This window comes from Sarcophilus harrisii, chromosome 6 (assembly GCF_902635505.1).
Source record: "Sarcophilus harrisii chromosome 6, mSarHar1.11, whole genome shotgun sequence".
NCBI classification, from domain to species: Eukaryota; Metazoa; Chordata; class Mammalia; order Dasyuromorphia; family Dasyuridae; genus Sarcophilus; species Sarcophilus harrisii.
Genome location: NC_045431.1, coordinates 163,537,536 through 163,609,624, shown reverse-complemented (window position 1 = coordinate 163,609,624; position 72,089 = coordinate 163,537,536). Strand labels below are relative to the sequence as shown.

At 34.3% G+C, this 72,089-nt stretch overlaps 2 protein-coding genes and 1 long non-coding RNA gene across 3 annotated transcripts; all 3 read left to right on the top strand.

The window, feature by feature from the left end:
• The first annotated feature begins 6,157 nt into the window (after positions 1-6,157).
• LOC105751030 lies at positions 6,158-10,748 on the top strand. Its single transcript, XR_001121351.2, has 6 exons — positions 6,158-6,257; positions 7,252-7,314; positions 7,759-7,782; positions 7,866-7,892; positions 9,998-10,126; positions 10,562-10,748. It is a non-coding gene; the product is annotated as an uncharacterized LOC105751030 (long non-coding RNA).
• Positions 10,749-34,093: 23,345 nt separating this feature from the next.
• ODAM (odontogenic, ameloblast associated) lies at positions 34,094-56,916 on the top strand. The gene is made up of 9 exons (XM_031943534.1): positions 34,094-34,144; positions 34,238-34,279; positions 36,016-36,198; positions 36,893-36,940; positions 38,691-38,786; positions 43,677-43,748; positions 46,362-46,529; positions 55,336-55,421; positions 56,802-56,916. The coding sequence occupies exons 1-9, from the start codon at positions 34,094-34,096 to the stop codon at positions 56,914-56,916; spliced, it is 861 nt and encodes a 286-aa protein (XP_031799394.1).
• A 5,542-nt stretch (positions 56,917-62,458) lies between these two features.
• FDCSP (follicular dendritic cell secreted protein) lies at positions 62,459-65,938 on the top strand. Its single transcript, XM_031942895.1, has 3 exons — positions 62,459-62,525; positions 63,475-63,507; positions 65,761-65,938. The coding sequence occupies exons 1-3, from the start codon at positions 62,475-62,477 to the stop codon at positions 65,920-65,922; spliced, it is 246 nt and encodes an 81-aa protein (XP_031798755.1). The 5' UTR covers positions 62,459-62,474; the 3' UTR covers positions 65,923-65,938.
• The last annotated feature ends 6,151 nt before the right edge of the window (positions 65,939-72,089 follow it).

Genomic DNA, 72,089 nt, shown 5'->3' with positions numbered 1-72,089 from the left:
TCTGAGGTTGCGTTTCAACTCAGGTCCTCTAGACCCCCAGCCCTACATGCTATCCATCATATCACCTACTTGTCCCACTCATTATCAGCAGTTTATTACCAGATCTAAATCATAATTACAAAGGTAATGAACAAAATTCAATACTCCATATGAGACCCAGTAAGAGCAGGGTAGAGTACAGTCCTAAACTGTTCCCACCCTTCCCCTAACACCAATGAGGGGGGAAATGAATGGTCAAGACAGGGGTGATGTCTTACCTGCTATTCTCTCTTTCTCAGGGTGCCCCATTGCTTTAGCTAGGTTAGATTACCTGCCATGTGTGTGGTTAGTTTGGCAGTTGGTGGGAATAATGGACCCTTTCTCCACAGAAATCATTTCCTGGACAGTGACAATAATAATGGACTGAAAGCAAGACTGGTGGCTCTGGGATGGAGAATTGCTATTCTCAACAATTGGATTCAGAGTTCTGGAATGTCTCTGTGACAAGTCTTAGGGGAGATAGCAGTCAATGTGGTGGTATTGGTTTCAATTGCCTGACATATACTGTCTCTTATCTCTCTATGGGGTATCCTAATGCTTGATCTTTGATGGCTTCATTTGACAGAACAAGGATGATATGAGAGTAATTCAAAAAGTAAATTGTATTTAAGACTCTCCACAAAAATGTCTTATCATAGAAATTTGAACAAATGATTTGGCAACTTCAAGTTGTAAAGGGTATAACTACTATCTGAATAAATGGAATGAATGAAAATAAATGATTGAATGAAATGGATGAAAATCATTTAGTAAATGCTTAAATCTGTTGAATAATAGTGATATAAATGAAAAGCAAAGATAATCCTTGATATAAAAGACTTTATATTCTAATTGGGGGAAATAAGATAATAGTTGAAGTGATGAACAAGGTAGACTACTTTACAGGGATGTTGCATGATGGACCATTCATTTAATCTTTAAAAACATCTGGGATCTGAAGGGACATTGATTTCTTCTCTCTCCATCAGAATGTAAGGCCTTAAATATTGTTTGGGAGATATAAATTCCTGAAGTTTAAGTCAGTATAGGAAACCAGGTGATCTGGAAGTCTGACTCGTCACCTCACCCAAAATGTTAGCCAGAAAGGTGGCCCTGGTATAAGTCCTTCATTCAGAAAGTGTCTCCTGAGAAATGAATACACAAACACAGCAACCAAACAAAGAAAAGACACCAAATGGTATTTTTAAAAGCATTGTTGTAAATCTAAACATTTCAGCAAATTCATCCATAGAAATTATAAGGAATAGCTAAGAGGGAAAAAGAGATTTTGGAAATATATAAATTCCTGAAGGAAATTTAAAAAGAGATAAAAATAAGGTTAAAACTTTGGGGAAAGAGGAAGGATTAGGAAAAAACAATAAATAGCATAGAACAAAAAATTGTAAACCAAATAACAAACTTTTTGAAAACTGTAATTGAAGACACATAAACTAATGACTTTAGGGGACTCCAAGAAATATAGAAGAAAATCAGAAGACTGAAAACATTGAAGAAAATTTGATATAAAAAGCAAGTGGTTTCCAAACTCTTTTTTTTTCCTATTCTTATTTTAACAATTAAAAAATTAAGTTACAAGTTATCTCTCTCTTCTTAACCCCATCCCATCCATTGTGAAAGAAAAATAGATTAACAACAGAAATATAACACCTTTTGGGGAGGCAGCTAGATATGACAGAGGGAGGTCAGGATTTGGAGTCACAGGGCTCCTCTGAAGGTTTTTGACACTCTCTGTGTATGACTATAGGCAAGCCACTCCAAATCTAAAGACCTGGTCTAGAGGTCTAGAGACCCCAGTTACCTCACCTGGAAAATGAAAGGATCAGACTCTGTAATCAGTAAGAGTGCTTTCATCTCTGCCTATAGTCAGCAGCAGTAGACCAGTATTCTAGTATGGGCTGTCACCCAGAGGTCCTAAGAAACTTCTTCCTAATTCAGCCTTTTCTGAATCTCAGGGCTCAGACCTCAAAGGCTTCAGTGAGAGGAACTATCTTTCTATCATCTATTTCCATTTTTTTTCTGGGGATTGTTCATAACCTTCCCAATGTTGATGAGTTGGATGCCCATCTAAGTTCATGGTAACTATGATCTCTCCAACAATCCCTCAGCAACATATTCAGTTGAGCAAGCCTTCTCTTGCTGCCCTATTCATTTATACAAACAATATGGACTTGGATTTCCCCTTTCCCCAAGTCTCTAAACACCTGTTTCAAAGAGAAACTTCAGGACCATGAGGTCAAAGCAAAAACTCTTCAAGGTTCTTAGAGCAGCAATGATTGTCTTGTCCCCAGTCTAACAAGAGCTGCCTCAGTCTGCTCAGAGAGGAATCCAATCCTGATCTATATTCATATTCCCCGTATAAATATGGGTATGGAAAAATGACTTGTCTTTTTATACAACAGAGACCACATTTCATTTTCTGTAGCAAATCTCAGGTCAATATTTAGCTAATGATATTCAGAAGCTTCCAGCTACCTCTCTCGGTAACTGGAGAGGCTTCAGGATATGATATAGCTCATACAGGTAGCCGAGGTCATTCCATTCCTTTTTCAATGTCTTCTCCTAGTACAGTTTTCCAGCTCTTAACCTGAGCTCTGATTGGTGGGAGATTGCCATAACTAGCCTGAACCAGATCCACCATGCTGCTGCTCTTTGGTTGTCATCATACAATATCCCTGCAAATGTCCCTCACCTATTTTTTCTCAATTTCATCTCACTTTTGGAATAATAGTCCAATTAACACTACCATTCTCAGAATGAACATATCAACATCCTTAAAGTTCTAGTCTTTGTTCCTGGGACTTCCCAGAGACCTTATTTAACTTATATCTCACAATTAGAATATAAGCTCTTTGAGCTCAATGACAGCCCTGTTTTTATATTTGTAGCTCCAATCCAAAAGTATCTGGCACATAATAAACAATATATACATATATTTTTTCTTTCATTTATGTCCCCTCCCCCCACCTTCACCAACAATCCACAGCAGTTCAAAAAACGTTTTTGATGGTAACTGTCATAGTTTCAGAGCCCAAAAATCAGTAATTTTTGGTGAAGACTCATAACATTGCTGGGTATCAGTCCTCTAATACGTGACTGCCAGAAATGCCAACCTTTTTCAACAGTCCAAGCTACCTCTTGTGTTAGGGTATAGCTTGAAGGAGGTGCTCCCCTGCCCACTTGGTGTGCCTGCCTGTTGATTTCTAGTTTCAGGCTACATTAGAGAATCATCTCCTGCAGGGTGGGTGTGTGTGTAAAATATCACTGTCCGCCTCCCAAAGCAATAGGGTTCTGTTCTAGGTTGCCATCTTCGGATAAGAAATCTTCTGTATCCTTCTATACCTGTCCTCAAAATTTATGATTTTTTCCTGTCTCACTATTGTCAATTCCTCTGTCATACACTTATCTTCATTTTCTTGTTTATTTGTTTCTATCTTGTCTCTTTGTCTCCTGTATAGGAGAAAGTCCCTCCCTTAATACCACTGAAACCCCTAAACAAACTGAGCTCCCCTTAGATCTCCCTGTGATTGTATTAAAGAGCAAGCATCACTATCCAAATTCTCTGTGATCCAGAACCTCAGGAAATTGAGCCAGAACTTTTAGGAAAATAATAGTAACCATAAGTTCTAATCTAATTAGGTTAAAATAGTTCTATGAATTCTCTTTTTCCTGGCATCAACAATTTCTCATAGATATAGATTATCTATCAAAAATTAATTACTGTCAGAAAAGAAATACCATCTTCATTTTCACTGGGGATGAAACCAACGGAAAAAAGAATTGGAAGTGTCCAGATTCTAGTCAGGCTTTCGTTCTATAGGCCTCCAATGGGTCACCTACTGAGGACTGATTATTCTTTGTGGAGCCTTTCACAAGCAAATAAAAGAACATCCTTAAGACAGTACAATGTTGGCATTTTAAAAGAGCATGGCATTTTTCCACAGGGAAACAGGCCTCATTTTTAATTCATGATAAATATTATGGCATTTTTAGGTCCAGGAGTTTTTCAAGTCACCTTCACCTATTCATATAGTGCTTGATCTGAGATAAAAAGATATTATTTACAATATTCTTTTTCTTCTAATTGTTATTCTTGGTTCCCGTTGTCATCCATTTTCCACATAGTTCCTATCATGGTGAACTTAAGACAGACTCAGAATAAAAGAAGCATTTTGATGAGATATAAAAATATAAAAATTCACAAGTGTAAAATGACTGATTAGAAGTCTGTAAATTCTTTTTGAACTGAGAGTTTCCACACATATGTCACAATGCAGTGGACTTTTGTAAGTTAGTAGTAACTTTGATAAAATGTGAGTACATGGCATTTATAATTCATGGTAAAATTTTTTTGAGGTTTTTGAGGAAAAGTGTCATCCTAATGAATTTCACAAGGAAAATATTTTGCATTTTCTTTATCAATGATTATTGATAAATTTGTCAATCCCTCATGTATATTCTCATTTCCTCCAACAGAAGAGAGTAACATAGCTTTTAAAAATAGATTAGTCCCCCAAAAATAGATTAGTCCAGATAATCACCCAAGATTACAATTCCTTTATTGTTTGGGTGGAAAATTACCAAATGGAATTTGAAAAGGTTGATTTGTTGGGGGAATTATTTATTTATTTTATTTTTGCTGAGGCAATTGGGGTTAAAGTCACTTGCCCAGGATCACACAGCTAGGAAGTGTTAAGTGTCTGAGATCATATTTGAACTCAGGTCCTCCTATCTACTTCACCACCTATAACAAGCATACAAAAATTTTATATAAATGAAAAATTATTTTTAAAATATTTTTATTTCAATTATAAGAGAATTTCATTGGAAATTACTACTCAAAAAAAGAGGAGTGAAAAGGAAATTACTTCTCTCACAAAATATTTGATTATGTGTAGAGGATTAGATATGTGGAGGGAGCTGTAATTATATCCCTCAATTGCTTACTTTTCCAAGGTCTTTTCCCTACCTACCTATCAGAAAATGATTCATGAGCAATATTATTTCCAAGCTGAATCTTCAAGAAAGATAATGATCCTTTAAATGGAGGGAAAGGTGATCTTGTATCGAAAGCATTATATTGTATTAAAGCAAACAGGACAGGGTGTGCAAATATATGGAGGTAGGAGACAGAATGGCAACTTTGGGAAATGCTGGTAATCTGGCTGAGTTTTAAAATGGTGTGTTTGAAAGAGAAAAGGCAGGGAATATGACATTCAAGTAAGATTGTGAACAACAATGGAATTTGTATTTTAGGCTAAAAACATGAAAGTTAGTTAAGTTTTTTGAGTAGGAGGTGACATTGTTCATTTCAGATAAAAACTTATGAAAGTCATTTTTGGAAGTTATATGGTGGACTGACTGGAATAAAGACAAAATGGAAAACAAAGAGTGAGCTTTGAAAGTGGTCGCAACCATTTTGGTGAAGTTGATGGAAGTTTGAGCTAAAATGTTGGCTATGTGAATGGGAAAAAGAGATTGATACTACAGATGCCATATAAGTTGAGCCAATAAGTTTTCATGATTGGTTAGATATGGGGGTGAGGAAAAGGGCAGAGGAAAGAATTCACTGAGGGTATAAACATAGGTGACCATGAGGATGGTTTTGCCAGCAACAAAAATAAGTAAGTTGGGACAAAGTCCAGACTTAAGGTAGAAAGTGATGCCAAGGGATTATTGAAACCATGGGAGAGAAAGAGACTCTAGTTGAGGGAATATGTAAAGAGAAGAGAAAGGTATGTAAGTCTCAGATGTGGTAGATCATATGTGAAGATAATGTTACAATGAAATATATCAATAGATAGCATACCATAGTAGGTAAAATTCTATAATCAGAGTTGACAAAATTTGGGTTCAAATCCTGCCTCAGACACTTGCAAACTATCTTGTTTAAGGATTTGATATCCAAATGATGAGTCATCACATCCTCTACCTCCTTGATTTGCCTAGACTGACATTAGGATTAAGCAAGAGGCTTCAGTTACACACTCTATTGTGAAACTTGCTTTTTTAAAAAAACTTCTTGGCATGGATGGGTACTTAAAATGGGCACAAAATCAATATTTGTTCACAGTCAGTAATAACAATTCAAGCTCTCCATTGATATTATTTGCACCCACAAAATTAGCATATCATTAACGGCAGAATTTAAATAGCTCTGAGATACCATGAATCCCATCCTCCTTTGAAAGAAGATTTCTTCTTCCAGTCATCTGTCTTAGGTAATATTTCTTACATAACAAATCATTTTTTTGTGCTAACTTATCACTGCATGGACATCTTATCTATGAAAAATGTATGTGAGGAATAAAATATAAAACGTTTAAGATAATAATGTTTTATAGAGAAGTAGTGATCTTATTTTAATATTGAAAAATAAGAATGTTTATTGTGTGGCAAGTGAGATATGATCAAGTTTCACATCTAGAACTGGTCATCTTGAGTTTTACATCAAGAACTGGTTGTCTTAATGCAACAAACTAGTCAATCTGGATATTTTAGCATTTCCTGAATTCTCTTTCTTCGATATTACATGATTAGGGATAATAGATGTGGACAACTGTGGGTATAAAAAATGAGGGTCACTAAACAGAATTAAAAATGGTTCTATCTCTTCCTTCTTCTTCCCTATCTCCTTAATCTTTCCTTCCTTCCCTCTTTCCCTTCCTTCCTTTATTTCTTTGATATTAGGGAATTGTTTTTATATAATTCTACATATTTGTTATGGTCTTCATTTTCTTGCCTTTTCAAGTAAGAAGAGAAAGCAAAGGGAGAGAATTCTGAATTGAAAACAAAATGAAACAGAATTTTTAAAAATTTTTCCACCATCAGAAAACATATGTATGTATAAAAATGTGTCTATGTTGTGAGAGTGAATAATGAGAATGAGAGAGCAAGTGACAGAATCAGAGAGAGACAGAGAGAGATTACATATTGTATGCAGTAAGTTTCTTGATTTGGTGTCCTGCATCTAATGTCTAGATCTGACAATAATTATATATATCCACATTATCTGAGATTAAATTCCCTCAATCTGTAAAACAAAAATATTTGCTTATCAGCTCTTTGAAGGAAAACACTAAACCTTAACAGCATCGTAGAAATGGAAGTTAAAATTGATTTACCTTAGTTTCTTCTTCATTGAAAAGATCAATATGACTCAAAGCAAAACACAGACTAAAGGCAGCAGGAATTTCTCTCCTCTCCATTCCACAGGAGCCTACAGCCATGAAGCTCTATCTTATAGCTTTTCTGGTGGCTTTTCTGCTTGCCCTGGCAGTAAGTACTTGGGGAAGTGGAAGGGGGGCTGGTGTTGGGAGTGTTTGATCCCTCTTTCTAATAAGGGTCCTTTAGTATCTGTAGAATTGGATTTATATTTGTGTTCTCATGTTACTGGATTAGTACATTTTAATTTTTTTACTATCTCTTTTAATCTCTGAATAATCTAGAAAATTTCTTCATGCCTATAGACTTAGCAAGTAATTTTTAATTTTATTCTCAAAATTGTCTCCTGTTCTTAAAGAGATAATCTTTACATTTCCCCAAATAAAAATGAAGATAATAAATATTTGTCTAAATATTGTGAACAAAATTCTGCTCTTCCCTCAGTGTATAGGGTAATTCATTGAATAATTCAGAAAGTTAACTCAAGTTACAATTTGGGTTTTTTTTCCCAAACTTGTATCATATAACTGAATCTGTTAATGTTTTTCTTTTCCAAAGAGAGCTGACAGTTCATCTGAAGAGGTAAGATATTTTCAAATAAATGCAAAGTTGTTTAATATTCTGCAATATGTATCCATATAAATTTTTTTTCTTTATTTGAACAGGACAGTTTTCGGCACCGAAGACCTCGGGTAAAATTATAATTTATTGTATGTAATGTGTAATTTATTGGATTGAACCTATTAAAATTTATTTGTATATTCCCTTCTTTTTATCTTTAATCTTCCCCCCCAAAAAATCTCATTAATCCTCTTTTCTGAACAAATAATGATTTAAATGAAACCGAAATAAATATTCTTTCCAATCATTAAGTGTGAGAGTACTAGAGGTTTACAGGCATTGAGTACATAATTTCTGTATATGTTAATCTTCTAGAGTCATTGATTAGAAGAGAATTCAATATTGAGATGACAATGTTAAATAAGATGAAATGTTTACTGAAAGAAATTGTGTCCATATTTAGTCTCTTTGCTGCTTCCCTAAATTTTACGTGACTTTGCCAATGATTCTATAGGATTTCACTAATATATTCCAAGAATAAGAGACATCAGAGGATTTCTCTGGATTTATGGATATTTTCAGGTTCTCCATTCATTTATGGACTCCAAAGTGTCTCACATTTAATATGCCCAGGGCTTTCCCCAAAAGCTCTTAACAAACATTGACTGAAGTGACTTGGTTTGGCTCAGGTCTGGAGAGTGAACAGTTCACCTAACTGCAAAATCTCAACTCCCTGATCTAGTTACTCTACTGTTTGCTAGATTCTGGCACCCAAACTGATTTCTGATTACACTGTTGTGCTAAACAAAATTGTGCTTACACACAGATTTGATGATGTCACTAAGTTATAGTGAATTTTTGTCATCTTGTCCATGAAATGGTTAATTTCTTGTTTTCTTTGAGTCCTAGCTATATCTGAGGACTTTGAGTAAAATCCATTTTTTTCAAAGCACTCATAGCTTTTGGATTGCTACTGAATATCAGGGATAATTGGCTAAAGCATGACCAGTTCTGTTCACAAAATTGGATAACATTATACTGAAAAATCACTTAGAAGGTGAGAATAAATGTTTTAGATGCTTTGACAATAATCTTAAAGAAGGATTTCAGTCTATATCAGTGAGCAATTTCCTCCCAAATCACTGTCATTTTCTTCCCCAGTCATTTAGATTTGAATCTGCTGCTTATTACCTCTGTAACTCTGAACAGAGTACTTCATTATTGCTACTCTATGTTTCAGTGATGTTAGACAGGATTTATAAGATCTCATCTCAGTCTAGGAATCTCTTGCTGTGGATTCCTATATAAACTTTGTTTCTGAACTCTATCCTTCAGAGGTCACATTGTCTTTTTCACAGAATCAGAGATTTTGAGGTGGAAATGCCCTTGTAAACTTTTTCACCTAATCTCTTCATTTTACAGCTGAAGAAAGTGAGAGTCATTGAAGTTAAATTACTCACTCAAGTTAACACAAAAAGTGGATATTAGAGGCAGGATCTGAAGCTAGGTCCTTTAATTCTAGAGATATTTAATTTTTCCCATCATACTATATGTAATAACAGAAAAGCCATTAGTTACCATAATAACTGTCATCTTTGATTATCTTCTCTCTATAGAATCAGGGCAATATGTATTTTTCTTTGTCATCCTTTTTCTAATAAGTAAGAGAGAGTATATGGTTGATTTTTTCATCTTGAAGAAAATATGGAGTAGAAAATTAATTTTTTTAAATCAATAATCATGAAAGAACCCTACTTTTTAGAAATGAGGCTTCTCCAGTTTATTAAATAAGTTTTACTTGATAAATTGCTGAATACTCACAGTTTAGTTGATTGTGAGAAATGCCTGAAATTGTATTGAGTACATATATATGTAAATGTGATCATGTATATATATATATATATGTATATAAAATATTTATATATATAAAGAATATAAATATATATGTATACAAATATATGTAAATACGTGTATATATATATATATACACACACATATATATGTATGTATGTATATGTATCAGGTTTATTTAAAGCTCAGACAGGTTTGTCTGATGATCCAAATAATTCTGCCATAGGTGAGTGGTTTTGCTAATCCTGTTACATTTGTATATACTTATTTTTTTCAGTGTTATCATAGATACTAAGAAATTAAAAACACTACCAATAAACCACAATGCTTTAACCTTATCTTGGCTATTTTCTCTTTCTTTTAAATGCCATTTCATTCAAATCAGTGGTATCCAGAATATCCTCAGTTTCCTAGATATCTTCCAGGTTATCCATATCCTGATCCTCCCTATAATCCATATCTTGGATATCCTGAAAATGCTCCAATTGCACCATAAGGACCTCAATAAACAGTGGTAAGAATAAGTTATACTTATTGACAGCCTGGTAGATAATATGGTAGAAAAAATATGTTGAAACAATTTTTTAGCATTTTTTGGGTTTTGGGGGTTTTTTTAGATTTTGATTTCCAAATTCTATTCTTTCATATTGTGATAAAAGAAATGACAAGCAGAATAATTTTAGAAAAACTTTGAAAGACTACAGAACTTCCCAATTTTCTAACATTTTACACCCCTCCTTGTATGCTATGATTCAGTTGTAGTGGCCTTCCAACTGTTTGTGTGCCCATTGCTCACAACCTCCTGGTTTGATGCCTTTTTTATAATTGATGGAGGTTGCTTCTGACTGGTTTGAGCTACTCACAGCAATGATAATAGAAAGAAATTACTTCCAAAATAATAGGTTGGAGCAAAACCTAACGAAGGCAACTCTTTTCTGTTTACTTGTAGGCCTACCTGGATGACAGACTCAATCTATCTATGAACCTACAAATCTACAAATTTGTGAATCTCTCCAATTATCTACTTGTGCATTAGATAGTAGCACTAAGATTGTTAGATCAACATGAATCATTACCACACAGAACTAATACTCTTCTTAACATTCTCCAAATAATAAACACAACTTATAGCATAGTGAGTTTTTGTTGTTTTTATTTCCATCCTTCAGTTCTGATTCATAATGCAGATGAGAATAACATAAAGAGAAGATATGAGGCTTCTTGGTCTAAGGAGTAGAGAAATAGAGAACAGATTTCAGATTGAAATGACATATCACACATAGGATTATATATACGTACATATATATATATATATATATATATATATATTCTGTTGCCCATTTACAACATGACACAAATGGGAAAAGAGTGCTGTTTTGGAGTCAGACACACCTGGGTTCCAGTCCCAGTTTTGTGACCATGGGCAAGGCAGTTAACCTGTCAGTACTCCAAATAACTATTCAAAATATAAGTGAAGAAAATGGTGATCTCCATAGGCAGATGCAAAGATAAAATCACAGGGCTGCAAAATATAAAACATTTATCTGGTCTTTCTACTGAGAGAATGTAAGTTCTTTGAAGGCAGACACTATTTAACATTTCTTGGTTATTTTCTGCCTGCAGAGGCTGGCAAGGTGCCTGGTACATAATAGGTGGCAGCTTATTGACTCTGACTTCATTCCTAGTTCATAGAAAGCCTGACCCATTACAATTGTTTAATAGATGAAGGCTAATTGAGATGAAATTTCATTACATTGGAACACTATCCATTTAGTATGCTCTTTGAGAGGAACAAAGAAGCACATAAATTTTTTTTAATTCCAGTATAACAAATCTGGAAATTATTTTGAATAGTAATAGTTGGAATGGGCATTTCTGTCCTGGAAATTATGAAAAAACATAAAAGAACATAAAACCTGAATTGAATTATAAATCTGAACAATATGTAATGACTAGCCAGATGTACATAGTCTCAAGGATCATCAGGGGAAATAAACAGCCCTCTCTATCAAGTGGTTCTGTATGCTGATTAATCATAGTGGCCATGAAAAGAGTTTATATTTCCATGCAATGTAAAATTTTACCAGAGAGCAAAAGACCTTTGTTCAAAATATCTTGAAATTTTATGTCTATCATTTTCCTCAAATCAAGTTCTTAGTGCTCATAATGTAGAGTGTAAAATAATGAAATAACAAGAAAACTGTTCTTGGAGGAATACTGATAATTCTTAATGCTTAGTCTTCCCAAATAACTGAACCATTGGACATGTTCTTGAAAAAATCCCAAGGAGAAACAAATGATATGGGAAGCAGATCATAAATAGAAGACTTGACTCCATTTCTTAAAAATATAGAAAGCTGAGTCAAATATATAATAATACAAGTCATTCTCCAGTTGATAGATGGTCAAAAGATATGAAGAAGTAATTTTCAAATGAAGAAATTAAGCCTATCTGTAGTCATGTGAAAAAGTTTTCTAAATCACTATTGATTAGAGAATTTAAAAAGCCCTGAGGTCCCACCTCACACCTGTCAGATAGTCTAATATGACAGAAAAGGAAAATGCTAATTGTTGGAGATGATGTGGGAAAATTAGAACACTAATGCATTGTTGGTTGAATTGTGAAGTGAACCAAGCCTTCTTGAGAGCAGTTTGGAATTATGCCCAAAGAACAACTCAACTAGTGATAAAACTAATACTTTGATGTAGCAATACCACTGCCATATCTGTAACCCAGAGATCATAAAAAGGGGGAAAGGACTTGCATGTTCAAAAATATTTATAGCAATCCTTTTTGTGATAATAAAATATTGGAAACTGAGGGGATGCTCATCAACTGGGGAATGGTTGAATAATCTGGGGTATTTGAATATGATAGAATTCTATGGTGCAATAAGAAATGATGACCTTATAGATCTCAGGAAAATGTGGAAAGACTTGTATGATCTGATGGAAAGTGAAATGTGCAAAACCAGTATCAGCAACATTGTGTGATGATCAACTATGATTGACTCAGCTCTTCTCAGCAATACAATGATCCAAAACAAGTACAAAGGCCTGATGAAGGAAAACTGTTATCCATAATCAAATAAAGAACTGATGAAATCAGAATGCAGAATTTTTATATGCTTCATTCTTTCTCGTTTTTTCCCTCTTTTGATAAGTTTCTTCTTTCACAACTGTGACTATATATACCTTCTTCAGAAGAGGGGTGGGAAGGATGAGAGAGAAAATTTTGTAATTCAAAAACTTGTAAAGCAATACTAATGCTTTGTTTCTTGTCATGTTTCTGTGGAAAAGAATAAAATACTATTATGTCAAAATAAGTTTTTTAAAAGAAGTAATAAATGACATGGGAAGCAGATCATAAATAGAAATTTTGTCCTCGTTTCTCAATTATATAGAGAATTGAGCCAAATATATTGCCATTTCCCAATACATAAATTATCAATGAATATGAACAGGCAGTCTTTAAGTGAAGAAATCAAAGTCATCGCTAGTGATATGAAGAAGAGCTCTAAATCACTATTCATTAGGAAAATACAAATTAAAACAACTATGAAGTATGAAATATAGTACCTCACACCTATAAGATTGGCTAATATGACAGAAAATTAAAATAATAATTATTGGAAGTGTGGGAAAATTTGAACAATAAAGCATTGTTAATGGAACTGTGAACTGATCCAATCATTCTGGAGCGAATTTGTAATTTTGCCCAAAGGGCAATTAGACCATGCATACCCTTTGGTTTAGCAATATCACTATCAAGTCTGTGTCCCAAAGAGATCAAAAGAAGGGGGGAAAGAACAGATATTTAGAAAAATATTTATAGCAGCTCTTTTGGGGGTGACAGAAAACTGGAAACTGAGGGAACGACCATCAACTGAAGAATGGCTTAACAAATTGTGGTATATGAATATAATGGAATATTATTATTATCTAAGAAATTAGGGGAGGGAAGATTTCAGAAACATCTGGAAAGACTTACATGAACTGATGCTGAGTGAGGTGAGTAGAATCAGAAAAGAAGAGCATTATAAAAGCAAGAGCAATATTGTATGTTATCAAGCTTTTCTTGGCAATTCAATGATCCAAGATAATTCCAAAAGACTCATGGTTGAAAATGCTATTACATCCAACAAAAGAACTATGGAGTCTGAATACAAATAAAAGTATGCTATTTTCACTTTTTTCATGGTTTTTCCCTTTTGTCCAGTTTCTCCTTTCATAACATGACCCATGTGGAAGGATGTTTAACATGACTGCCCATTTATAACCTCTTTCAGATTGCTTGCTGTTTTGGGAAAGGGAGGGAAGGAGGGGAAAAAAATTGGAACACAAAGTCTTATGAAAATAAATGTTGAAAATAATTTTACATATACTTGAAAAAAATAAAATATTATTCACAAATAAGAAGAAAAAGAAAGAAGTAATAAAAGACAACGAAGAATAAGAACAAGAAGAAGAACAAGAACAGAAGTATAGCAAGAAAATGTTTCCTTAACAAAAAACTGTACATGTAAACATTGTTTAAAATGAGCCACTATATATAATTGGAGTTTGAATATGTTTCTCATTTAATATAGCATTTATCATTAGCTACTAGAAAAGCAAAATTTTCCATTATTCATTTTATCAATTGGTTAGGTATATACAAATAGAAAAGGAATTTCCATTTCTCAGAGTTTGTAAAATTCTCCTATCACAAATTTGGGTGTGTGAGCATTTCTGTTTTATTCCTTTGTTAACTCAAAATGCAGAAATAAATAATGTGGAACCAGATTTAATAATATTTCTGTCTGGTGCTATGCCAAATATTGTGAACCTTTTAAATTTTTTAAAAGGCAATATGATCATATTATGTTAAATATGTCCTAAATTATAACATTTCATTCACTTTATATTTTTTAAAATTATAAAATATTTAATGTTAAGTCTCATAGACAATAGCAAGCAAATAAAGTATTACTAGATTGCTTTGAGATTTAGTTTTTTTTTTTGAGGGGGGGAGCAATTGGGATTCTGTAAATTGCTCAGGGTCACACAAAAATTTGATCATAGGTCCTCCTGACTTCAAGTCCAGTGTTCTTTCCACTATGCCACCACTGTCCCAATGGGCATTAAAAGGGCAGAAAAATGAAGAAAATGAAATAGTATCTAAGGAAAATCCAATCAATTTGGGAATGTCTGAACAAATTGTAGCATGCAGCATAAAATTTTATTCATTACAATAAATGCTAAAAAGATAATCCTTGGTAACATGCACTGATCCAAAGTGAAATGAGCAGAACTAGTACATATTCTGCCAGGACAAGAATACACAAAGAAAACCAACTTTGAAAACAAGAATTTTGATCAAGACAATGTTCTATCTTGTCTTGAAAGGACTTATGATGATGTATGTCATCTACCTTTTGACAGAAATGTGGTGGAGTCAAGACACAGAAATAAATTTACATTGAATATGTTTATATATAATATGAAGGCTTTGGGGTTTTTTTAATTTAAAAATAAAATTAAAAAATTTTTTAAATAAAATTTTTAAATGGGCATTTTAAGGAAGGATGTTATTGAGAGCAAGAGTGATATAAAAACAAGGATCACCAAAACATTTTTAAAATCAACAGAAGAAAACAGAATGAAGTTCTAAGGAGAAGTCAATTTTGAATGTAACTTGTTAGATTTATTATAAACTTTTTTCAAGTAAGAGATTTGCAAAAGAAGTCCATGACTCCATACTCAATATTGATTTACTGTTTTTCTATGTATATGGAAATGCCCACCTTTTGTTAATTAGGTTCAGAAAAAAATTAAAAATAATGTTTCTGGAGTATAACTCTTGTTGACTGAACTTCAATCTGTTTTAGCTTTGGCGTGTTCACAACATTGGGTAAAGGATATCTTGTGAAATCATTATAGCTTTATGTGGAAGAAATTATGTTCCCTGATCTTTCTTTACCAGACTATCATTACTGATTTCCTTGGCTTTTCTTCTTGACAATCAAGGTTTCATCATTTTGGCTCATTTTTGTGTTTATTCATCTCTGCCATTTCTTGGGCCTTTTGAACTCACCTTTAATCCTTTAAATACCCGGAACACATCCTTTATTCAGACCTATTTTAGTGTTATTGAGAGTGGAGTTGGGATGCACCATTTCTGTTGCTATGGAATTATAAGCCTAAAGTTGTACCCAACTGACTCCTTCCTCCATTTGTTTTGGCATGGATCAATGCTGACTCAATCCATTCTAAGGGGTGTTCTTTCCATTTCAAGGGCTGACAGTATTTTTCCCTGCCTTTCTGGTGGTCTTCTACCGCTGTAACCAAAGGCTCTCAAATATGAATCGGCAATTGTCCAGATTTCAGCTCTGGGAAAATGGTAGATCAGGCTTTCTTCTGTTACTTACTTCCTCTAGCAGGCAGGGTCATAAAACAGTAAAAGCACCAGGTTGATAAATAGCAGAAATATAATACCTTTTGGGGAGGCAGCTGGGTGTGACAGGGGGAGGCCAGGATTAGGGGTCACACAGTACCTCTGAAGATTTTTGCCACTTTCTCCCTGTGTGACTACGAGCAAGCCACTCCAAGTCTCTAGACCTCAGTTACTTATCTGGAAAATGAAAGGGTCAGACTCAGTGACCAGTAAGAGTGCTTCCATCTCTAGTATGGGACTATCACCCAGAGGTCCTAAGACACTTCTCCCTATTCAGCCTTACCTAAATCTCAGGGCTCAGATCTCAAGAGTTTCAGTGAGAGAAACTATCATTCTATCATCCATCTCCATCTTCTTCTGGAGCTTGTTCATCCGCTTCCCAATGCTGGTGAGTCGGATACCCAGCTAAGTTCCTGTAACTATCACTCCCAGGTGATCTTTCCAACACTCCCTCAACAACAGTTGAGCAATCCTTCTCTTGCTTCCCTATTCATTTATACAAATAATAGGAACTTGGATTTCACATTTTCCCAAGTCTCTAAATACCTATTTCAAAGAGAAACTTCAGGACCATGAGATTAAAGGGAAAACTCTTCAAGGTTCTTAGAGTAGCAGTAATTATCTTGTCCCCAGTCTAGAAAGAGCTGTCTCAGGCCACAGAGAGAGGAAACCAATCCTGTTCTGTATTCATATTCCCCATATTAATTGTGGGGAAAAAGGGATATGCCCCTTTATGCATCAGAGATCACCATACTCACTAACTTTCATTATCTGTAGCAAATCCCGGGCCAAAATTGAGTTAATATTCAGAAGTTTCCTTTTCCAGCTACCTCTCCTGACAACTGGGTAGATTTAAGACATGAGGCAGTTCATACAAGGAGCCAATGTCATACCATTTCTTTTTTAATGTCTTCCTAAATATTACACAATCCAGCTTTCCAGCTCTTGACCTGTGCTCTGACTGATAGGAATTTTTCATAACTAGCCTGAATCAGATCTACCATACTGCTGCTCTTTGGTTTTCATCATACAATATCCCTGCAAATGTACCTTACCCACTTTTTCTTAATTACACCTCACTTTTGGAATAATAATCCAATCAGCACTACCATTCCCAGAATGAACACATCAATTGCCTAAAGTTCTATCCTTTGTCCCTGGTATTTCCCAGATCCCCTATTTATACTGTAAATTTAGGTTCAATGATTGCCCTTTTTAATTTGAACTCTAATCCCAAAGAATCTGGCACATAATAAACAATATATACATATATATTTTATTCATTTAGGTCCCACTCGCCTCCACCAACAATCCATAGGAGTTCAAAAAATCCTTGTGTGGGTGACCTTGAAAGAGTTCATGGGCTCAGAAATCATTAATCTTTGATGAGGACCCATAACATTGGGTATCAATCCTCCAATCACTGGCTGCCATAAATGCCATTCTGTCCATACACTCCAGGGCACCACTTGTTCTGCGCAATGGTTTGAAGGAGGTGCTCCACTATTCATTTGATTTGTCTGCCTATTGATTTCTAGTTTCAGGTTGCATTAAGGGATCATTTTCTGCAGTGTGTGTGTGTGTGTGTGTGTGTGTGTGTAAAACATTACTTTTCACCTCCTACATTAATAGAGCTCAATCTTAGCTTCCATCTTTGTATGAGACATATTTTACACTCTAGGGATTGAGAGGGACAAGCAAGGCTTCTTTGTCACCTGAGTAAGTTAATTTGGTTCTCTCTGTTGTGAAGTAGGATTCTTGGGGTTTCTTAGGACATAGTGTTTTAGTGTACATGGAGGCTAAATCTTTTTTTTTTTTTTTAAATTTTTTTTTATTTTTTATTTAATAGCCTTTTTATTTAATAATTATTGGGGTAATTTAAACAATTTAAACCCTTTGTTCAATTTTTTCCCCCCCTTTTAGATGGGGATGAAGTGATGTTAAAAATTTTTAAAGAACAAAAAGTTTAAAAAAAAGTTATTTGAAAAAAAGAAAAATATTGTAAAGTTGTAAGGAAAAAAATGGGGGAAAAATTAGGGGATTGGAAATTAATGAAATGGTTTTTAGTATTTTGAGTTTTTTTGGGATAGTGGTTGTTTTAAATGTATTAGAAAGGAGGTTATTTTTTTGAGGGATGGTGGGTTCAGAATGGTTTTTGTTTTTTGTTTTTAAGTATTTGTTTGGTTTTTTCCTAGATGTTTTAAGTTTCCGGTTTTTGAAATATTTTGGTCATTTTTCAAAAATTTTTTTTAAAATTTTTTTCTAATTGTGGAATCCTTGGTTTAGTTTGCATTAAAAGGGCCAAAAATTTGTGACATAAGGTTTTCCCTTTTTGTAATTTTTTGGGATATAATCCCGTAGTAACATGTTGGGGGGTTGAAAGGATAATTTTTTGGTAAAAAATTAAATGGTTGGATTGTTACAATCCCCAAAATGATAATGTCCCATTTTCCCATCCCTAAAATATTTTTTTTTCCTGTTTTGCCTGGCAGGTGTGTGTGGTATTTTGGATTGTTTAATTTGCTTTTTTGATTAATAAGATTGGAGATTTTTATATGATAGAAATAATTTCATTTTCATTGGGAATGTTTTTTATCCTTTACCCATTTTTTCAATTGGGGAATGGTTGTTTTTTATAAAAGAGTTAATTTTTTATTTTGGAAATGAGGCCCTTCAGAACCGAAAAAAATTTTTTCCCGTTTAGTTCCCTTTAATTTTCTGCATGTTTGTTTTGAAAAAATTTTTTGTTTGGTATAAAATTTTTTTTTGTGATGAAGATTTGTTTCTGTTTTGGTAAAAGTCCCTCCCTTCCAAGGTTGAGGAAAATCCTGTGTTTTAATTTATTAATTTTTTTTTTATGCCTAGGTTGAAACCCTTTTGATTTTTTTTGGTGTATGGTTTGTGGGATAATGCTTTTTGTAGTTTCTTTTCCCGCAATTTTATAAAAGTATTCCTGTGGGGTCTTTGGGTTTTGCTGTTAATTTTGTTAATGTTTTATTTTGAATTAATTTACTGATATTAATTTTTTTCCCCAAACAAATGGATTTGGTAATTGTTTAATATAGTTTTTAGATTGGTAAGTAAACTTTTTGATTTTTTTTTTTTTAATTTTGAAATTTTGGATTTTTTTTTCCTATAAATTTTTTTTTTTTTTTGGTCTTTAAAATGGGGATTATGGTATAGGCTTAAATAATTTAGTTTAATTTATTTAAATTTTTTATATTTTTGTTTCCAAGAGATTTAAATTTTTCAATTGGTTGGACAGATTTAATTTTGTGAAAAGTGGCTGTAATTTTTTATAAAGTTTTGATTTTCCTTTGGCAGAAGTTTTATTTTTTTAAAATATTTTTAAAGGCTGTTTTGGGTAGTTTAAAATGGTGTTAATTTTTGTTTTTGGAACAAAAAAGGGGGGTTTTTTGTTAATAGAAAAAGGTAATTTGCTTTATTGAATTTAATTTTTTGTTTATTCTAAATGGTTTTAAAAATTTAAAATAAATTAGGGAATTGTTTTTGATCTTTGGGTGGTTAAAGTTTTTCCCATTTTGTTTATTTTTTAAATAATGGTGTTTTTTAAGGAAAGTATTTATTTTTTAAGGGTTTTTTGGTGGTTTGTTTTTTCTTTTCTAAATTTTGGATGACTATGGGGTTTTTTTTAAATTTGGGTTATTAAATGGCCAATTTATATTGATAGTTTTTTAATATTGAAAGGATTTGGTATAAATCCTATTGTTGTGTTTTTTTGGGATGATTTTTGTGTTTTTTGGTTTTTTTAAAAGTTTTTGTAATTTTTTTAGGGAGTTGGTTTTTTTCTTTTTTTGCTACCTGGTTTTAGGGGTTCAGTCCATGTTGTTTGGGGGAATGGGATTTTATTTTTTTATAAATAATTTATATAGCAGTTTTTTTAAATGTTTGGAAAATTAATTAAAACCATTGGCCTGGGATTTTTTTTTTAGGGGAGTTGTTTAATTGTGTTTTTTTTTTTAAATGGGATTTTAAAATTTACTTTTTTTAGTTTTGGGAAGTTGGTTTTGAGGTAGCATTTTACTTTAGTTTCAAATTTATTGGATAAAGGGAAAATAATTTAATTTTTTTTCCTTTTCTTGGGGAAAGTTTCCCTTTTCTTTTAAATCTTCTTTCTTTTTCCTTTTTTTTAATAGATTTCCAAAGGTTTTTTTTTTGGTTTTTTTCATAGAACCAATTTAGTTTTTTAATTGTTAATAGTTTTTTCTTTAATATTTTAATTTTTCCTTTTAATTTTTAAATTTAATTTAGTATTTAAAGGGTTTTTAATTTGGTTTTTTTGTTTTTTTAAGGTTTAAATGTGTTTTTTAAAAAATATTGTAGGGTTCTGATTTTGTCAGTTGTTATTGCCCTTTTTTGGGGAGTTTCCCTTTTAATTTAGGTTGAATTTAAATTTTTTTGCCATCCCTATAACCCCGATTTCTTGTTTTTCCCCCCTTTTTTTAAATTTTTTTTGTTACGTGCCCTTTTTATAATTCCCTCCCCCTTTGGGTTTTTTCCCTTTTTACTTTTCCCTTCCCCCTTTTTTAAGGGAAATTTTTTAAAAAAATGTCATTTTTTTTTAGCCACTTGGAGAAGATTTCCCAAATGTTCCTCCCCCTAAACCCCCTTTTTTTGCCCTTTTGGAGTGGTTTTTTTATTCCTTCCCCATTTTTCCCATCATCCCTTTTTTAATTTTCCCCTTTTTTTATTTATATCAGTACAATAAATTTATATTATTTTTTTATTTCCAAAAGAAATAAATTTCAAGGTTTTTTTACCCTTTTTGCATTTTGGTTTCTTGGTTGGAATCAAATTTTTTGTTTAGTTTGTTTTTTTCGAAAAAATGGAATTTTTTGTTTATTAAATTCCATTTTTTCCCTTGGGAAGAAAATGTATTTGTTGGTAGTTTTTTTGGCTGATCCCGTTTTTGTTTGGTATTTTGGTTTCTTTTTTAATGTAGAGGTGAGATCTTTGGATCCTTTTGTTACCTCAGTATTTAAATGGTTTTTTTTTGGTGCTTGTAAAATTTTTTCCTTAATCATAGTTCGGGTTTCCAATATTCCCTGGGGTTTTTATTTTGGGTTTCTTTCAGGGGTTTATGAATTTTTTCAATGGTATTTTATTCTAATTTATTACATCGGGCAGTTTTTTGATGATTTCTTGAAAAATAGTATCTAGGCTCTTTTTTTTTCAAGTTTTAGAAAGTCCAATAATCCCCAGATTTCTCTCCTAGATCTATTTTCCAAGTCTGTCGTTTTGCAAGTAGATAATTCGGTTTTTCCATTTGTCATTTTTTTGTTTTTGCTTGACTGATTCTTGCTGTCTCAATGAATCATTAGTTTTATTTGTTCAGTTCTAATTTTTAAAAATTATTTTCTTCATTACTTTTTACTTCTGTCTGTAATTCCAATTGAGTTTTAAATGTTTGTTTTGGTCTTGGTTTTTCATTTTACTAATTTTTTTTGAATTTTTTTTTTTCCAATTCAGATCCTACTTTTGGTTTTTGTTTTTCAATTAACCTACTTTTAGTGAATTTTTTTTTTTCAATTCCAATTTTACTTTCCTGAGATTTTTTTTTTTTTCCAATTACATTTTGTTTCCCTGCTTTTGGGAATTTTTAATTTTTCACTTCGGAAGTTGTTGTTTCCTTTGTAAATTTTTTCTTTCCCCATTTATTTCTAATTCTTTGGATTTTAAGTCCTTCTAAGAGGAAATCATGTAAAGGAGGACAGTCTGATGATTTTTGTTTTGGGGGTCTTTCAAGTTTGTGACCTGTTTTTTCTGATAGAAGTTATTGTTCTTTTTTTTTTTATTCATGTTTTAAATTTTAGGGTAGGTCTTCAGGAAGGGGTTACCTTCTGCGAGAGGGGAGATGTAAACCGATTTGCCGGGGTATGGGAGTGTTTGAGGAGAGTTTTCCCTTCCCCAACAGGAAGGGGATTCAGCACGGCCGAGTATCGAATGCCAGTAGGGGCTGTGTGGGTTAGCGATTGCCCCGGCTAGAGACAAGGGATGAAAGTGTCACGCCCCCAGGCCGGGTCTTGTGGGACTTGGGTATTAGGCTGACGGCCGCAGGGGCAAAACCGCCCAGCATTCTGCCGATGCAAATGGCCCCGGAAAAAGTCTATGGCCCCAACCGGCCCCCTGCCAGATTGGAGGTAACCCGGGCTCGCCTCCTGCGTGCAGGATAACAATTTCCCAAAGAAAAGCCCCCCGGGTTGGGGCTGCCCCGGGGCTAGACGTGCCTTCACCCTCGGTTTGAGACTCTCCGGAACCTAATTTCTCTCCCATCCGCTGTCTCCCCCCGGCCCCCGGAACCAACCTTTTTTGGCGAGACGCAGATTTTTTCGGACGGTGAGTTGTTCTACTTCTATTTTGTTAGCATCAAGACTTTTTGAGGCTCCAATAATATTGATAAAGAGGGTAAGAAGAGCTTGAAAGTCGGTGTCTTCTCCGCCATCTTGGTGCCCCCAGGCTAAATCTCAAGGAACAACCTGGAATCCTTTAATCTATTTCCTTCTGTAAATAATCTTTTTCCAGCCATGGATTCTTTGCCTAAACTTATTATTAATGGTCAGCATATTTCCATTCCCTTGTACCAAACCCATGTAGTGACTCTGAAGCATTTGCCCCTGATGTTTAAACCATTCTCAATCCTTCACTTGCCTTTTCTTTTCCCCTATTCTCTTCATTCCTTGCTTCCTTTTGTCCCATATCAGGACAATATCTATCTTTTCCTACTCAGTTCTTTGGAATGCTGCTTCATGATTAACAAATTCCTTTTATCCCATTCTGAAAAAAAAAATTTTAATCCCTCCATCTTCTGGTCCTCATTGAAACACAATTGCCTCCTGGCACTATAGTTTCCTTACTTTCCATTGTCACCCTTTCTAGCACTAGTAATATTTATATTCTGACTTTTTATGGATATTCTTGAAGAGAGTTGGAATTCTCTTCTCTCACCATTGTTACTTACAAAATCTCTTTATACCATTTTCACTAAGAAATTAGTGAAACTAATCTGACTATCACACAAACTAAACTGACCATTGAAGGTGTTTCCCCCTCCCCCAATTTTTACCATGTTCTCCTTCCTTTCTCAATGACTTTAGCACTTATTCTAAAATATTTTTTCTCTACCCACCAGCTATTCCTATAATAGGAGAATTTAACAAATATATATGCTTTCAATTTCTCTGACTTCCCAGATACAGAAATGGTGACATCCTTGATTCTGTCATTATTCAGTCTTCCAGTTCCTTGTTCAAGAACTCTGCATACATTTATCCAATCATAACTCTGTAGTATTTTGTCATTCCCTGTTCTTTAAAATCACTAAATCTGTTTGTTGTCTTCACTGTAGTGTCTATTTCTTTCATTTGTTTCCCATGTCTTCAACCCAGTACTGACTATTCTTTCCTCTTCTCTCAACACCTTAGTAAACTAAGCTGTACAATATGTGTGTGTGTGTATATAAATACACACACATATAAGCTTTATCTTCTATGCTCAAATCACTTGTCCCCTTGTACTATCACTAATCACACGTTACCTGACCCTAACCCTAGATTACCCCTGCCATTTAATTCTCTGTTTGCATGGAGCTAAAGGGAGTAGAAGGAAATGATAAGATTTCTTCTAATTGGGCTCATTATAAAATTATTTTTACTTTATTTCACCTGAATCCTCCCTGCATCAAAAAAAAAAAACATTTTATTCTTATCTAATAAATTTACTATCTTAATCTCAAAAGTAGCTATCCCAAAGCTTCTCATTTCTCTTCAAGCCTCCCAAGGCATCCATTCACTTTACTTTCTCACTTGAAGGTTTTTACCAAAAAAATTGAGAACATTTACCAGGAGTTTCCAAATCTCTCTTCCCAGTTGTGATACCAAAGACATTCATCACCTCTGCTCCTGGAAGCTCCTGGGCATGCACCTGTTATGTCAGTGATTTTCCCTTTATCCCTCATCCCTGCAGTGCAATTTTAATTTAGATAAAAGCAATTTTGGCTGCTTCAGAAATTCAACTCTGAGGTAGAACATCATGATCACAACAAATTCTCCTTGTCCTCTATATTTGCTAGAGAGATAATTGGTCCTTTGTCATATTTTTTTTTTTGTAAATAGCTCCCATAGAAGTTTCTACTAAAAAGCATAATTTTATATATAAGTATATGTGTTATATATTGTAGATATCATATATGGATATATAGATAGATTATAGAACATTGATATCTACTTTGTTTCTACTTTGCTTTAACAGAAAGGATTGCTATGGAAATATTGATGTACAAGGGATTTTTCTTTGTTTCTTTGACTTCCTTGGGGTTTTGAATAAATCTAGTAGTCCCATTCTCTCCCAAGTCATCTTCCCACTATGCTATTTTAAACAAATCATTACATTGTCTTCAAGTCTGGGCAAACATAGTTGATTCATCCATATTCACTAATTTTAGACTCAGATACTTTACAAATCTGCTCAGTATATGGATGCATACTTCTTTGGTCTCTTTTTATAAGGATTAAAGGGCCAAATTGATTATTCCGGAATAGACATTATTTTCCTTTTCACAGCTTCCCTTTAAGTGGCTGTTTGGATGGCTTCACATTAAAGGAAGAAGGAAAAAAAATAAAATCCAAATCCTATAGATGGGCACATAATACCTGCAATGAGCATGAGGGGATAAAGAAGCCATTCCTTGATCTCAGGGGAATAAATCAGGAAGGCTGTAAGCTTTCTAATCACTAGAGTGCACTGTGGACTTGCTGGTCAGAGGTGCTTGATGTTCTGTCCTGTTCATATAGAAATTTCAAGGTGCAATGGAAAGTTGCTGGATTTGGAACCAGAGGATGTGGGTCTGAAACCAGGTCCTACCTAAGTGTCTACCTAAGGTACCTTGCAAATTACTCTTAGACTCACATTTTCCTCATCTTTACAAGTAGAGCAATGAAGTAGACAACTTCCAAGGAGATTTTCTTTTCTAGGATCATTGTATTGCCTTCCATTTTTGATCCTTTTGCATGATGGTCTTTGTGAGAAAGGGTTTCCAAGGTAAAATGAACCACATGCTAACAACATAATAAGAGAGAGCAGTTAAAGAACGTCTAATATGCTATACAAATGAGAGGTATCTTGTCCAGATTCATTGAGCAACAGGAGACACAGAAAGTAAAGATATTAACATGACCAATACAAATTTGTCTAGAGAACCCTAATACTCATCCATGTGAAGGTAATATGATCTTGTGGAAAGAGTAGTTGGATTTGGAATGATGGAAAGGGGTTTGTTCTCTGTTCTGGCTTTGAGCAAATTCTTTAATTGCTCTAGGTCTCAGCTCTTCAAGGCCCATTGCCCCTTCTGAACAAGGAATTACACTAGGAAGCGATGGTTTGTAAGTTACATCTAGATTCATAGGAAAAATGTAACTTCCTGGAGTGGAAACAGATAGGTGTTTTCTAAGTAAATATACAACAACTTTTTTTAATGTAATAACTGGAATTCACTTATAACTCTTAGGGGGAAACCATCATTTGTGTGTGAGATCAGAAAAGAAGAATTGAAATCTGAGATCCCAATATCTTCTATAATGTACAAATTAACGTATATAAGGCAACTTATTAAACAAAAATGCCATGCATACAAATTATCATCAATGTCCCTCAGGATTGAGCCAGGAGTCTGATCCTTTATGGCATTCTCTTTAGCAAAAGGTAGATTTATTTGTGAGAAGTTACAGACAAATAGAGACAATAAATACCAAGAATGGTTAATATGAAATAGAATTGGGAAGAACACATAAAAAGAAAAGGATGTTAGTAATTAATGATGGAAAAGACAAGTTCCCTAGTAGAACTCACAATTAGCCAGGAGAAAGGGAACGCCCCATGAGATTGGAGTATCCTTAGCTTGTAGCACCCTAAAAGAGTTAGGTAGCTATAAGAAGAAAGACCCCATAAGACATTGTGAGGGGTTGAGAGGAGAGACACTATGAAGCATGGTGGGGGGATAAGAGATACCATATGGCACAGTGGGGGTGTAGAGGAGGGCTGAAAGGAAAGACAATATGAGGCAGAGTACCTGGTGGACTATAACCCCAAGAGGGATTCAGCAAAAATAGCATGAGCCATGGACAGATTTATAGGGGAAATTGGGAAATTTAATTTCAGGGGTTTGTCAAAATTTAGATTTATTGGCTGGACACAGCAAGGTGGGCCCTCTCAACTTGACCTCTAAAAGGGTGGGACCATGAGGCTAAACTGATCCCTAACAGGGCCCAGAGAGACTAATTCCATCAATGCTCCAGTTCCTCTCTGCCAACTAACCCAGTTACTAAGGACCTCATCACTGACAGAGCATAATTATGCTACAAGGATGCAGAAACATTTAGTTTCAGTAGATGCAGCTCCTCTCCTATCCATTTGGGATAGAACATTAGAAATGTGCAGTGACAGCTCAAAAGATTTGAAGACATCTCCCAATCTGAAAGATGTTGACCTCAGTTGGTTATGTACTGATGTGTCCAGGAAACCAAAGCTTATAGGGAGCACTACAAGAAAGAAACAACTTGACTTTTGTGATGCTCTTGAACAAATTAAATCATAGCATTGTTGCCTTTTAGGGAAAATCTAGCCTGACCCATGTTGTAGGCTAGATAGAAGAAGAAACTCTGTTAGATGTTATCTTATATGCCAGCCAATCAGACTGTAAGAAGCTGGTATTTACTAAGACTACATATTAAGACAGATTGGTGCAAAATATTCTTCCTATTGTCCCTGTTGGGCTCTCCTTCTTTGATATACCTACATCCAAAAATGTGTATGATTCTTTCAACTAATCTCCATACATTCTATCATCTGAATTAATCCAATGGATGGAAGTACTTAACTCTTTCCCCTTTGTCATCTCATATACTCCATATTTTTCCATCTTCATAAGAATAGCATGTGACATTTTGTCAATAAGTTAGCTAAAAGTCTAGGTAAGTTATATTCACAGTGTTCTCATCAACTAGTTTAGCAGTCTTCTCCAAAAAAGAAAGAAGGATAATGTGGCAGGACATGATTATGAATTTATGTTGGTTCTCTCTGAATGTTTTTCAACTAATCTGTCTACAATTTCCCTAGAAAGGAAAGTAGATTGTAGACCATTCTCCTTCCCTTTTTGATAATTAGGACATTTGTCCTGGTCTAAGGATTTCTAAAGATAAACAGAGGAGTTGGTACTTAGTGGCACAAGGGAGCCACTGGAGTTTACTGAGCAAGAAAGCTACATGATCATTTAATCCTCATTTAATGCACTTTAGCAGGGAGAGTTGTATCTTATAGCAGACCGGGAACAGCTTAGAGGCATTTTCCTGGATGTTGCATAAAAATTCTCAGAAACAATCCAGGGACCTTGGACTCAAAAAAGGAAGTCAAGTTTCACCGATTCTCTTTTTGATGTCAGAGAGAAACTTCTAAAATACTTGTGCCCTATCTTCCACACTGTTGGGTTAAGAGAACAATTTGGGATGATGAGCAGGACCAGGAGATCATTATACACTTCAACAACAATACTATATGATGATCAATTCTGATAGACCTGGCCCTCTTCAACAATGAGATGAACCAAATCAATTTCAATAGAGCAGAAATGAACTGAACCAGCTACACCCAGTGAAAGAACTCTAGGAGATGAGTATGAACCATTACACAGAATTCCCAATTCCTCTATTTTTGTCCTGCATTTTTTATTTATTTCCTTTACAGGTTAATTGTACATTATCTCAAAGTCTGATTCTTCTTGTGCAGCAAAATAATTGTATGTGTATATATATATATATATATATATATATATACATATATTGTATTAACATATACTTTAACATATTTAACATGTATTGGTCAACCTGCCATCTGGGGGAGTGGGGGAGGGAAGGAGGGGAAAAATTGGAACAAAAGGTTTTGCAATTGTCAATGCTGAAAAATTACCTTTGCATATATCTTGTAAATAAAAAGCTATAATAAAAAAAAAATTTTTTTTTTAAATTGGGGATGGCAAACAATACAAAGATAGTGTCTTGATTTTTGATGCCCCCTGCTGGTAACTGCATAAAACAGAATGACTGTTGTGCAGTCATTGCACAACATTGCACATGTGCACTTTTGAAGTGCACATAAATCTTTGGGAAATGGTTTCTTTATTTTCTTAGAGATTCATCATAATTTTCCTTTTTTAATTTTCTGAGTTGCATGCTTATGACGGAATGATTTCCACATATTTTCTCAAAAAGGAAGTCAGACTTGTTTCTAACAAGTCAGAGTACTGACTTTATGACATGAGAGCCTCTGATAAAAAAAAATTACAACTAAATGGAATGACTTTAAATAATGTAATTATTTATCAGAATCCAGGATTTCTACATGAAGTAAATGGAGTACTTCCTTATTTATGAGTGTCTAGGTTTCTGAGTTAACAAAACATCCTATAAAAGTGCTTTCTTCATTTCAACACATTTGAAAATGTCTGGGCTCTGAGCTAATAACAACCTAGCTGTTCTATTTTACCTATTACCTAGGTTTAACAACCTAGTTCCTGTTTTATTAGTAGAATTTTATCATTGTGACGCTGGTGGATGGTATCCCAGGTAATGTTTGAGGTGCTGAAGCAAAAGTGTCAGATTATGTCCTCAAACTACGGCCCGCGGGCCAGATGCGGCAGCTGAGGACATCTATCCCCCTCACTCAGGGCTATGAAGTTTCTTTATTTAAAGGCCCACAAAACACAGTTTTTGTTTTTACTGTAGTCTGGCCCTCCAACAGTCTGAGAGACAGTGAACTGGCCCCCTATTTAAAAAGTTTGAGGACCCATGATTGTAAACTAACATTCGATCTTTTTTTAACCCCCAGAAAGATAAGATGTCACTTTACTACAAATTAATTTGCAAAGGAATGTATATATAATTTGCCTATCAAGTGATGTTAAAGCCTCAAGCTCAGTGATTCTATTGAGATCTCTCTGACACATGGTTAGATGATTCCCTTCATTTATATAAGCATTGTGTAAGCCATTCTCCTCCCCCTCCCCAGGACACAAGGATTTAAAAACTTCTTCTTACAAAGAAGAAACCTTCAAAGACTATTTTCTGAATTCCACTCTAGGAATGATGAAAAGGTATTGTTCAGGATTGTAAAAACAGGATGGATCATCTATAAATCAAGAGCCTCCTTTACCACTTCTGAGAAATCATCTGAATCAGAATTTGTGGTTCTAAATTAATGCTACACAGGTAAGCAACTTTCTATAGCCATAAAGTTTATTAAAAAGTAAAACTGCAAAAATAATTCATTAATACCTTTCCTCATGAATTCCCATTCATTAATACCCACCCATCTATTGGAAACTGCTTCTCAACTATTCTACTTTAGGTATCAGGAAAACACTTCTGGAGTCTGTTCCTTCTTACCTATACCTCTGGAACAATCAAGGGAAGAGGGTGATTGCTTTTGTTTATCTTTTCAGGTTTCCTTTCATTTAAAATGTATTATGAGAGCCCCAAAGTCTTTAAAGTCCCAAAAGTCTAAGTACTGTTTTCAAACAAATAAAACTATTAAAGAGTAAAAATGTGCTAAAAAATTTTGGGTTGCACAGTGGATAGAGTGCTGAGTCTGAAGTCAGGAATACCTATCTTCCTGAATTCAAACCCAGCCTCATCCACTTACTAGCTGTGTGACCTTGGACAAGTCACTTAGCTCTGCTTGCTTCAGTTCCTCATCTGTAAAATGAACTAGAGAAGAAAATGGCAAACCACTTCAATATCATTGACAACAAACCCCCAAATGGGGTCATGAAGAATTGGACACAAATGAAATGACTGAACAACATCTTTCATATACATAGTTATTTACATATTGTCTCCCCAGTTAGAAAGAATGTAGGCTCCTTAAGGATGAGAATCATGTTATTATGTTTTTTGTCTGTCCATATATCCTTAGGACTTTACAGTTCTTGGAACATACCATTTACTACATTTTAAAAAGCCATTAATGGTTTTCTTTTAAATTAAATTTTATTTTTTATTTCAATCAATAAAAATCCACATTCCTTCCATCCCAAATGATGGGAAAAAAGAAACATAAAACTCCTGTTACAAATACATGTAATAAAGCAAAACAAATTTTTATATTGATCATGTTTTGCACTTTGTGTCCTTCCCTTCTAACCATGAGTTGGGCAAAATGCTCTATTAGTTCTCTGCAATCATAACTGCTTATGTGATAATCAGAATTCTTTCTTATTTTTCTTTTTTTTAACTTTCATTTTAATTTAATTATTTTAGAATTCTTTTTAAAATTTTGAATTTTAAATTTAACAATTTGAATTTTAAATGTTCTTTTTATGACCCCTTCCCTAGCCATTGAGAAAGCAAACAATATAATATCAGTTATATATGTAAAGTCACTAAAATCTTGTTTCCATATTGTCCATTTTGGGAAAAAAAACCCAAATCAAAATAAAACAAATAAAAGTTTTTTTTGTTTTTTTAAGTATGCTTCATTCTGTCCTCAGAATTCATTGATTCTCTCTCTGGAGAGAATTAGTCCTTTGGAACTGTCTTGGATCACTTGGATTATAGTAGCTAAGTTTTTCAAAGTCTGTCATTGTTAAAGTATTTCTTTTACTGTGTACAGTGTCTCCTGGTTCTGTTCATTTAATTTTGTATCATCCCATGAAATTCTTCCCAAGTTTTTGTGAAACTCTGCTGTTTGCCATTTAAATCCCAAGAAAATCTCATGTACCATAGGAAACTTCTCCTAACCACTCTTAATTCCAGTGCCTTCCCTCTGTTAATTATTTCCTGAAAAGTCCAAACTCTCCCATGGCATAGCATCCTGATCTGTATCTTCCCACTGCATCCAGATAGAGGAGGAGAAAGTAAATCTGGTGACTTTTCACAACTCTCCTTTACTTAAATCCAACTCACTTGCATGTCATGACATCACTTCCATGATATCATGGTCCTCTTTGAGAATGAAGGAGAAACAACAATTCTATATGTAGCTTTACTTAAAATAAAAGATAGTTTTATTTGCATGTTGTTTCTATCGTTAGATTGTGAGCTCCTTGAATGGAGGGACTCTCTTTTGTCTCTTTTTATACCCTTTCCTCTAACTTAGTGGCTTGCATAGAGTGAGTGCTAAATACATGTTTATTGATTAGGCATTCCGTAACAAGCTTATTATGGTCCGTTTTTCCCCCTTTGTTCATTTTTCTATTCTACTTCCTGACTTCAGATTGATGTCAGGTCTGACTTCTACTCACTTTTGAAAAAACTGCCTGGGCCAATCCTAATGACCAAGCAACAAACAGAATGTGATCCAAAATAACCATCTTGGACTATCAGGGAGAACTTTCAGTAGAACCTACACTAAATGTCCACTTATAAAAAGAGATTCCATGTCTGATAGAGATTTCATCCCATAGGAGACCACTGGAAAGCAGTAAAAACTCTCTATTAAGCATTTCTTTTGTGTGAAAGAAGCACTTATCATATAACTGACTATATTGTCATTGAGTATCCTTCTATCTTCCTTTTTGGAAACTCTAGATGAGCCAAAACTTAAACTTTGAGTAAATTATCCCAAGGACACCAGGATTGGGGTGCAATACTTTAAAAAGTACCGGGAGGGCAAGAGTCTACTGTCTCTACTCTTCCTCACAGACTGTCCTGCAGATTTAACCAAGTAGGATTTGGTATTTAAGTATAGAATAGATCGGTTCATTAATAGAAAGAGAGTAGTTACATCACCCCAGCCCTTTGGATCAGTAGCAGTTAATGTTGTTAGGTCTGAATAGTACCTTAAACCTGATGTAACTTGCCTGGATGTGGGGAGGTCAGATGTATGTATGATGATTCTTACCAATATACCAGTAATTAGAAGGTGTGGCACATTAACAAAGCAATTATTTAGGTGTAGTAGATGCCAGAATTGAAGGTAGCATTTGTCTTAAACCCCCAAAGGAAAGCCCATTCTCAAGTTCATTTGTGTTTCCTCTGTTTGCCCTACACTCTATTCTGACTCAGCTCTAGGATGAGGGGTCTGTAACCCAAAGTGGAGTAAATGCATTTATTTAGAGACAAAAAGCAGACTTTAGTTTGAAATTACTTAAAGAAAAAAATTGTGTCTATTAAGTGTAAGTCAAAAGATTAACAATGCTAAGTCATACATTGAAGCTCAACAGATTGCAATGATCTTTTCTCAGTCCTCATACTTCTTGACCTATTTGCTGCAATGGGTACTACTTACCACCCTCTCCTCTTTGGGATTTTGTGATACTACTATCTCCTCATTCTTCCTATATGCCCACTCCTTTCCTGTCTCCTTGGCTGGCTTATTATCTATATCATGGCCCCTAACTGGGAGTATTCCTTAAGGACCTGTCCTAAACACTTTTCTTTTTTTGTACTCTATACAATTATGCCCTCTCTCCCCTCTCTCTCTCTCTCTCTCTCTCTCTCTCTCTCTCTCTCTCTCTCTCTGTCTCTCTCTCTCTGTCTGTCTTCCTCTTCCTCTCCCTCTTCCTCTCCTTCTCTCTCTCCCTCTCCCTCTCCCCACCTCTTCCCTTCCCTTCCCTTCCACCTAGTAAGTGTTTGAGGCTGAATTTGAACTCAGGTCTTCCTAGCTCCCTTTATCTTTCCTCCTTTCCTTCCTTTTCTCCTCTTTCTTCCTTTCCTTTCTCCTTTCCTTCATTCTTTTTCTTCTTCTTTCTTTTCTCCCTTTTTCCTTTCTTCCAAATTTTATTCCTTCCTTCTGTCTATCATTCTTTTCTTTTTTTCTATCTTTCCTTCCTTCTTTTCATTTTTCCTTCCTTCTTCTCTCCCTTCCTTCCTTCAATTTGTTCACTTAAAGGAATAATATCTTCAAAGATGATATAAATCATATTAAAAATCAAAGTACTTAGAAATTATTTGATCTGTGGAGCAACATGTTAACCCTGAAACTCACCAAATCTACTTATTTTTGCCTGGAATTAATATAGATCTGACTGAATAGCATAATCACACTCCTGGTCAGTGAGGAACGGTCACCAATACTCAGTGAGATTCTCTGACGTTCTTTCCACACAAACCCAGAATAATCACCTAGTTATATCCCTCAGACTAAGCCTAACATTATTTGTATCTGAAAGTTCACTAAGGACCCATCATTTATTTTAAATATATCTTTCCCTATCTAACACCATTTTGGTTAATGTGAAGATCTCCATTTTTCCCAAGATGCCATTTGGGACTTCTATTTTGTTTAACTGTGATGAGTAAATTGAATTCCATTCCTTTTAGAAGTGGGATCACAACAGAGACAAGTCAGAGAGTAATGGTCAGGGCAAAAATCCTATGGGAGATTTTGATGCAAGAGATGAGATAAACTTAATCCCCAGGAGTTCTAAAAGTGATTATTAGCAAAGCCACTGTATAAGACCAGCTGAATCACTGCATGGTGGGACAACAATTGGTCTATCTCTGTTGGAGATATGGATTTAAGTGCAAGAGAAGAGGTTGTATGTACATATATAGCTGGAAGGGGACAAAAAGTGCAGAATTCAGGAAGGTCTGGATTCCTCTTTCCTGGGACGGGAAGTGAGGTAAGATATAAAATCACTGTTTCCATCTAACTTCCCCATGCTAAGTTATTAGGCAAAAGGCAGTGTGGTGTGGTAAAGAACCGGCTGTGCTGTGATGTGAGGAAATCTGAAATCCCAGAAAGACTGGGCTTATACTCTGGCTGTTGTTGTTTGTCCTTCATTCTTGAAGAGGACCCTGACATCAGGGAGATGATTATTATCTGGAATTCCTATTCATCTCGGAAGAAAATTGGTGAATTTGTGTGAAAACATTATGATGAAGAGTAGATTACATGTTCCATGAGGGCAAAGGTTAAATATTGTATATCCTCCAAAACCTATCATAGTATTCTGTATACAGTAGGTATTTAATAATATGCATTCTTTGAACTGAACAGAATGAAATTTCTGCTGTTTTTTAGGATTTTCTCTTGAAAATGAGAACATTAATTTTTCTTGGGTTCCTTGGAGTCACCTTTGCAGCTCCAGTAAGTGTCTTTCAAAATATGACTAATTGAGCTATTTGACCTTAGTAGAGGAATTATTTGTACTTCAAATAAAACATTTTTCTTTCCTTCTAGTTTATCCCACAGCCTCTTTTGTCTGCAAGCAACAGTAATGAGGTCAGTCTCTGGTAGTGTGATATTTTAGTCCTTTCTTATGGCACTATACTAGTTCCCCTTCAGTCCTTTGCCAAACCAACCAAGTTTTTTGTTTTTGTTTTTGTAGTAGGTGGAAAAGTAGAGAGAAATATTGGTCCAGGATTCAGGAAGACGAGTTCAAATCGAGCCTTAGACACTTATAAGTTGTACTTTCCTCAAATATAAAAGTGGGGATAATAACAGTGTTTGGTCATTGTTAGGATCAAAGGAAATGATATTTGTAAAGCAGTTAGTATGATAAATAAATGCTTCTGTTATTAGTGTTGCTACCTTAGAAAAATGTTTAAAATGAAGGGGAATAGAAGTGAGGGTGGGACAGGCAATAAAAAGGAGAATCATTCCTGCTCCATTTATATAAGAAATTTTACAAGGAAAGAATAGGTTTTCTAACATTCAAGAAATATGAAACCTAAGTGATTTATTTTGCATTCCTGGATTTGTTCCTTAAGAAATTTCTAGTTTATTCTCTGCTTTTTTGTTTTTAGCTACTTTGTTTTCACCAATAGATGATACTGTTTTCCTTCCTAAAAGCAGTAAGGAAGATGCTTTGCATAGAGTAAAAGTTTAATAAGCATTTGGTGCTAATTTAATCAATAAATCTTTCCCTGGGAGCAATCTCACACTAAATAAGGGAGATGGAGCATAACAGGGTGTGTGTGTGTGTGTGTCTGTCTGTCTGTCTGTGTCTGTGTGTCTATGTGCCTGTGTGTGTCTGTGTGTATGTGTATGTGTGTCCAGAGGAGAGAAGGGAAATAATGGACAGATGGACAGTATGCATGTTCAGTACATATCTATTTCCTTGTTTCCATCCCTTAGTTTCATGACTATTTTATAAATTACACCTCCAGTGAGAAATTGCCTCAATCCTAAAACAAAATCCTAAAACAAAATTCAATAGACATGATCTACACTGGATTTGTAGCGGCAATTATGTGGTAATCTGTTTTCCAATTTCCTTTCCTTCCTTAAGTTACTGATGGGTCTTAACAATGCCAGGCTCCAGATGCTTCAGCAAAATTTCCAGGTACAGTTATCTATATATATATATATATATAACTACTTTCAAGGAAAGATGCTCACTTACTTTGGTCTCTACCATCCTTTGTTGAAGCCCTTCCTGCTGTACAATTCTGTTTCCTAGGGTCCAGATTAGGGGTCCCAAACTTCTTTAATCCCTTTACCCCTTGACTTAGCAAACCTACCCAGACCAACTATTCACAATGAAAAGAAATACACTATAAAATTTATTATGTAATGCACATAAGAAATGAAATAAATAAATTGAATTCAAGAGGACAATTTAGTTATTTTCCATAACTCCCTAATAAGCTTCTCACATCCCTTGGCGGGGGGAATAAGTGAAGCCCAGTTTAAGAATCCCTCATCTAGATTTTTAAAATGGTAGAAATGATTATTAAAACAATATGGATAAGTTTTCTGAAAACAAATGTACTCTTTCTCATGATCACAGCTGATTCAAATGGATTTTATTCCATATAAATCAGATTTTTAGATGAAATATTTGACTTGTGTAGAAGGTTATATTTAAATTTTTGTTGATGTATAAAGGAAAGCTTTTTTAACAGTATATTAATTTCTGTAACTTAAGAGAAATACCAGTTTTATCTCATTCCCACCCCCACTCCCACCAGGCACCAGCAAATTCACTGATTTTCCCTCTCCCTGGAATTCTACAGCCACGGACTCAGACACCTGGACTTTCCCAGATTTCATGGTTATCCTTAGGTCATTTTGGAGGACTTGTCCCAAACCAGATACCTTTCCCAGGTCAGATTAAGTTGGCTCAGAGAACCCAGGCAATCCAGCAGGAACCTTCCCAGCTGCAGACACTTCAGCAGAACCAGCAGGATTTTTATCAAGTAAGCAAAACTATAAATAGCATGGGGCTATTGAGATTTTGTCCCAGGGTGCCAACATCCAGAGGTTTACACAGTGTATAACCAGTGCCCTAGGTTACCCTCTGTAGAGCCCTGTTCCCATGATACCCCTCTCCTAGAACTCAACTTCTCTTCAAAAACTCAGCAATTAGAGGGGAAAAGCCTGCACTATCCCAATCTATACCTGTAATCTACCAGCCTGAAAACCATAGATGCTGCCATATCTCCCATCTCAAGTGAATGTGCTCTGGAAGTACAGTAATTCCTGTTTTTGACTCTTCAAGGAAGTTTTATTTCGTTGTCACTTCATGAAAAGAGATTCCCCCTTGAGAAAATTAATAGAGCCATATAAAATATGGGTTACCTAGTAGTATTTATCTAGCTAAAATCATTTGAGTTAATGGATGTCTTTATGTAGTTTATTCCAAATTGGAAAAATTACAATTCATGTCAGCTAATATGTGATTCTAGCTCCAAGCTGGATGAATTAGTAAAGGAATATATATATATATATATATATGTCAAAAGTGGTCAATGAGCAATAAGCATGTAAGCTTAAGCTTGTATTTCCTAAATTTTGAGATAAGACTAGGTTTATCCTTCCCCCAAATGTAGTACTTTGCTCTGGTGTCCCCGGTCTTTTAATTTTAACTCTTTACTCTTGCTCTTTTGACAGATGATACCGTGCTTCTTTTCATATGGATTGCCCCAAGTCTGGGGACAGGTAGGTAAATTAAAATGTGATTACAGTTTGGGGACTAAAAATTCAAATAGTCTCCTTATTACTTCTAGGAAGGAAACTTTTATTAAGCATCTTTTATTTGCTAGACATTGTGCTAAACACTTTACAAATATTATCTCATTTGATCCTTACAACAATCTTGGGAGATAGGTACTACCATTATCTCCATTTTACAGTTGTGGAAACTGAAGCAGATGGAATTTAAGTAACTTACCCAAATCCATTGCTAAGAAATAGCAGAGTTCAGATTTGAATTGAGGTCTTCCTACACCATCTAGCTGCCTGGGCTTTCCAATCTAAGCCAAAACAGCAAAAGCTGTTGCTGTTTTGGGTTAGATTGGAAAGCATTTGTAAAAGTATTTGTAAAATGCTATGCAAATGTTACTAGTAATTGTTATTATTATTATTGCATATTACTACCCTTCATGTACAACCTTGTCCAGTCAGACTGTCTTTGTATTGTTCCTCTTTCTTCCGCTTCTCACTGTGCCTTTTCATTGCTTGCCCCCATTGCCTGAAATGCACTCCTGCCTTACTTCAAGACTACTTAGTTTCCTTCAAAATTCATGTTATTTGCTATCTCCTATAGGAGTTCTTTCCTGTTCCTTCTTCCTAGCTGTTGGTGTCTATATGCAAGTTATCTCGTTATATAAATACATAATAATAATAGCATTTATATAGCAATTTACAAATATTATCTTGAGTCTCACAATAACATTGGAAGGTAGGCGTGATTATTATCTTCTTTTTACAGATAAGGAAACTGAGGCACAGAGAGGTGAAGTGGCTTTTCCAGGATCATATAACTAATCAGTATCTGAAACTAGATTTGAACTCAGGTCTTCTTGACTCCAGGTCCAATGCTCTTTGCAGTATATCATCTACATGTTTGGATATATGTACTAATTTCCTCTGGCTAAATTGAAAATTCTTTGAAGGCAGGACTAGTTTTTTTTTGTTGTTTGTTTTTCCAGTGACTTGTGCATAAAGGGTGCTTAATAAATGCATGTAGATTTGTTGATAGAAAACATCCAAGCAAGCAGGAAGGTAATGCTTCCTCCGGGCCTATATGTCATCCTTTCCCACAAAGCCTCAGAGAACATTATATCATCAGTAGAACCATTTTCCAACAAGTGGACTTAGTCTGGTAAAGGAAACTTAACCTCAAGAAAATTAAATAGTCCCACCCTGCAACCACCACCAGCAGCACCTCATTCCAATAAAATTAAATGGCTGAATCAGAGTGAAATTTGTAGCTCTTACCTCTGAAGCTCTCTCCCTTCCTCTAACCATAAATCTTCTACCTTTCCAGATCAGGGGTTGTCTTTGACTTTATACTCAAGTATTGACTATTTTGTCAATACTTGAGGATTCATTGAGCTGCTTTCCATGCTGTTGACTTTATTATAGGAGATATGGAATGTTAGACTATTGGAGCTGGCAGGGCTCTTAATGGTTACCTGAACCAACTCCCTCATTTTTAAAGAGGAGGCAACTGAGGCACAGAGACATGATATCCTTGCTCAGAATGCAAGTAAGCTAATGGCCCAGTCTCCTCTAGTATAGTCTGACCCTCTCTTGAGGTTTTTGGTTTAATCATCTTTCTCTTGCAACTCACCAGCTCTGCCTACAAAATCCCTAAAGTGTATCTTTACAAATATTTTGCTATCAAAAGATTATGTTTGGATTTATTAATCTTCTAATTAGAATGTGTTTGTTCTCTTCCAACTAGATGGTTCAATACTATCCAATTTGTGTGTATGGACCACAGGATCTGCCACCTCAGTTCTTCCCTCTACAAGCAGAACAGCCACAACCACAGGAGCAGGTATTGCAGCCAGTGTCTTTTTTATTCTGAATACTCCCATTTGGAACCAGAGTATACAGTGAGAGCCTAGTGGAATGGCTTACCCATCTCTTGATTTAAAACTTAACAATAGAAAAAGACGTGGCAGTATTGTTAGGCAACTGGACCTGTATTTTTATTCTTCCTTACACATTTACTAAATGTGTGATCTTGAGCAAGTTTCCTCATTTGTAAAATGAAGAAGCTGGACTCACTGGCTTTTGAGATCCCTATAAAGCTAAGGGAACCAGAACTGTCAACTATTCCATTATTTGGATAGGTCTAGTGGAGAAGGGTCCCAGAGATGTACCATGAATGTGGATGATGTTTAGAAGGGACATCTCAAATCAATATTCTAAATAGGTTATCCTTGCATATGTTAGATTCCCAACATCCTCTTACTGAGTCAATGGTAATTTTTTCTTTTAACTTGGTGAGAGCTAATCTCTGTATACAACCTTCCTAAGTAGTAAGATCCTTTTAGGCCAACTTTATGAAACACTTTAAAAATCTCTGACTCTCCTAATTAGAACTAAGAACAGGGAATAATTGGAATCATTACCATTGTGCTGTAAAGAAAAAACATCTCTCCAGATTCTTTTCTCTCCTCATATACCTATATATCTTATACATAAAATATATTGTCGAAGGAAAGAAAACTAGATTACGTGCTTCCAAAATGTTCTATCTACTCTGAGCTAGTGATTGTAACTAGAAGAAGTAATTTCTTTCATATTAGTCTTTGTTGTCATACCTACCAATAGTCTTCAAAACCCCCACCCAATTAGGAGAATTTACTTCTGATTAAAACTAAATAGAATCTATTCAAGGTGAATTCCAGCCCTAAAACATAAGGTCCACCTTTGAAACCCCCATTTTTCAAATTGTTCAAATGGTCCGGGTAGAGATGGATTCCTCTCACCAGATACCTGAAGACGGTGACTCTCCTGATCAAACCAGTTTCGCAGTAGGAAGAGCTGAAGGCTTTCAGTTCACTTCTTGGTCTGCTCCATCATTAATTTTTCATCAATTAGAGTTGATTTCACCTGTCAGGGGTACCCACTTTTTCAAATGTATAAAGCATCCAATCATCTCCATGGTTGGTTTTTTTGATTACCCAGATATACCACTGATCACTAATTTATTAATTACTTTAGCCCAATTAATATATTGATCTTAATTACCTAGAACAGACTTTAAATCACAATTATAGTATTTTTTTTAAAAACTCACTACCTAGAAGTAAGAACTTTATTTTAAATAAGTATGTAATACCTAGAAATTTGACATAGAAAATTCATATTGATTAATTAAGCATTTATTAAGAATCTCATGTTCCAGGCACTCTTTGAGGCTACAAAGACAAAAAAAGAAAAGAATTTCTAACCTCAGTGAGCTTCTATTCCTTTGTATTTGCTCAATTCTGTATAATAGCAGGGATTGCTGAGGAGATATAGGATAGTTCTTTGTCCTCATGCTGTATGTATGTATGTATGCACATATGTATATACATACATGTTTGTGTGTATTTATGTAGGCAGATGTATATAATTTATAGGAAGAAAATAGAACACTTAAGCATAGAACTCCTGTCTCCGTCCTGTATCTCTGCGTATCCAAGGAGTACTGTACTCCCTCTTCACCTTCACTTCTTAGAATCCTTAGTCTCCAAAACTCATTTCAAAATGTTACCTCTTATATGAGATCTTTCTTGATGCCCCCCCAAACACCTTGCACTGATTATATTTGGAGGTAAGGCAGCATGGCATAGCATACAGAATGCTGACCTCAGAAGCCAGTAGGTCTTGAGTTCAACTTCTCCCAATGACTCATACTGGACATATATGGGTCACATCACTTAAACTGAGTAGTACTTTAGGAAACTTTCTAAGGTACTAAATTGTATCAAATGTGCCAAACTGTATTGATAGAGGGACTTTTACACTTGGAAGTTCCCTATACCAATAAAAGCCCACGCCAGTCCCTATCCCAATATTTTGTATATATTTATAAATGTACTTCTCATAGACTATAAACTGCTTAAGGACAGGACAGGAGTAATTTATGTCTTTTTATTCTCAATGCCTGGCATACAGTAGGTGCTTAATAAATGCTTGTTGATTTTAAGACACAGATAAGAATAGCAAAATAACTAAAAAGTAGTAAATTAAATAAGCAAAACAATTATGTCATATTTGCTGTATCAGAAAGTGTTACATGAGGCTTCAGGGAAATAGCTCTTATCAACTAAAGAGTACAAAAAAAGCTTTCGGGAAGGGATTGCCTTTTCAAATATCAGTAAAGAGAATTAACCAAGTGAAATGGAAAGGGAAAAGAGAAAATTCCAAATAAAGGGTACAAGGGTGAGCAAAGGATAAATAACATAGCAGATGGGGCAGATTAGTTGAGTACAGCTGCAGAATCCAGAACATGAACAGGACTAATAAGGATAGAAAGGGAATAGTGGCACCAAATTGTAGAGGTCTGAAATTTACTTTGAAACATATGTGACCAGATCTAGATATAGTTAAAGTTGAATGTGTGATGTCTGAGGGACCCCTACATATGCATAAGAAATATTGTTTTGCTAGGGTTGGTGCATGATTTGATTGGAAGGATAGCTAGATGGCACTATAATGGATAGTGCACCAGTGTCAGAAAGGCATCTTCCTGTGTTCAATTCTGGCCTCAAATACTTGCTAGCTGGGTGACCCTGAGCAAGTCACTTAAACTCTGCCTTCCTCAATTTTTTCATCTGTAAAATGATCTAAAGAAGGAGATGACTAACCAATCAAGTATCTTTGCCAAGAAAACAACAAATGTGGTCACAGAAGTCAGATATGACTGAACAACAAAGTGCATGAATTGTCAGAGAGAGAAAGTGAAGGATTGTCTTGAAGGATACATTCAACTTTCACTGCACGTAGATTTATCACATTTTTGTTTAAGAGATTTCAATGGTTCCCTATTAGCTACCAAGGAAGACTTATTATCATGAGGTCCAGTGGGGGAAATGAGGGCTGGTACTTAACTGGTGACAATGTTACTAACAATGAAGGAATGGATCTAGGAGATATTTCAGAGATAGAATCAATAAGACTTACTCATTGTTTTGATCTAACATATGAGGAAGAGAAAAAAGACAGAGAGACCCAAAATTTTAAACCTAGGAGATAGGTTAGATAGTAAAGGGTTATGCTAGAAACAGAAATGAAGAAGTGAAAAAGAAAGAATGAGCTTAGGGAGGAATAAAATATGCTTTAAAATCCATTTTAATATTTGTGCAAAAGTTGAATAAAGCAAAATTAATGAATCTCTCAAAACTGACAGATTCCATCTTATACTGAATTTGGATGCATTACTCAACAAGCAGGACCTGTAAGTGTAAATACATTTTTATTTCAATAAGGCAATTTTTGGTGGTGATTGCTCCATATTCTAGTAATTTAATTAGTATATTAATCTCAAAAATAATATTTCTTTATTGCTGGGTACAAATCCAGTTTGTGACTTGGCTCCAAAGCCAATATTTAATTGGTTCCTAGCCTCTCTCATTGTGTATCTGTGGTATAGTTCTGATTTTGTGGAATAAGACTAATGCTTCAGATATGAGTTAAGAAACAAATATAATTGTTGGCTTTTAAGCATGAAGCCTGAGTGGAGTCAAGTGAGTCACAAATTCAAAGAACAACTTCTCAGATTACGAGTAGAGTCTTTGAAGAGCCTCTGAAGTCTCCCATCTTTTTACAGTTCAGGCTTTTCAACAGCTTCTAGGAAAAATACATATAGGTAGTTGGCATTTCCTGTAACCTGGGAAATGACAACAGTTTTCTTGTTTTAATAAGGCCTATGATTAATTATTATTAATTAAATATTAAGGCATAATTACTGCTATTGTAATTCTCCATCTTTCACAAAACAGGCTGAACCTTTGCTAATTTCAGAGGCAGATAACAATAGAAAATCAACTTCCATTGCCCTGAAGGCCAATATTATGGCTGGAATTTTGTCCTATTCATCAATCAATAAATATTTATTAAGTGCCTACTATGTGCCAGACACTGTGCTAAGCACTGGGGACACAAAAAGAAGCAAAAGACAGTTTGGGGGTAGGAAATTTGGAGAGTGCCAAAAAAACTGTCCTAGGACATAATTCCTTTTGTAATTACCTACTTAATGCTAGCCTTTGGCTGCTTAATCTAGATGCAAAAATAGTTAGAACTTCAATAAAGTCCCCCTCTTAAAAAACAAAAAACCTTTCCCAGTTTAGCCATGTCTGGAAATAGATTCCTCACTTCCTCAAAGTGTACTCAAATTCTACTAAAACAGTCCATTTCATTATTCCTAATGGCAAAGTAATATTTCATTCCATTCCATTCATATACTACAATGTGTTTAGCTACTTATCAGTAGGAGAACACTACCTTAGTTTGGACCTATCCAGGTCCTCTTTCAAGGAATCTTTGTTTCTTTTTTGCTTTTTCTTGGCATTACACAAGCATTACACCAAAACTTCTTATCAGCGACCCATTCTCTGGGTCTGTTTCTTAACATTCTGTGCTAGAGGTTCAGGGGAATCTCAAGAAGTAGAAACAAAGTCTTGAAATTCTCCTTGATATAACCAATGGAAAAACTTCCAGTAAATTTACTTTCAACTATAAATAGATATTTTGCAAAGCCAAAGATTTCATTGATTTTGGGATTTAGGGCAAATATTTTGGGAGGAAAAGGCAGAGGATTTAAATTACCTAGGATGGCAAGGTCTTAATGGTAAGAAGGTCATTTTTATGTTTAAACACCAATATGTTAAATATAATTATCTTTAGAATCAATATCTCAATGATATCTAATCAAGTTCCTATGATTCTTCAGGTATCACCTGGAGGACAACAGCAGATGAATTTTGATCTGTTAAGAGGGGACATTCCTGAAAGTCCTGGGATGGTAAGGATGTTCAGAGAATTTTTCTAGTTTGAAAGTCACATGCCATATTACATGATTATTTAAAGGTAACAATAAAAATAATCTGTATTTATGTAGTGCTTTAAGGTTTTCAAAGTACTATCCTCACCCCAACACTGTGAAGTCTATGGAATACATATACTTTTGTAGATGAGGAAATGGAGGTTCACAGAGATGATATAATTTCCCTAATATCACAAAAAGAGGAAGGAAGGAAGGAAAGAAAGAAGGAAGGAAGGGAGAAAAGGAGGGAAGATGTAAACATTTGTCAAACATCTACTATGTGCCATATACTTTACAAATATTATCTCATTTGATCCTCACAATCCTTTGAGTAAGCATGGTTATTACCCCTATTTTATTGTGGAAGAAACTGAAGTAGACAAAAGTTAAGTGACTTGCTCAGAGTTATACAGCTAGGAAGTGTCTGAGGTCAAATTTGAATAAGTCTTCCTGACTCCAGGCTCAGTGCTTTATGTACTATGTCATATTTAGGTGGCACCATAATACACAGGCCACAGAGCCTGGAGTCAGGAAGACATGAGTTCAAATCTAGCCTATATCCACTTATTAGATATGTGACCCTGAACAAGTTACTTCATCTGTTTGCCTCAGTTTCCTTAACTATAAAATGGAGATAATAATAACATCTACATCCCAAGGTGGTATTGGTGATCAAATGATATAATAAATGCAAAACACTTAGCACAATGCCTGGCATGTAGTAAGCACCATATAAATGTCAGTAAGCACTATATAAATAAGTCAGTTATTTTCATAAATTGACTTCAGCAATATTGTAATTTTTATTATATTAGCATGGCTAAGCTATAAGCACTACATACTTCTTTAGTTATTTAAGTTGTTATTTATTTCCTTGATGAACATTTTATAATTTTATTCTAAGAGAATGCATTTTAATGAATTAATTATGAGATATTTCATGTATTTTGTAGTTACTTTGAATGGGAATCTTTTTTTCTATTCTTTACTTCTAGGTTTTGTTATTGCTATGTAGAAGTACTTTTTATATTAGTGGATTTATTTTATACCCTAACTTCAGTGAAGCTATTAAATTATCTCCATGAATTTCTTTGCAGTACTGATTCTATAGGCTTTTTCTAAGTAAAAGATCACACCAACAGTAGATCATTCTGGCTAATTATATTAGTTTAATTCTAGATATTATTACACGATCTATTCTGATGCCTAACTTTTCTATTAAAAAAACATAGAATTTTGATAATTTTTATTTTGTAATTTAGATTGATATGTGGTAGATATTTCTTCCTTCCTGTTTTTTATTTTTCATTCTTTTGAGAGGATTTTTGACCTGTTGTTCCTCCAAATGAAATTTGTTATTGTTTTCTCCTTGCTCTATATTGAATCTTTTAAATATATATCTTTACCATTTTTGCTAACATTTTACTTGAAATTTTTGCATAAATATGTATTAGGGAAGTTGGCCTTTTCTTTTTATGCTTTATCTCTCCCTGGTTTGGATGTCAAGATTATGGTTTCATAGAACAAATCTGGTAGAATCTCTTCTTTTTTTATTTTTGCCAACAATTTGTATAATATTGGAATTAATTATCCTTTGAATGTTTAGTAGGAATCCACCTGGTCATGGTCACACACACACACACACACACACACACACACACACCCCTAGCCCTTTGGAAGTTTCTTTTATGCAGGGTTCAATTTCTTTTTCTTAGTTTGAGGTATTTAAATTTTCTATTTCTTATTCTCTTCACCTATCCATTTTATATTTTTGTAAATATTAACCCATTTTATTTAAAATATCAGTTTTGTTATCTTAAAATTGGATAAAATAGTCTTTAAAATCTTAAAATCTTCATTTTTGTGAATCATTTTTTCAATTTTTATTTTGGAAATTTGGTTTTTCTCTTTTTAAAAATAAGATTAGCTAACAGTTTATTTTACTAATTAAAAGAATCAGGATTTTATCTTATTTTTCCTTTTGGTGAGGCAATTGGGGTTATGAACTTGCACAAGATCACAAAGCCAAGAAATATTAAATGTCTGAAACTAGATTTAACTCAAGTCCTCTTGACTCCAAGGCCAGTACTTTATCCATTGTGCCATATAAATGCTCCAAAACTTTAAAAATTTAAAATAACTTTTTTTCATTTTCAATTTTGTCAGTTTCATTTTTAATTTTCAGAGTTTTTATTTTTCTTTAATGAAGTTTTATTTATTTCTGTATGCCTGATTGATTAATATGTTCCTTCTCTTTTGTTGATGAAAGTGTTTAAGAGATAAATTTCTACAAGACTGCTTTGTGTGCATCACAAAATTATTTTGTTTCCCTGTCATTGTAATTAAACTATGATTGTTTCTGTGATTTGTGCAGGGAATTTTTAAGAACAGACTTTGGTCATGTTTCTATTCATATACAAGGCAACAGATGGTACATATGCATATGCAAAATTTTGTCTATATCCTTAGGAGTTGAGGTGTACATTGTTATGTATTCTCATGAAGGCAATTTATTCCACTTTTGTATCCCTTCCAGTTTTAGCCCTTATGGCATTATTCTCTACTTGCTATTCTAACTGTTACTCTCTTTAGCCAATAGAGAATATTCTGCCATATCCCCAAAGAGACATAGTGAACCTTGGATATCCCAATGCTGGAATTTTCATGCCTTCCCATACTTCTAAACATCAAACAGCCAATATTTTGGCTCCTGCTACAGATACAGACAATATCATTCCTGTGGAACTCATGGAAGAAAAGGTAAATGAATCAAAGATTTTTTTTCTCAAATCAGAAATTAAATTTCTGCTGTTGATTGTAAAGAGAAAAGAAAAGTAAAACATGGGTCTTGGTCAGGATCATTTGTGTATAGTAAATAAAGATTTACTGAGGACTGGAAAAGTTGATATTCATTTCTGTTAATAAACTAGTTAAAACAGTATCTAGTCAGAATTCAAACATTGCTTACAATGAATGCTTTTCTATCATCAGATCAATCCTGACATGCTGAAGGAATCATAAAGAACTCTCTTCTTATGGAACAAAGTTATTTTGAAGAAAGGTAAAAAAGCTAAAAAAAAATGAATTTTCCCCTAAACTATGTACATTGAATCTCACAAGTCAAAAGAAACATAAAAACTCAATGAAAGCATCAGTGAGGTGAAGTATTTTTGCCAAAACAATTGTGGGAAATGAATTAATGGCCAAAAGCTTTAAGTTCTGTAGGCAGCTACATAGCTGCCTACAGTGCAGTGCATAGTGAATAGAGCACTGGCCTGGAGTGACAAGTACCTGAGTTCACTCTTGATCTTACACATTTACTAGCTGCATGACCTTGGGCAAATCACTTAAAATCAATTGCCTCCAAAAAAAAAAAAAAGACTCTAACTTTTGGCTACCAACATGCTCCTTGATGAAAATCACCATATTCTTAGTAAAACATCTCTTTATATAATTAGTAGCAATTTGATATGTTACAGGTAGCAAGATGGTTTTCATATTCTATTCATTCCAAAGGGGAAAGAGAATGGTTCACATGTTACTTCACAAAATTATTTCTTTCTATATTTAATATTTATGACTATTCAGAATACAGGTCCCCAAGTATACATAAAAAGGAATGTATAAATTTAACATGAATTAAGACAAAATTTATCTCAGGCTAAAATCATGAAAATTACTGTCATAATCAGTCTCCTTACTAAAAATCATGAGGTAATAGATTTAGATTGGGAAAGAACTTTGGAGCCCATTTAGTAATGGGAATTCCCTTGTTTTTACAGAAAAAGAAACTGAGACCAGAAGAGGGATAATGATTTGTCCAAAGTCATACAATTAGTAAGTGATAAAACTTTCAGTTGAAATCTAGGCCTCTCTCTCCCAACTCAGTACTCTTCTTATTCTATCCAGGAATTTTTTTTCTCAATAAAATGAAAGTTGAGTTAGATAGTTTCAAGTCTGAAAGTGACAGACAGAGTATTGGGTCTGGAGTCAGAAACACCTGAAAACTTAGTCTCAAACTAGCTGTGTGACTTTGAGCAAGTCACAACCACTGTTTGTGGGTATTACTTACCATTACCTTTGTAATATACCATTGTACCTACCATTGTATAATGGGATAATAATAATACCCACCTCCCAAGGTTATAATGAAGGTAAAATGAGATGAATGTGTAAAGTGCTTGGCCCAATGCCTGGCACATAGATACTAGTTGTTATTATTATTATTTCCAATTCTAAAATGATGTGATTTTTAAGAAAATGCTTTTTCTATGGACTGGTCCGTGGTTATTCCTAACACTTTCCTAACATAACACTTTCGATTCCTTGAGAGTATGTATATCTCTTTATTTATCTATCTTCACAGATACAGAGAAATGTATATTTCTATATTTCTTCATTCGAATGAATTTTATTATTTTGTCTATTTCTATAAAATATCTCCCTTGCAATTTGTGTAGTACTAAATAGCCTATGCACATAGCACTAAGTCTATAAATTATATATAGTAAACTATATATACATACATATATAAATTAGATATAGTCTAAAATCTATAAACTAATTTAATTAGTATTTTTATTTTTATTTTATAAACTTGATTCTGCCATAACACTAAATCTTTTGCAGTTGTTTAGTCATTTCTTGTTTAATCTAAGAAGCTATTTATAATTGTACCTATATACATCTTGAGTGTTCCTTAAATGATTGAATCCAAATTGTTCTATGCATTTTACAATTATTTTCAACAGAAACTCCTCTATTATTTTTATCTAGATTTTTAAATTCCTATTTAGAACTCAATTGATTTTTATGGGTTAATTTTTGTATCTTATTGAAACTATTAATTATTTCAATTCATTAGTTTGATAATTCTCTTGGATGTTCCAGGAATAGTTATGTCTATTCTTTGACTATAATTAGATATTTAATTTATTTCTATTATTTTATTGTTATGATTGATATTTTTAAAACTATGTTAAATGTCATGGGGGAAAGGGGAATATCCTTGCTTTACTCATGTATTTATTAAGAATGTTTCTAATGCTTCTCCTTTGTGTATACACACAAACATATATGTATACACATACATGGTATGTCAATATCCACACATAATATACAGTATACATGTTATACATACATGTATGCATTTTAAAGGTTCATTTACATCTCTTCTTTTGCCTGATCTTTTTAGCATGTACCTTGGCAAAGGATTCTTCTGCATCTATTATGTACTTATTTTGTATATAGTTTTATTTTAATTACTGATGTGCTATCCCTCCCCTCCCTACCATGAGAATATAAAATCTTTGAACATGGGAATTCCTCACCTTTGTCCTTGTGTTTACTAGCATCAACATGGTGCCAAAGTTCAGAATAGGATCCCCCCACATGCTTGTTGACTAACTGGTTGAAAAAAAAGAAGAAAGGAAAACTTGTGTGGCTAACTTAAGTATACAATCCAATTTGCCAATGGAAAAACCATCCACCTAAAATGTTTTTCAAATGACAAAGTTTCTTTTTTCAAAATGCCAAAGCCTAAGGTCACTATTTGCTCATCCCATTTCCATCTCACTTTAACTCTCGTTTTTGTAGCATACATCTGTTCATCACAAGGTAGCATCATTTATTTTAGTTGACATCCTTATCATAATTCTGGATTCAGTAGTAGCTCAGCTTTCATCAGATAATGGATATGTTTGACCTTTAATTTCTTACCTTCCTAAAGGAAACATTTATTAGTGATTTCTGGCATTTTTCATAAAATATAATAAGAAAAATATTTAGCAACCCTTTTCCTCTTTCATTGTATTATTATTGAAAAGAGTCATTCACAAAAATTGATTTCTTTTTCCTATGGGAAGGCAAATTTTTGCCTTGATTTTTCATTTCAATTTTCTCTACCACAAAATCATATTATACAGTTGTGGTCAATAAGACATAAATTTTGGAAAAACCTATGAATAATTAATTCCAGGCATTTTAATGACAATACTATTTCTAGTAATAAATGTGAATTATCTGCTACCAAACTAATAGTACCCTAGTTATTTGTTAACATTATCTTTCTGTGACAATGGTTTATACAACTCTGGATATAACACAGTATCACCAGTTTGGAACAAGTAGAATATAAAAATTAGTCTTCCTTAGCATTCCTAAAAACAAAAGTTCCGTGAGCAGTTAAAAAAAAAAGTTTTCTTGAACTAAATTTCAGATTCTATTAGAATCAGTCATCCCTCTCAGTATCTTATGAAACATTCAGTTTAGTGAAATAATTATCTAAAAGTAACTATGTCATGTCTTTTCTTCACAGCTCCTCCATCAAATCAGGATATGACTCAACAGATGTTATAGATTACTTTGTATTTCAGTTTCCCTCTCTCCAAAAATAATTATCCCTGGCTCACCAAGACAAAAGAAAAATTGAGAACATACTGTCAATGATAATTCTTCAAATAAAAGACTTTCTATGAATATTACATGGCATTACCCAATACTAGAGCCTTATCAAACCAAGACATGTTCAAGACTTTCAACTAGAAGAATAAGAAACATTTCATCATGTGTCTCTATAATGAAGTCTTTTGAAAGAAAATCTACTGTGTATTTATTTTACATGTAATCAAGTTCAAACTTAATTCTACACACATACACTTTCAAAATTTTCTGTATTCCTTACAGAAGTAAAATTATCTTACCATATGTTTCATTTTTAGACTTTTACTTAGATCCTCCATGATTAACACTATTTCATAAATAAAAAAATGAAAGCTGAATATTGGCAATAAAAACTCATTACCACTAAATACTTGTCAAATAATAGAATAAAAGTTCATTTTCTTTTTAAATGGCTTTTTCTGAAAGCATTGTTAAGCCTAAAGATAAACATGAGGCAATATCTTTATTATACTCAACAAGTGCACTGAATATTGAACTAAATACACTAAAGAATCTTCTCAATATTTTTTAAAACTACTCTAAACTTTTCTTTCACTTTTCCCCACACAGATTAATCATTTTAATGCATAGTTCCAATTAAAGCAGGAAATGTATGCAAAATATTTTATAAAAATTAAAGTACTATATAAATGTAAATTGAATTGGTGTTTGTGATATTTTTCTGCTCTTGTTTCTGTGTTCCTCACCATATATCTTTCTCTCTACTCAAAATGAAATTTACATGGAACTTTGAAAACATCACTTGTTGCGTCTACCTACCATAGATCATGGGGAACCTAGTTTTTGGATTGTCATTAGATTTAGACCAACACCTTATAATAAATTCACAATAAGTTCTAAATTAATGTGGCATAAAAATAAAGCCACCTTTCTCTCTGTCTCTCTATCTCTGTCTCTGTCTCTGTTTCTCTCTCTCTCTCTCTCTCACACACACACACACAAAGATACATGAATAGATAGCAACAACACATGGGATATTTTTGTTGATTTATAGGATTTTTCTTTATTGATATAAAATTTCATATAATGTACTTAATAACATCAACAAACATGAACATTTTAATATACAAAAGTCAGAAAAATGTCTACTTTCTGATCCACCTCCCACTATGCAGGATTCACTATAAAATTCACTGTATATTTGCTTAATTCATATTATATAGCATTATGTATAATTCACATTCATTGTTATGACTGTTAGTTGTTTTTCCTTTCAACATATAGAATTATATTATATTTTTGTTCAATTTATTTCATTTATTATTTCATTTCATTAAATTGTCATTTATCCTCTCACCATTCACAAGGTGAAGAAAGAAAAGAATAGGATCCACCAAGTATTCAATCTATTTCAAAGTTTAAAACATATAATAAGCTACTTCCCCCTGTAAAAATTAGAAATTCAGGAAAATAATCTCAAGTAATAGAATCTCAAGAATAAACCCTAACAGTTTATCCTTGGGTTAAATTTCAAGAAGTTATTTAGACAAATAGTCTCCCTGCCTTTTGAAGAATTATCCCAGTGCATATCTTGGAAATTGAGATCTGATATGTAATGTAACCATAGAGTCTACCTCTGAAAGGCGATCCAAAAGCAGAGAAGAAAAAATATATTCTGGGAGCAGCTCCATCAATGAATAGGTAGATAGATAGATAGATAGCTATATAAGCATATATATATATATATATATATATATATATATATATATATATATATAATATGTATATATCTATAAGGATAGATATATACATATTATATATAACTTGCCAGATATCTTGCCAATCAGATCAAAAAGGCTTTCAAAGAAAAGGGATCAATGAAAGAAAACTGACTCTATATATCCACCAGGCTCAGTATTTTATATAAAGAAGAAAACACTCCTTAAGTACCTACTATGTACCAGATTGTGTGTTAAGTATTTTACAAATATTTCATTTGATCCTCATAATATCACTGAGAGATAAGTGCTATTATTCCCATTTTATAGATGAGAAAATCAAGGCAGTCAAAGGAATATGTCAATGTTCACATAGATAATGAGTATCTGAGGCCATATTTGAACCCAGATCTTCATAATTCCGACCCACTATGCCACTGTGACGTATCCATGTCATATAAGGGAGTTGACCTGTAGCATGCAATCCATCACCTGAGCCATACTTGAAGTTTTCCGATCTTGGTAGAACTTGCCAGAGATTGTAGTACTTGGCTCAATCTTTGCAAACTCATTCACCTTTGTGACATAAGGAAGATGAAGGTTTCTTAACATTTTGTGTCACAGTTCTCTTTGACACTCTGGAAAAGCCCATGGACCCCTTCTAAGAATAATGTTTTTTTTAAATAAAGAAAATGAAATGGAAAATAAAGTAATGCTATGAAATAGTTATCAAAATATGTATCTTTTAAAAAGCCAAGCTCAAAGACTTCTGATTAAAAAACCTCTTGTTCTATATATTGCATTAAAATGGTATATCCAAGTGTTTAGTATAAGTTGATTTTAGTTGTGGTATATGAATGTTATGGAATATTATTGTTCTGTAAGAAATGACCAGCAGGATGCTTTTTAGAGAGGTTTGGAGAGACTTACATGAACTGATGCTGAGTGAAATGAGCAGAACCAGGAGATCATTATATACCTCGACAATGATACCGTATGAGTATGTATTCTGATGGAAGTGGATTTCTTCATCAAAGAGAAGATCTAACTCAGTTCCAATTGATCAGTGATGGACAGAAGCAGCTACACCCAAAGAAAGAACACTGGGAAATGTGTGTAAATTGTTTGCATTTTTGTTTTTCTTTTCAGCTTATTTTTACCTTCTGAATCCAATTCTTTCTATGCAACAAGAGAACTGTTTGGTTCTGCACACATATATTGTATCTAGGATATATTATAACACATTTAACATATATAAGTCTGCCTGCCATCTAGGGAAGGGAGTGGAGGGAGGGAGGGGAAAAGTTGGAACAGAAGTGAGGGCAAGGGATAATGTTGTAAAAAATGACCATGCATATGTACTGTCTATAAAAAGTTATTTTAAAAATAAGTTGATTTTAGGAAAGCATTTAAAATCTCATTTCTTTAGGCCACAGGCTTTATCATCAGCTCCTTTCTTGAATTTTATTTCTTGTAAATTTCTCATCATTTCAGTCGCTATTGTGCCTTAACTTTGTGATTTTCTAAGATTATGTGTGTGATTTATTGAATTTATTGACTTTTATCTGAATTTTTAGATTGAATTTTTCTCTAAATGAGAGCCAGCCTGGTGTAGTGGATAGAAAACTGTACCATCAGCCAAGAAGACTTGATTGCAAGTGCTACCTTTGATGCACTTGATCATTGAGCAAATCACTTAACCTTTTAGTGTACAGGAAATTCTCTAAGACTACAAGTTACAATGAAGTTCCTAATCTTTACTAGTAGGAGTTTCTTTATCTGGGAATTCCCTTTGCCCACAAAATCATCCATCCAGTTCCTATTCCTATTCTACTTTCCTTTACAAATAAACCCTAGAAAATATATTGTTAGAGTTTGTAGTGAAGAGTAGTTGAAATTAGAAAGAAAAGGGAAAACTGGGTGCTGCAATTGGTTAACAAGATATGACAGAGATAGAAGGGGAAAAGGTCATTAAGTTCTAAGTACAATAGCTCTTTGAACTTAGGGAATCAAAGAAATTTAGGGATTAATTCAGGTTCAGAAATCCCAACATCTAATTAGAAAATGCAACCATGGGATTGAAAGCACACGTTCATCAAAGTAACTACAACCAGAGTTGCTAGTATTCCAGGTAACTGCCATAAGAAGACCAGGCTTAAAGTCATGGGATGAGTATTTCAAAGGTACCTTGGTTGTACACTTATTTCTAAAGACTATAAGTTCCTGTAAGGTAAAAAACTATTTCATGTTTGTTTATGTATTCCCAGGTCCTAGTGTAATGCCTGCCATAAATACTTAATAACTGAACCTAACACTACTCCCATACATACATATATATATATATTTTTTTTACATTAATCCTATTAAACTATATGTTCCTTGAAATCAGAGACTGTGCAATTTTTGTATTCGTTTCCCCATAACCTAGCACAGTGCTTCTCCCTACCTTGTTAACTTTATGGATTCCTCATTAGTTGGGTATATTTCTGCTTCCTGACTGAATTCCCTCCAAAGAGAAATGTGAACTGGGAACAATATCACTGCTGCTAGAATTCATTGTGTCTAGAGAAATCTATCCCAACTTCTGATTTTCTACAGGTCTGTGGGATTTGGGAGTCCAGCAGCAGGTTCCTAAGGCTGCTAGCCTTGCCATTTGCCCCTTCCCAAAGGTTACATAGATGCCTTGGTAGAGATACTACATATGTATTTAATAATAAATACAAGAAGTGCCCAGTAAAATCCATTTAGGGCATGACATCTTCTGACCTTTTTAACTTCCGTGAATTTCTCAAGGAAAGCCCTGTTATAACAGGAAAGGGGTCCACCCCTCTCTAAATCCCAGAACTGACAACTACAACTTAAATTTCAACCACAAAGGTCAATTATGAAAAGCTGTTTAAACTGGAAAGCTGCTTTTTAATTTTTTTTTTTTTACCCTTGGGTAAATAACACACTTATCCTTACTTAGCCTTTACATTAGTATCTATAAAGGGAAATTGTTCCTGACAACTCTATCAGAGTTATTTGAAGGAAAAACAAGCATATAGGTAAGTGGAGAAACAGAGAAACATTTATTCACTCATTCAGTGATTTTGTATTTGATGAGCACCTACAATATACACATATATATATATATATATTATAGGCCATGGAACCAATGGAGATAATCTATTTAATTTTTAAAAGCTGACAAAGTTACAAAAGGATTTTAAAAAATCTGAATCACTTTTACAGACATAAAAGACAGGGAATAAAGGGAAAACAGTGAGATATAATAGCAGGGGCTGGTATTAGTTCATATTTTCATATGCCATCTATAACATAAGAATATAAAATCTGCTGGATTTTTAAAAGATTTCAGTGCAGGATTATAATTTCATAAATGTAAAGAATTCCTGTCATTAAAAACTCCTATTGATGAACTCAATAATTTTTCTGTAATTTAGTTGTTTGAGGGACTGAGAGATTGTGACTTCCCAAGAGTTTACACTAGTGGTTTCCAAAATTCCATTGGGCTGTGGCAAAATCCCAAGTAAATAAGGAAATGATCCCAAACTTTAATCATTCTGAAGGTGGAAAAATCTGTCTCAATGACAGTTAATTAAAGGAGAGCTAATCTCCAAAATACCTCCTTTTTTAGCCATTGTCACCCAGGACTCTCCCATTGTGCCTGTTCGCACAATTGGTGCTCTATTTTCCAAAATCTTGTCTCTGTACTTTTAGAAGTTGGCCCTAAATTATAACCTAGCCAGGACCATTAGCAGCAGCTGAGCAAGCAAAAACTCGCTACAGCATATCCACATGGCTCTAGCAAGCTTTCCTGAGTGAGCTCTGGGTTCCCAGACAGTGGTATGTACCTAAGAGTCCCACCCTAGCTCCAAACAATTTTGTTTTCAATACAGATAGAGTGAGTCACACAGGATCAGTAGGCTTAAGTTATTTGTGATCTACATGGCAGATCTCACTGTATTATCTCTCCTTCCACCCACCCTCCCCCAAATCTCCTCTTCCAACCTTCCCTATTTCTACTGAGGATAATACCATCTTGCAACTGGTCAGTTAAATCCCTCAGTATTATTCTAAACTTCTCTCTGAGAGGTGTGTAGTGATATCTCAGAATTGTATTTAACTTATTCTGGATGTTTCAAAGAGTCATTAGCTTCCATTTGATCAATTCTAATTTTTAAGAAATTTTCTTTTATTAGCTTTTGTGCCTCCTTTTCCATTCAACTAATTCTACTTTTTAAAAAGTTGTTTTCTTCAGTTAATTTTTTTTTACATTTGGCCAAATGTAATTTTCTTTTACTGAGGCAATTGGGGTTAAGTGACTCATCCAGGGTCACATAGCTTGGCAATGTTAAGTGTCTGAGGCCAGACTTGAAGTCAGATCCTCCTAACTTCAGAGCTGGTGCTCTATCTACTGTACCATCTAGCTTCTCTTGGCCAATTGTATTTCTTAAGGAATCATTTTCTTCGGTCAATTTTTGTCTTTCCTTTTCCAAGCTGCTGACTGTCTCTTGCATACTTCTCATCCCCCCCCCCAATTTTTCTTCTTTTATTTGACTTTTAAAATCCTTTTTTGAATTCTTTCAAGAAAGTTTTTTGAACTTGAGACCAATTTAAATACTCCTTTGAACTCTGAAAGGGGCTTTTTGTCCTTTTCTGAGTTGATATTTTGATTTTCCCTATAACTATATCGTAGCTTTTTGTGATCAATGTTCTTTTATGGTTCTTGCTCAATTTTTTAGCCTATTTTGTTTCTTTTAAAGTTGAATTCTGCTCCTGGGGTACAGGGAACACTGTCCCAAGCTTTTTGTGCCAGGGTCTTGGGTCACTGGCCTTGAGCACCAGGGTCTTAGGCACTGGCAGCTTGCTCACTGAACGGGGGAAACTGTTTTTGCCTGATTTTCAGCTTTGGAAATTTGCCTTCTGCTTTTGAGCTAGAGGCTCCACCATTGTTCTACTATGTAGCTAGCTTATTGAGTCAGGACAAAGGTGCCTTGGATGCTGATCGATGCTGTGGCTAAAAGCCTCCTGCTGATGTACCATCTGTTGTGGATGATACTTCCCTTTTTACATAAACGAAGCAGCCCTTTCCTAAAGTCTTCTTAAGCTATCTTAAGCTGAAAAAGTGTTTCACTGGCTTTTTGTAGGTTCTGTCACTCCAGAATCTGTTTGGAGGCTTGATCTAACATAGTTTCTGAGGGAAACTAGGTAACTTCCTGGATTTTGTCTGCCATTTTGGTACACTCAGCTGCCAATTCAAGCATAGTCCCTGACCTCATGGAGTTTGTAACCTAACATCATCCTTTTGGTATATTTCCAAAGTCTAATGATTGAGCTCCCTAGGGGAATAATCATCTACCACAGCTCCATGAGGATTGACTAAAGGTATTTTGGGAGCATAGAAATACAGGTGGTGCAGAGAGAGGAGAAACTATTCAAGAGAACAATTGGACCTTGTAGACAGATGAAGTATCAGGCACCAAGGAGAGCATCCCCTGAAGTGACATATAAATGAGACATTCTGAACATTCCCCTAGCTGACATCTCCCTTACTGCTCTTCCCTTCCCTCCATTTGCAAGTGGAGTTTTTTCCCTTAAGAGTTGCCTTTGTTGTTAAAGAATTTTTCACTGTGTGAGATGGCTTTCTGTTTGTTTGTTATTGCTGTTGTTAATATTTTGAAGTATTTACATGAAGAATTTGTTCTCCCTTATTTTTCTGAGAATAAGTATAAATGGTCTGAGGGAGGGTATCACTAAAGAGAATTTATATTTCAGAGACTAAATAAACTAGGACCTCACTCTTGATATGATGGTCAAGATGTATTTTGGGAGCTTTTATTTTATATGGTTAATAGCTAAACTCCAAAGGCAAAATTGGAATGAATTTGAAGCTTCTTTCTGCCCCTGAGACTATGAGCCGATTTTAAAAATACAATTAACAATAAAATTAATTTTAATTAATAATAAAAACTATTTTATTGGTTGTAATTATCCAGTGTGTTTCTATGTTTGATGGACACCTAAACATAACCATTTCCCCTCTCACATCTCTCCAGAGGCAGAAGAAAAGAGTAAATGTTTATATACAAATAAATATAACTAGAAAATAGTTTCAAAGGCAAAGTCTTGACAAAATATTATGATGAATTCAGAGAGAGAGAGAGAGAGAGAGAGAGAAATCATTTCCAAATGGAAGTGGTGGGACCTTGAGATAGGGATAGATTGATTCTATATATGGAAACAGGGAGGTAGTCCATCTCAGACATTGTGTACTATATAAGCACATGTGTAGAAATGAGATTTTTGTAAGGAATAGGGTTCAAGAATTTGAACTAGAGCAGTGGGTTTCAAGGTAGATTGGAAGGACAGATTCAAGAGAAACAAAGAAGTAGGATGAGGACTGTCTGGAACTCCTCCTCTCCCCTTTAAAAAATCCTGAATATTTGAGTGCTAGTTGACCAGAATTTTCTTTTCTCAATGAAAAATACCCTAAGTAGTTTTAGAACACAGGTGTATGTGAGGAAAGAGGACAGAATGAGGGGGGTAAAGACTGAACCTATAGTCAGGAGTCCAGGGTTTGTATCCCAGCCTTGACCTTTACCAGTTATATGACCAAAAGCAAAATACATCACCTTCTGAAGCCTGTTTCCTCATCTGTGCAGACAAAAATATTTGTATATTTAAATGATAACTATAGAAATTATCTATGCATTTACATAATTATAAAAATTATTATTAACAGTTATAGTTCGGTCATACCCAACTCTGAGACCCTACTTGAGGTTTTCTCAGCAAGGATACTGGAGTGCTGTGCCATTTCCTTCTCCAGCTCATTTTAGAGATGAAGAAATTGAAGCAGACAGGGTAAAATGATCTTGTGTCCAAGATCACATAGATAGGAAATGTCTGAAGCTGGATTTGAATTCAGGCGTTTTTGACTGCAGACCTCTTGCTCTATCCACTGCACCATCTAGTGGCCTTAAATTATTATTCATAAAATTATATGAGCTACTATTTATATGATAACTATGGATTGTGTTATAGTTATATATTATGTAAAATAAATTATAATTTTTATATTATCACAATAAAAATAAATCATTACTTATTACCTTAAAAAGCATACTGCCACTAATTACTTCATAAGATTATTTTGAGAAAAAAACCAATAACTTTGTCTATTACTATATGTATGTGAACATACAACTTTATATATATTTATTAATAAAATGTTTTGATATTCAACCAACATGAATAGCTAACATCATACATGTCTGTGGCTCAACCATGACTAAGTTTCACCTCTTGCCTTATCACTCTTAGCTAAAATACTTCATTTCCTTGCAAGGATGCTCTACTCAATGAGTATTACCCAAAAGGATATGACATTTCTTTATATGATCATCTTTACTGACTCATTAATTTCACCTAAAACAAATAATGCTGTCATTGGCACTCCCATTGACCAAGTAATAAGACTAATGCTCAAGATCCCATGAGCAGGATTAATATCTTTCCCAGCAGGGTTGGGAAGCAGAAATAAAACTACCTACTAGTCCCTTTGATACAGTTTCTAGGAAAAGGGGAATACCAGATTAGTCCCTAATTTCAACACCTTGTGTTCCTGATCCAACTGGATAATGTCGGATCCCGAGAGAGAGGCCCACAAGCCACAAGCTTCATTCCATAGTCCTTCTGAATATATAAAATATTTGTCAGTTGTGAGACCACCTTTATTCTCCTGTTTTCACCCAGGAGTGAGTCTGAAACAAGAATCTGAGCCAAAGTCTGAGGTAAGAGAGCTTTTAATTTAAAAAAATATATTTCTTCATTGGGCTTCCATGCAAAAAATTGTATTTCACTTTAAAATTTCTCTTAATCAGAATATATGGGGAATGAGGTGTTCTAGTTAATTGGTTTTTGTAAATTAAAATATTGATTTAAAAAAACCCTTTCAATCTAGTGATTAAAAATATGTTGGAAGTACATTAGTCTTCTTCTTTCTTCTGGCTTCAGTTACATGTAGAGTGACCATAATTGGCACCTTTTTTTTGAATGAGAATATTGTAATATTTTTCTTTACTCTAAACTTCAATCAGTACTCACTAGTCTTATTGGTGTAGACAATAAGGACTAGGAGATTGTCCTTGAATCTATACTGGGTGCACAATGTACCCTGAAGGGATTTATATGCTAATGAATTAGAGTTATAATTATATATTTGCAAATATATGCATATGTAATTCCCAACCAAGGTTAAATATATATATTTATATGATCATCTAAACTCATTAAATGTCACCTGAAACAAAGGCTAGTATTTAGCATTTACCAAATAATAGATAACATCCTAATTAACGCCCAAAATGTCAAGATCAGGAAAAAAATATCTTTCTTTCCAGCCCCAACTTAGGGCTGTAATAATAGTAATAATTTATATAATGTTTTAAAGTTAACAAATTAGTTTACATGATATATTATCTTATCCTCAGAGCAACCCTGAGAAGTAGATGCTATTAAATTCCCATTTTACAGAGGAGGAAACTGAGATTGAGAGAGGTTTGCCTATAATTTGGCATAATTTGCCCAGAATTGCTGGGTTGCAACTGAGATCTTCTGAACTCCAGATCCAGTGCTCTGTACAGACTTAGAGTTCAGAGGGAGGCTTTGTCTCTCATCGGTCATCTCTGGTGCCTGTAATGAAACTCCCTCCCTACCTGCACCTCTTAGAATCTTTCTGTAATTGTCAGACACATATTAAATACCAACTTCTGCACAAAACTGTTATTCAACTATGCTCTCCCTCCCATAATACCTTTTATTACACAATACTGTGTTGTTTTCCAGGCATTTTTAATCGTGTATGGTTCTCCATGATCCCATTTAGTGTTTTCTTGACAACAATACTGGAGTGGTTTGACATTTCCTTTTCCAGCTCATTTGACAGATAAGGAAATTAAGGCAAATAGAATTGAGTGATTTACTCAGAGTCACACAGGTGGTAAGTGTCAGAGGCCAGATTTTTACTTGAGAAGATGAATTTCCTTGATTCCAGGCCTGCTGCTGTATCCACTGTGACTTATAGTCACCCATGTGTGTATATGTATTATACTTAACTTTAAGTTTTTGTTGTTTGTATTCAAGTCTGGACCGGGAGTCCAGAATACTTCAGTTGCAATGCAATGGTTCTGGGCAAATTATGTAGCCTCTCTCAGTCTCAATTTCTTCCTCTTTAAAATGGGGACAATAATAGCCCCTACCTCTCAGGGTTGCTCTGAGGATCAGATAGCACATTATATTAACTACTTTGCAAACTTTAAAGCATACATACACAACAAAATATTTTCTTGTCTTCCCTATTAGAAAGTAAGAAAATTATTAGCAGTGATTGCTTTATTCTTTCTGCTTGGATCTCCAGCAAAAAGCACAATGCCTTGTACATAGACAGAGTACGTAAATATTTGTTGAGTCATTGCTATATCACCCAATAAAGAAAACAATAGTTAATTAATGGCTCCAGTTCATAAAGATTCTCCTTATTTACCAAAATACTATTTCACTAAATATTCTCAAGTCCAGAACTCAATTCAATTCAACAAGTAGCTGGAAAAATTCTATTACATCCAAGTTGATAGCTTGGAATATTTCAAAGTAAAATAAGATATAGTTCTTCTCTTCATGGAGTTTAAAATCTAGTAAGGAAGATAAGATATGCTCAAATTAAAATAGTTAAGCACAATAAAAGAAAATGAAAAGAAAACTGCATAATTAAGTTAAATTTCCCTCCCATTTGTGCCCCTGTCAAATTTAGCTTTATCTTTAACTCTATCTGCTTCTTTTAACTCCACTATAAAAATGGGAGTAATAATAGCATCTATCCCCCAGGGTGATTTTGAGAATGAAATGAGATAATATTTGCAAAGTGCTTTTAAAGCATTATAAAAATGCCAATATAACAATAATCATATGCATTGTTTATAATATATTCATAACATCATTTATAAAATTATTTATGTATTATAGAATTGTGAAATATAACATGACATATAATCATATAATACACAATATTATATATATATTTATAATATATCATATTCCTAATAATTATTTAATATTATTAATATTATTTATAATGTATGTAATATTTATTATCATCTGTAATATATTTATAATCTTTATTCACAACCCTATTTATAATCTATGATTATACAATATTGTTTATATTTTTGCAATATATGCATATTATTATTATTAGCAGCAGCAGCAACACACCAATGTGGAAAGTTAACTTCAGCAACTCAGAAAAGGGTGTGGAAACTTGTGTGCAATTTGCTAAGGGATGCCTGAGCAAATGCAACCTTTCATACAAAAACTATATGATCTCTAGTGGCAGTATCACAGAGTCAGATCTAGGAAGGAACTTGGGGATCATCTAAGTCGATTCCCTCATTTTTCCTGAGCCCCAAAGATAAAAGAATCCTAAAACCATTATCCATGTCTCCTGAAGATGTGATAGCAATGAAATGTTTTGATCATAATGCTGTGCTGCTTGTCTCCAGGTCACACACTGCAGAGGATCATGAAAGCTCTCCTGACCATAGCCATCATCACTATAACTCTTGGTTTCCTGGTAAACACTTTTTGTGTTCAATTTTTAGTTCCTTCTTATTGATTTTTGTCTCTTTCCTTCTCCTCACTGGTTTTCTAGATTTTAAATATGATATGAGCAATAGCTTTTTCAGGATGGATGATCTCCATTAATACTACAGCTGGGAAGTTCTTTTTTATTTTATTATTTAAGTGAAAGGTTAAGTTATGTAGAAATTTAGTGACTCTTACTATTTAACCTGTCAAGTGGGATAGTTCAGAGTCAGCCTATACATCATCTGTATTAAGAGTCAATACAATTTATGAAATGCACTCACTATACCAGGGGCATCTAGGTGGAGCTGCATTGGGTAAAGCACTGGGCCTGGAGTCAGGAAGACTTGAATTTAAATCTATCCTCAAACACTTGCCAGCTGTATGACCCTGGGCAAGTCACTTAACCAAGTTTCCCTCCGTTTCCTGGTCTGTAAAATGAGCTGAATAAGGAAATGGCAAAACACTTCAGTACATTGCCAAGAAAACCCCAAATATGGTCAGGAAGAGTAAGATGTGACTGAAACTTCTGAACACCAACAACAATACATTAATAATGCCAGAGCCTGAGAAACAGAAAAACAATCATACTGTGGATAATCATGGACTGAAAGTCCTGGACTTCTAGTCCAAAAAGGGACCGTTGTTGTTGTTGTTGTTGTTGTTATGTTCACGTGTTTTAAAGCTCATTTACTCTAATCTCCTCATTTACAGATGAGGAAACTGAGATCTACAGAGATTAAATGACTTGGCCAAAAGTCACACAGAGTAAACCTAGGCCTTCCATCTCCAAATACAGCTTTCTTTTCTCTGTACCACATCAGCCTCTACTCTGTTACCTCCTACTCAGTCATTTCTTTTTGATGTGTGTGGATATTATATGTATATGTCCACATACACACTCGCATTTAATAAATTTCTAATGGTTTGTACTTTAGGCTGCTCAGGACCAGGAACGGGAAAAGCGAAGTGTGAGTTTATTTTACTTTTTTCATATTGTCTCTGTTAAATCATGTCATAGATAAAAATAAGTTTAATGGATTTTCTTTTCTGAAAACTGCTGTTGCTCAGTCATTGTCACGTCTTACTCTTTGTGATTGTCTCCTGGATCACAGCACGCCAGGACCTTTGCCACTATATATCTGTCTCATCCTCTGCCATCCCATCAACACTTTAGGAAACAGTTTCTGACTAGAGACTTTTTCTCTCTATATGAGTAGAAATCAGAGACATATAGTTATGTATTATCCAAATCAGTTCTGGATGAAGAAAGTGACTAGCTTGAGTAAATATCTGGTTAAAGCTGGATGAAATACCACCCACACATGATGTGCAACTAAGCTAATCCATATCAGTGGTCAGTTCTGTTCTATACTCATCACAGCTCAAGCATTTGCACTGAAAACACCAAAAGGGAGTCAAAAGATCTGAATTCAAGTCTTAACTGACAGTGGCTAGTTAAGTGACCTTTAGTGAATCATCTATTACCTCAAGATTTCAATCTTGAAATTGAGGGAACTATCTTAGATGATTTTCAAAGTCCTTTCCAGGTCTGATACCATGACTTAAACAAAATAGCCCCTAAGGAGTTCAGAACTGGGAGACTCTAAGGTGCTGTCTGCTTCAACAGTGGCAAAATAGATCAAAAGACCAACAAATTTATTTTTGTCCCAACAATAAAACCAGTTTTTGCAAAGGATTTATTATTATTATTTTGGCAGAAGACTTGGCATCTGAAAGAAATCATTTTACTGAAGCCTAACAATAGTCAAAGTAATAGGTTTGGGGAAAAGACAGATAAATAGAATATAAACACACCTAAGTGCCAACAAGTTGGGAAAAGTCCTGTTTGAATGCAACTGGATGAGATAACATTGTTTAGTCTTCCCCAGATATATTTTTGTAGACAAAGTTATCTAGTGAATTGAGATGCTGCAGATAGCCCACTTGGGCCATGATCAACTGGAAGTGACTCTCTACCCTGACCTCTCCTAAGTAAATAATTGTTCCTATAAACTTATAAATAGGATCAGAAATTTAAAGTAGAGTGGAAAGGTTAAAATATTGTCTTATTTGATCCTGAAAACACTCCTGAGAGGTAAATGCTAGTATTATAAGTGCTTGAGGAAACTGAGGCATAAGTTAGGTGACTTGCCCAGAATCCAAATAACTAAAAAGTCTGAGTGATATTTGAACTCATATTCCTGTCTCCATCACTATGGGGTCATAAAGAGTTGGATATGACTAAATGAACACAAGTTCTTAACTCCAGGCCCAGTGCTCTACCCACTGTGCCACCCAGATAACTTAATTTAAGTGCCTCTCATAAGCTTTGGAATGCAAAGAAAGGCAAAAACCAGAATTTCTATTTGAATGAGGGAGACAACATGTAAATAAAGAGTACATATAAAAAAAGTAAACAGAAGAAACAGAAGGTTATACAAGGAGTGCTTTGAACTGAGTCTTTGAGGGGAGACAAGGAGACTAAAAGGCAAACAAGAAGGGGAAGAGCATCCTGGATCCTAGGGATAGCTAGAAGAGGCATAGAGAATAGAAATGGAGTGACCTATCCTAGAAACTCCAATAGTGTGATTATATTAGGAGAGGAATAACACAGAAGACAGCTAGAAAGGTAGGAAAGGTCAAATTGTGAACAGCTTTAAGTCCTAAAGAATTGACATTAGATGCTGGAAGAAATAATTCAAGAAGACTTATATTTCTGAGTTCAACTCTGACCTCAAACACTTATTAGCTGTGTGACTTTGGGCAAGTCCATTTAATCCTGTTTGCCTCCATTTCTTTATCTGTCAAATGAACTGAAAAAGAAAATGGCAAATCTCTCCACTGCTTCTGCCAAGAAAATCCCAAATGGGATCACAGAGCTCAACATATCTGAAACAATAATAATAATAAATGTCTATTGACAATGCTATTGATCTTTGATTTCATTTTATAAGGAAGTCCTAGGTTATGGAAATTCTCCTAGCATGTAGGTTGTTGCCTTTTATGCAATATATAGTCATAGATAGTTACCTGGGGAGACTGAGAAGTGACTCTACCAATGTCACACAGCCAATATATGTGGAAAACAGAACACAAGTCTTCTTGGTTTCAAATCAAACTGGTTTATATTATGCATATTTTCATAGAACCTTATGTTAATAGCTATATTTCATACCTTCACACTTGAAACAATGAAACTCTATCTTACCTTTTTGTCTCAGGTGGACAGTGGAAGTTATGAACTGTTGCCACGGTTTTATAGGAACCGTTATCAGTATCCATTTGGCCTCTACCAACCTTTTGCCTATCCCAGATATCGATGGCCAATATATTATATCATTCCAGGGCCAGCTCCAGCAGCACCTGCTCTTTCTAATAAATAATAAGTCAAATGAAAAACTATGAGGTAAGTTCTAAGTTACCCTACAATGAATTAATAATCCCAACTTAAATTCTCTTAGAACATTCTATCAAAGAGAAAGAATAGAGATAGAATGTTGGGCTTGAAGAAAGGAAAACTGGATTCAAATTCCACTTCTGACATTAGTAGCTATGTGACTTTTGGAAAATTACTCAATTTCTAACCATACTTCTTTGTTACTTATGAAGATGGGCATGGATAAGGAAGGGGTCATTGGAACTCCCATCCCTGAAGAATCATGAATCCCTTGAAAAGCATCTGAGGAGCAATGATGAAGGGGAAAGTGATAGAAATCAGTAAAGTCTATTTCAGGAAATTTGTAGAGAGATGGAACAGTACCTAAATAGGGCAAAAGCATAAGAGGAAGACTTTTTTGGGACTAGAAAGATCTAAGGATTTTTTGCAAGTAGAAAGGAGGAAACTATTGAATACACAGGAAAGAGATAAAGGAAGCATCAAAATTTTAAACCTGCAAGACTACATGAATGATTGGGCCACTGTCGGGGACGAGGATATTAAAAAGAAAATCAGATTTGGACAACAAGATAATAAGCCTGGTTTGGGAAACTTTGAGTTTGAAATGGAAGATATATGAGAAAGAAGGAATGATTATAGCAAAAGTCAGTAAGTCATGGGAATCCAAAACAAAGAACTCCAATGGAGTTGATTGGGTCAAGAAGTGACACAGTTCAATCTTCAATTAATAAAAATCACCTGTGTGGCAATGCATAGGAGAAGGAAGAGAGAAGAGGAAAGACTCCAGGCAGAGAGACCATTTCAAAGACTTTGGCATAATCTAGCGATATCAAACTCAAATGGGAACTGTAAACTAAAGGAGAGATTAATCCAACTGAGAAGTCAGGATACTTTTCTTATGGAAAAGTAAAATAAAATAAAAATAGGAGCGAAACAGTGGTGTTGTGGAACATTTTTTGAAAAGGGAAGTCAAAATTATTCTGATCTTAGTCTTCTTAGGGAAACAGGGAGCTACATGTTCTGCTATATGTTATAAGAGTACAGGTGCAATGGGAATATAATTGATGAACAGATTGAGAACAGTTGTCATGGTGAATGAGAAAATAAATAAGAATATCTCACATGTTTATAAGGGACTTGGTTGTTTAGAAGTTGATGTCATTTTTTCCACTATTAATTTTGATTAAGCCCTCAAGCCAGTTAACAAAAATAATAATCTATAATGTATCCAAATTTGGAATGAACGTACTTTACTACATAATAGTTTATACTCATATAACATATGGAAGATGTCAATTAGGCAATCAACAAATATTTATGGAGCATTGTGCTAGACACAAAGAATCCAAATAAAAAGAATGAAATAATTCCTAAGGACAAAGAGTTTACAATCTAATAAAAGAGACAATTAGGACATGAGCAAATAAATATAGGTAACATAAAGTTAATAGTAAACCATACACAATAACTCATAAAAGGTAGTTTTTTGGGGGGAGCAGAATGGGGAAGGAGTCAGGAAAAGTTTCATGCAGAAGGTGGTGAGTTAGCTGCATATTTAAGGAAGAGAGGGACTCTGAGATTGGAGGTTAAAAAGATATGAATTCTCATCATGGGAGAGTAGGCAGAGTGAAAACAAGAGAAGGAAGATAGAGCATCATTTATGAGGAACAAAGAGAAAGTCTGTTTGGTTAGTCACAGAGTGAGGGAGGAGTGATTTATAATGAGGCAGGAAACATAGATTGGAGAGGCAGGAAACATAAGTTGGAGCTAAGTTGTGAAGGACTTTAACAAGTAAACAGAGAAATGTATATTTTATCCTAGAGAAACTAGAAAGTCAATGGAGTTGACTGAGTCAGGGAGTGCCATGGTCCAATCTTCAATAAATGAAAATCACCTGAGTGGCAGGATGTGGCAATGAGGGGATTAGATAGGGGTGGGGATGAGGAAAGAGATTCCAGTCAAGGAGACAGAGTAGGAGGCTTTGCCATAATTTAAGTCAATGATATCAAACTCAAATAAGAATTGTAGGCTAAATGTAGAACTAATTGTAGAGTAGATAAGGCTCCCTGGGCCGAAATAAATATTGATTTAGTTTTTAACATGTAATATGATCTATTTCCCAATTAAATTTTAATTGGGATTGTGCTACACTGGGGAGTATTGTTTCTAGTTTGGCACCTCTGATTGAAATGATGGGGGAGGAAGGTGAATTAAAGTAGAGGATCCAGAGAATCTCTGCACTATCTAATGAGTTCTAGGTGATGGGAGGAGCACTCAAACTTCTCATGAGCTGGACTAGAAAAAAAAAATACTTATTTTTGGTGGTTTGTTCAATATAAGGAATTCTTAGTAAGAAAGCTACCTCTACTAATTCAGGTCACCACTTGTTCTACAACTTATCATGTTTGGATTGTCCAGGACACTGAGAGCACAAATGATTTACCTGGAGCTACATAGCAAGTCCATATTGAGGTGGAACTTTATCCAACCAAGTCTTACCGACCCCAAGGCTAGCTCTCTATCTTCCACATGATTTTTCAGACTAGAAAACAAATGAAAATCTTTCTTCACTATAACCAATACTTTTCTTTTTATACATTAGGTATTACCATTAATGGGCAAATAGGTAGTCAGTAGAGTTTGGGGCTTGAATCAGGAATACTCATCTTCCTGAGTTCAAATTTGGCCTCAGAACTCTGGGAAAGTCATCTAACCAATTTGCTTCAGTTTTCTCATTTGTAAAATGAGATGGAGAAGGAAATGGCAAACTAATAGCTTTTTGAATCAGAGGATCAATAAATCAGAGGTCTATAGCAGGAAAGGGTCTAAAAGATAATGCAATTCAATGCTCTCATTTTCTAGATAAGGAAACTGAAGTCCACATCTCCATTTCATTCATTCAATACAAATATAGCATTTGAAGGATGAAGGTCAAGACAAGGAAATCCCATTTTTCTAAGTTCTCTAAGCTGACCAATCCTCTGCCCTAGAAATGAAGACAAGAATGGGACAATTGGCTAAGGAATTTTCAATATTCAAAATATTCTTATCCCATGAATTAACAGAATTTCAAAGTCAATGTTTCACATTCTATCTGGAAGCTTTTGCATTTCCATTATTCATCTAGTCTATAATTGAAAGTTTCCCAATCCTAGAAACTAGATGAGGGCCATCAAAAGACATATTAGGGTGTTTTTATTAAAACAGCAAAAATGTTCATTGGATCTCAAGAAGGTTGTCTGTTTTTACAGAATTCATGATAGCATTTCCATCTTCTCTTTCAGATAATGGTAAAACTCAATCTTGATTTCACATTCTCCAAAAGATGCCTCGTGGAAGGATGCATACTAAGGCCAAAGGGGAAACTCTGATTGACTCATACCTTTAACTTAAGGCACTTAACTATATTCAGTGTGATGACTTCTTCAATAAACATTAATAGCGAATGCTTTAAGAACTATGATTTCATTGGTTTGACTCCTCTACACTTTAAAAAGATAGTATTCATCAATTACAAGTGGATTTGTATGCATTTATCTACACATAACTTATCACTCACATAGATGAACTTCTCCAGACTTAGGCAAACTAATAAAACAAATTGATGTTCTATTTATATTAATTTTTAAATAAATGTAGATATGGGACCATCTACATATTCAGGTTTCCAAAGCATGTTTGAGTACTTCATCTTTTCAAAAACCACTTTTTTTTTTTTTTTTTTTTTTTGCTGAGGAAATTGGAGTTAAGTGACTTGTTCAGGGTCACATAGCCAGGAAATGTAAAGTGACTGAGTTCAGATTTGAACCCAGATCTTCCTGACTCTAAGGCTGGTGCTCTCTATAGACTACAACAACTAATTGCCCCCAAAACCACTTTTTATGAATCCTCATTTCACATGGAATTTTTTTTCACCCAACTACAATTAAACACATGGCATCATACTTGAGCAAAAAAAAAAAAAAAAATGAATTTATTGAGGACAGAGATTCTAGTACACCTGTGATTTTTTTCATTCAATTTTTTTCAATTAAAAACTTTTTCTCTTCATCCTACCTTCACAAAATAATATATTTTAAAAAATTGTGACAAACATTAATAGTCATACAAAACAAATTCCCACATTGGCCATGTCCAAAAAAACAAAATCAAACCAAGCCAGGTGTGACATTGAGTCCTTCATCATATCTTTGTCAGGAGATAGGTAGCATACTTCATCACAAGTCCTCTGGAATATATGGTTGTTCATTGCATTGATCAAAGTTCCTAAGTCTTTGTTTTCTCAAAGATATTGTCACTATCGAATTTTTTTTTTTTTTGGTCTTAAAACTGTTTTCTTTGGACCATGAGTCCCCCATACATCTTATCAGGAGGTGGATAAAATGCTCCATCATTAGTCGTTGGAATCATGGTTGATCATTATGCTGGTCAGAATTTCTAAGTCTTTCAAAAGTTGTTCAACATCAAAATCTGGCTGCCTCCATATTAACTGTTGAACTGGTTCTGTTCACCTCACTCTTTATCATTTTATACAAGTCTTCCCAGGTTACTCTAAAACCATTCATTTCATCACTTCTTACAGCACAGTAATATTCCAGAGTATTCATATATAGCGTAACATGTTCAATTTATATAATAAACGTGGGTCTTTTTCTTCTATCTCTTTGGGCTTGGAATCTGTGATTTCATGGTTAGAAGGAAGCCCTAAATGAAGAAATTCCTTCTTCCAGTAGGGGTCAGTACTTTCTCTGAAATGTAAGAGCTGCCAAGGGCACTGAGAGGTTAGCTAGTCCAAGGCAAGTATATGTGAAACAGGACTTGACCCCTTCTCTTTCTAGTTCCAAGGCCATTTTTCTATCCTTTCACCAAACTGTTCCTTCTATGGAGATGGAAAAAAAAAAGAGATAAATAATAATAAAATAATCTGCAATCATTTTGTCACTCATTTCCCAGTCCTAGGGATATATGAACTCACCTGTGAGTTCACAGGTCCCAGCTGCCCCATTATCACAGAACTTAGGAAAACAGGAAAAATGTGAGTGACTTTTCCAGAAGATGAATTCTGAAATCTGAATGCTTAAGATGATGTTAACTCTAAGGATGAAAGTAATAAAACCATGCAATCCTGCAGCCACTACTTCTCATATATAGGGAGCAAAGACTTAATGTCCAAAAATTTCTGCCTGCATTGGCAGTAGCAAAATAAAAGTCAAGGCAAATTCTCTCTAGTTCCAGGTACTTTTTTTTTTCTTTTTTTCCCTCTGCTTCTGTCTTATTTTTTTTTTTTTAACTCCTGGGCTTTATCTCCAGTTGCCCTATCACTTACTGAATCTCATCTCTCTCATTCCCTGCCCCCACTTAATAGTATTTTTTCCAATTACGTGTAAAGACAATTTTCAACATTTATTTTTATAAAATTTTGATTTCCATTTTTCTCCCTTTCCACCTCCCCTCCCCAAGATAGCAAGAAATCTGATAGAGGTTGTACATGTACAAATAATTTTAAATATAATTTCACATTATTCATATTGTAAAAGAATCAGAACAAAAGGGGAAAAACCACAAGAAAGAAAGAAAAAAGTGAAGATAATATGTTTCAATTAAGACATAAATAATTCTTTCTCTGATTATGGATCTCACATCTCTTGCAAGAGTTTTACTCAACCTCTCTTTAGGTAGTTGTAAGGCTCTTTATCTTATACGAGTTCATGCTACTCAGTTTGTACAAATCCTAGACCCCATGGACCAAGAGGCATACCAAAACCAGCCCAAAGTGTCCCTTATTGACAAGATCACTCTCTGCTAGAGTTTCATTACATTTGTATTTTGTGTAAGAAAAAAAGCATCTTCCTATATAACCAGATACTACTGCTGACAACCAAGCAACTTGGTAATGATCTGAAATGAGGGTCCATCCACATATTTGCATTAGATAATAAAACCAATTAACTCAGCCTGAGAGAAAAGTTGCTCTCTTACAGCTTTTAATCCACAGAGAGATATTAAAGTAGCAGTAGCAAAGGGATGAGTGATGATGGGCTAAAAAGTACTCTCTCCTCCCTCTCTCTAGCTCCTATCTTACCAGCTCCTCCTTTCAGATATCACCTTAACAGAAATCATAGGTATCACCCTAGTCAGTGTCAAAAATCTGAC

Excerpts from the sequence above, each read along its gene's own strand:
- ODAM (XM_031943534.1), top strand. The coding sequence starts at position 34,094 with ATGAGAACATTAATTTTTCTTGGGTTCCTTGGAGTCACCTTTGCAGCT. Across the intron at positions 36,199-36,892 it reads ACCAGCAGGATTTTTATCAA|ATGATACCGTGCTTCTTTTC; the intron begins GTAAGCAAAACT and ends CTCTTTTGACAG. Across the intron at positions 36,941-38,690 it reads TGCCCCAAGTCTGGGGACAG|ATGGTTCAATACTATCCAAT; the intron begins GTAGGTAAATTA and ends TCTTCCAACTAG.
- FDCSP (XM_031942895.1), top strand. The coding sequence starts at position 62,475 with ATGAAAGCTCTCCTGACCATAGCCATCATCACTATAACTCTTGGTTTC. Across the intron at positions 62,526-63,474 it reads CTATAACTCTTGGTTTCCTG|GCTGCTCAGGACCAGGAACG; the intron begins GTAAACACTTTT and ends TTTGTACTTTAG. Across the intron at positions 63,508-65,760 it reads AGGAACGGGAAAAGCGAAGT|GTGGACAGTGGAAGTTATGA; the intron begins GTGAGTTTATTT and ends TTTTTGTCTCAG.